The sequence below is a fragment of the Amphiprion ocellaris genome, chromosome 8 (genome assembly GCF_022539595.1).
Source record: "Amphiprion ocellaris isolate individual 3 ecotype Okinawa chromosome 8, ASM2253959v1, whole genome shotgun sequence".
In the NCBI taxonomy this organism is placed as follows: domain Eukaryota; kingdom Metazoa; phylum Chordata; class Actinopteri; family Pomacentridae; genus Amphiprion; species Amphiprion ocellaris.
This window is the reverse complement of record NC_072773.1, coordinates 29285616-29357704: the sequence shown is the minus strand read 5'-3', so window position 1 is coordinate 29357704 and position 72089 is coordinate 29285616. Positions and strand designations below refer to the sequence as shown.

Genomic DNA, 72089 nt, shown 5'->3' with positions numbered 1-72089 from the left:
GCAGGTTTAGGAGTATATCCCACTTTGGTTGATACTTTCACAATGATAGCTGCTTGTTATAAACTTGGTTAAGTCTAGTCACCAAAACTACATGGTTAGATGTAGCAAAAATAGCACAGTTTAGGTTCAAAATCAGCCTTTTCCCAATGTGTTTGAAGCAACTCCTCCACTTTTGGGGTTACCAGGGTGACCAGTCCTTCTAAAATATGATAGGTTGGCTGGAAAGGTGCAATATTAAAGCAATCAAATAAATGACAAAGATATGTTAATTTGTGATATGGCACAAACAGACATAATGTGGCTGAAAATGCATTTCCCTTTAAACATAACTAAGAATGTATTTAAGTTGTAGAAGAACATATTTTAGAGATAGGTTTGTTCAGAAAACAGATGTAACTTCTAGTAAATAAAAAATGTATGTCATTGAAGCATGACATGGATTTGACAGCGAAATGGTGTTTGGAAATTATTTAGTGGACTTTAGAGCACTACAGCATGTACTAGTAAATGCACTGTTCCTTTACATTAAACACAAATGTGTGCTATATGGTTGGGTGAACCACATATTAGTAATTAGAAAAAGCAGGCAGCAAAAAAGTAACCCTGCCAAACAGTGACAGCTTTACAAGGAAATGCTATAGCATGAATATAGGTAATTGTGCCTTCTTTAAAACTGTTGTGTAAAAGTTTGAGCCAGGAATAGATTTGAGGTGGCAAAAGTACAAAAAGCTCAAATATGGCTTTGTGCTTTGCAAAATGACAGAAAATAACTGCAATTGTAAACCGATTGTTGTTATTTGGCTAAAAATGCAAAACATTGAGTATTCTGATTTCATCGACACTAAGGGAACACAAAATGAAGATAATGAAGATTGTAGACATCCTGTATTAGAATCCTTACAGGAGTCTGCCAGAAGACAAATAGGACTGTTTTTTTTTTTAATTTCAGGAGAAGACTTAGGCAATTTCAGTAGAGTTTATTCCTCTCATTGGTTGGGAAAATCTAAGAATTATTTGAAGTACTTTGTTGTTCTAAATCAGCAGCAACACGTGCATGTAAGAGTTCAGTGGAATTCTTAATAAAACTGATGCCCCTGTTTATATCAGTAACTCACCATGTCCAGGACCTTTCCAGTGAACTCTGTGCTTTGGTTAGATCCAAACAAATGATAAAAATGGCCTTAAGATTCAAGCAAGCTGAGGAACGTTAGATCTGGTGTGTGTCCGTCTTTATTGTGTATGTGTAAGCTGGTGTCTATGTGAATTATTTGACCCTAACCACAATTCATCCCGGACCTTTAGTGGATCCAGAGCAAGCATGTGAGTTCATTTCCATTTCATGTTGAGTGTTATTCTGGTATTTCGTATCTAATCCCCTTTGCCGACTCAGTCTGACACTGATCTCATTTTGTCTAAGCATACCAAAGGACAGCTCAGGACAAAGGAATGACCCTAGAAGCTCATAAAACCGTCAGATCAAACATGCATTTCATTATGTTTGTGTGATGAAAGTCATTCTGGATCCTCATGTCTAACTCTTGTGCAATGTTATCCCTTCCCAGGCTCATCATGTGATTAATCAAACCATTGCTTACTTTTTAATGTGCATCTTCATCATATCAGACGTCTGAATAAGTTACACTATTTGCTGAATTAAAACTATTTTAAATATTTTTCTTATTGTCCGTCTGTTTTACTGAAGACATAATGCTTTAACTATAGGTCACAAGTACAGTTGTCTTTTAAAGGCTAAATATATTCCCAAAGCAGCTGGACACTAGTTTTTAGCAAATATTTTACATATAGGAGTAAATTCTGTATATATTGGGGGTTATTATAAATTAAGTTGTCTATCCAAATATTGATATACATGTGCATCCCCTAATCCTACCCAAATATTAAACTTGTTAAAGCTAACTATGCTTAAACTATTGTTTCTGTGCTATATCCAATCCCTTTCACGAGCCTTAACTATGTTGTATTTGCCATCTGCAGATACGGTTGAAAATGGGAATTCTAAAATCTGTTGCCAGAATACGTAAGCTCTGGTTTTGCAGAGTTATCTAGTGTCATTATTCTTTTCTGGTTAGAGGGCTGTCATGCAAATGTAGGCATACAACAGATATACATGCAATAGTGTACATTTTACTAGCCTTTTTCTTACCTTTTTACAGTTTTTATTGGCATTCTTCAGCAGCAAATTAAATAAAATAATATTTAAATAGACATTAACTTAATAATAACCACTACAATATTCCTTTACATGATATAATTCACTGTACCTCATATTATTTATGGCACACTGTGCTTTAGAAAGATGTTTAAATGTGGTTTTTGATGTCAAACTCTTCCTATTTTTTGTGACTGTCACAGCAAAGTGCTGCTCTGATGACATGATGCCGGCAGCTGTACTATTAATAGAATTTTATTAGGTTTTCAGTGCTGAAATTCTACAGCCGACACTACTAAACTCACTATCTTTTCAAAAGTAGGACTAGAATCTCTGCAGATTTTTGTGAATGACTTGTTCCGACAACTAGGAATTTGCATATAAGACTGCAGAACAAGAAGTTTATGTGGCATTTTTAGGAGCATTGATTATGCAAATGACGCGATGTGTCAAAATTCCTCGTAAACAGGTGGTTTTCATCAAGCCTCACAGAGAAAGCATCTCCAGACATGAATACAAAAAAAATTCTTGCATGAAGCCAATTGTCCTGCATCTACTTAAATCTTTTGTAAGAGTTACAAGCAGTATTAAAGCTCATTTTGTTTCTCAATCCAGAAACATGCAGCAGTATTTAACCACAGGACCCAGACAAAATTGTTTTGTCTGAGCAGGAAAAAATGACACTGATTGTTTTGCGTTGTTTTGCAGTTGGAGCATCTCAGTTATGATTACGCTGAATTTGGACAGGGTGTGTCATGTTGCGTCTTCTCAGACTGTTTTGATTGTTGGTTAGATGTGTGGGGTGTGATGCCTAGATTTTTGTGGGGGTGGTAATCTAGCTTTTCCTGAAAAGCCTAACAAGTGTACCACTGTCATTTTGTCTCTTTTGCGTTCCTGCTATGTACAGTAATCACCCTGAGGGCTTCTCACATGGCTTTCACTCTTTACCTGCTTGATGAAGTATTCACATTAGTCAGAGCTGGAAACACCCTGGAATCTCCTTGGTGTCATAAGGATGTCAGTACTGTACACATTACTGTAAATTTCCTGTTTCAATGTGGTTTCCCCTGTCTGAATGGAACCTATTAGTATTGTTAATAGCAGTAATATACCATCATATATAGTGTCCTTGGTTGCCCTGTGTCTTACTTTGGTTTCTATCAAACTGTAAACCACTTCACACTAGTAGTAGAGTATCTCACCTGTGTGCACATGACATTTTCATTTACATAAGGAAACACAGCTTTTCATTAGTCAGGTGATGTTTGGACCTGTGTGTGAAGTTATATGCAGGAGTGTACATGTTGACCCACTTTAACTCTTTAAAGACTCTCTATAGGGTTTTTTAAGGAGTAAAGCCAAAACAGCTGCTGCTTTGTTCCTCTCCCAGGTGTCTCTTTTAACTCACCCCTCACCACTCGCTCTGCCTCCCCACCTGTCTCCCCTCTGTCCTCTTCGGCTCGTCGTCCTTTACAATTCAGCCGACGCCCCTCCTCCTGTTATCCAACTCACCCTGACTCCTCATTACTCTTTCAACCCTAATTTCTTAGTCCTGTTTTGGCCATTTCTGTAAATACAAGCATTTTCCTCTTGTGATAAATCTGAAAACTTACATTCTTTGCCCATATTTCATCGTGGATGCCAAAAACAGCTTCTTAAGAAGTGGATCCATGAGATTTGGGGGATTTCAATGTCCCTGATTGTACATTATGTGTATATACTATAATTGTGTTTGGATCAATAGTTCACACAATACGGTTGTAACTCAGGAAACATTTATATAAATAAAAACTTAAAATCAACTCATCAAATGTAGCATTGTTTACAAATGTGAAGGGTTTTATTGTTAATATATTTGATGATCTAAAAAATACTTTCTTATATCGTTAGGAAATCATTCACAACGCTGTTTTTGCTGGATTACACACTATTCTAAATATTGTTGCAGTTGTGCCAGGCAATGGGAATAAAGGGCTGCATACCACTGACACATTTACATTATCAGAATGCAGCTTGTCTAAAGCCTTTTCAAAGTCAATTAATTTAATGTTTATGTCAGACTTCATGACACAGCAATGTAAGTTGCTCACCAGGAGCATTTCTGAACCTCATTTAAATCACAATTTTACACTTGCACAGTCATCTGGCAGCCGAAACTGATAAGCGTGTCAGAGATAACGCCTATTATGTGTAATCAGCTTCAGCGTATGGAATCAGAAAATGAGCAGCGTTAGAGAGTGAGAGGCAACATCAGTGAGATTAAACCTTGAGAACAAAGCAAATCGCTTCGTGAGCCATGAAAGGAACTCTTGTTCACACATGGAATAAGTAACATTGCAGTTTCCATCAAGCTGTTGAAATCACGGCTTTAGTTATTCAGGCACAGAATATTTACAGGGAGAGTCCATGCGGGAATGATATTTAGCATGAATGAAATATTTGACATTACCTACTGATGCCCCACTTTTTTCATGAGCAAGTTGCTCAGATTCACTGACAGTCTACCATTTGGTGCTGGACAGGTAATGTACAGCGGATTTTTGGATCTTTTTGGAAATTAAGCTGGTCAGCAAAGTGCTGCAGTGGTTAGCATGGTCTCCTACAGTCCAAAGACATGCATGGTAGATTAATTGGCCATATTGGAGTGGGATTTAAGGGGCGTAAATGTGCATGGTCTCTTTGTGTTTCTGTGTTAGCCCTGTGATGGACTGGCAACCCATCCAGGGTGTATCACATCCCTCATCCCATATCAGCTGGGACAGTCGCCAACCTCTGCAACCCTCTATAGCGTAAAGCAGTTAAGGCGAATGGACACACGAAGATGAAGACACATAAGACTGAACCACAAGCTGAAATTGTGTTTTTTAATTACCCTTTTTGCATAGAGCTAAAATTAAAAACTGCGATTGAAGTGACTTTATAAAACTGATCTTTAACAGGGTGCTCGGAATATTCCATTTTAAAGTTCAGTGCTTAGTGTGGACATGAGCTAAATCTTCAGACGGAACCATATGACGCACCAGACAAAGTATGTTGTGACACGAATACAGATATCTACAGTGTGTAATTTTAAGAGCTGGTAGTGATTATGTCGAAGCATTGTTTTTACTATGTATGTGTCAGCAATGCCACAGAAGAACCTGTTTGTGCGTGCTCATACTGAAGACATGAAGTGTTGGTGACTGCAAATGTGCGGTGAAAGTGACTGGGAAGAATTCTGAGACAAAACTCGAGGAAGCAATTATTAAGTGCAGTGTGACGTGCATAGGATGTGAGTCACAGGAGTTTCACATTTGGTTAAAGGAGACAGTTTTTGAGACGTTGTGGCTCACATCCGTGGAATTTGTCTAAAAACATGAAAATGGTTTTCTTATTAAAAAAAATGGAGGAGTTTGTGGGAAACGCTGATGGAAACTGGATTCTGCCAGAACTTATGAGCGCTGGGCATGACTGGGAGAATGCTACTGGAATGTTAAACCACAAAACTGATTCTGATATGTGGATCAGGACAGGAGCCAACTGATTTCCTGTTCATAGCTGGTTCCTGGATTTTCCTTTTTTTTTTTTTTTTTTTTGGTCTTTTTTTACACGTTTCTTCCACATGGGAGATCTACTGTATGTAGCTCCATGCATTCTGAGTCAGCTCCCAGATTATTAAAACGGTCACTGACTCCTGTCTTTGATAGTTTGTGTTAAACTGTATGGGAAATATCCTGTATGCACTTTGGGAAGGATGTCCAACCGCAGCACTGCGTTTTGAAGCAGACATCTAAGTCAACATGTCTATGAGTTGCGAGCTGTGAAGGAACAGACCCTGAGGCCGGGGTTCCATTACAGGACACAATGCCCTCTGTGTGTGGGAAACAACCAGCCACTAAAGAAGCCTATGGAGACCATGGATGTATAGTCACGGAATTACAATAATGCTAACAAAATGACTTAGATTCTCCCGCTCGAATTGAGTTAAACTTCCTGTTTCATGTATACGTCCAAATTAAAAACATTTATCAAGAATATTTAGGAGGCAGATCTGTTTTCCATGTCTGGTGAATATATCTTTAGTCCCTAGAAAACAGAAGAAATCAGCAAAAGAAGCTGGAATTAAGAGGATGCAAAGATATATGTATTAAAACATTGACAGTATCTGAGAGTTTAAAATTGCTTGCATGTGAGAGTCAGGAAGCCAATAACAGTGTCGTCTCTGCAGCGGGAGGCACTACAGCGTACGATCTGAAGACAGGCTCTCATCCCTTGACTTTGGCACCGACCCAGATTTGAAATTAAGACAAGATGTTGGTAGATTTAACATTTTGCCAAAATGGCTGGGAATGGGTTTCAGTAGCAGTGGGGCATGTTGCAAAAACAATGGTGAGAGAGGCTAAAGGTTAATACACTTACTTACCCAGGACACAGAACCACAGCAACAGACACAGGGACACATAAACACACACAGGGACTTTGGGTTTAATGAAGTGCTCGGTTTCCACTGAGAGGAGATTAGGGCTTTTAGAGGAAACTGTGGGAACAACTGAAAAACTATTCAGCTTGTGAAAACCTTCTTGATGTTGTTCAGCAAAGGATGTTCACTTTGCTTTTTTTTCTCTATACGTTCAGGTGAGCTTTTGCCATCGCTCTGGATCCATCTGTACATACTGTGCATGTTGCGTAGTCTGCATGAGTGGCTGTTTGCTAGACTGTGTACAGCGTAGTCCGTCCTTGGTGGGACAATAGCGGGATTCTGCATAGCGAGGCCGTGGGAGGAAGGGGACAGAAGAGTCAATGAGTGAAGAGGCTTCTGGGATGCGTCAGCACAAGGCCATGATGAGGGTGTAGGAGGACGGGCCCTGTAACTCAACAATGCACCGAGGAACGGCCATTCAGTTGCCTCGAAGGGTGACACGCACGCACGCATACAAGCATAGGTACACACAGTCAACAAAGGTGCAGGTGAAATTAAGCCATTCATCTTCCTTTCCCTTGACATATGGATAACTAGGACAGAAAATGTCAATCAGTGGCTGATTCTTTGGTAGGCTATTAAGGAACGGTAAGAATGAATGCAATGGGAAATATTAAAGGAAAGATCATTAATGAGTCTGAGCAATGCTTATGTAGAAAAGAAATTCTGATTTTGAAAGTTTTATGTATGATCTTCTAATGTCCATTACATCACAGATAGGATGAATTATGGCGTATTGTAATAGTTGTTATGTAATGGGTGAACATAAATTCATTCATTTTGCTCCGATCATATTTGTTGCAGATGGTTTTTTTGTACCTGGTCATTTTGCGGATAATGTTGAAATAAAATGAATATTTTCTTAAAGGCCAAACAAAAAGAAAGTGCTCATTAATATCAGCAGAATTTGTCTGGGAGGGTCAAAGTCATGATGTCACACAAAATACCCATCCATCTACTTTTTCAGCTGACATTACAGTGCCTTCAAGAAGTATTTATGTCCTTTGGAAGTTTTTCGATTTGATTGCAATCATTTTCAGCATTTGGCTTTTTTGACAAGAATTTAAAAAAAAAAAAAAGATTCCTTCATGTCAAAGTGAAAACACATTTTCTTTGACAAAGTAATGTCACTTTAAAAAAAAAAATCAGTCAAGTGAGCATTTAGTGGACGTGTCTCTGGCCACAATTACAGTATTGAGTTTGTGTGGATAGGTCTCAATCAGCCTTGCAAATCTGGAAACTGCAATTTTCTCCCATTCTTCTATTCATAACTGTCTATCGAGCTGCACAGGGATCATAAATAAACCACTCTTTTCGAGTCCAGCCACAGACTCTCAATTGGATTGAGGTCTGGACTTTGACTCGGCCGCTCCAGAGCATCAAACTTGTTGTCTTTAAACCATTTCTGTGTAGCTTTGTCTGTATGCTTCAGGTCATTGTCTTGGTGGAAAACAACTCTTCTCTCAAGTCTCAATTCCCTTGTAGCCTACGTCAGGTCATCCTCCAGGATTACCTTATAGTTTTACCTTTACGAGCCCTCCACAGCCAGCTGCTGAGAAGCATCCTCATCATGCTTCAAGGTGGGGATGATGTCTAGTCTGATGGCCACACAAAGCTTAATTTGAGTCTCATCAGCCCAAAGAACTTTCTTCCGTTTGACTTCAGGGTCTCCTACATGCATGCTGTTGAAGTAGTTGAGATTCAAAACGAGCTTTTTTCACTAGTGGCTTTCTTTGCCACTTTCCCATAAACCTTTGACTGGTGAAAAACAGGCAGCAGTTTCTGCCATTTCTGCTACTGAAGTGTTTAACACCTTCAGAGGAGTCACAGACATCTTAGAGGCCTCCTTCATTGGTCTCTTTCTTGCAGTCACTCAGTTTTTAGGATGACCTGCTCTAGCAGATTTCCACACATGCTGTATTCTTTCTGTTCTCAATGATGAATTTAGCTGCCCTTTAAGGGATACTCACTGACTTGAACATTTTCTTAATTCATGCCTCAACATACGGTCTTTGGAACATTTTCACTGAGCTACTTGGAGTGATTTTTTTGTCTTCATGGTGAAGTTATAGCCAGGAGTACTGATTCACCACTGACTGAAACCTTCCAGATAGTCACCTGAGACACACTCAGATGATCTCCATTTCACTAATTGTGTGACTTTCAGCAACAATTGGCTGCACCTGTGTTCAGTTAGTTGAGCTATTTTAAAAGGAATGGAAACTTATGCAATCACTTAATGTACATTTTCCATATTTAATTATTGACAATGCTTTGTAAAAAATTTGTTTTTACTTTTTGTCTTTTACTTTTTGGTATTTCTTGTCAAAAAAGCCAAATTAATCTGAGCATTTCCTCAGTGTTAAAAAGCAATAAAAGAGGAAAAATTCAGAGGGGAGCAAATATTTTTTAAAATGCAATGTAGTTACAATCTGTGGATTACCGAAAATGCTGCTGATTAATTTATCAAAGACTTTAAATCCTTTTAGCAACCTAAACACCCTAATCCTAAATCTCAGTGGCAGATATCTCAAAACCCTGGCATATAAAATCAAACCTACTTGCATAGCTAGATATCATTTAATATGTGAGAACCTTCTTCTACTGTTTTTAAACTGACTTTATAAGTCATACATGACATGTAGCTTCTACTTCTCTGCTCACATCGATCACTAACCCACGCAGACATATGACGCTCTAGTTCAGAGAAGCATGACATCATTCTTGGAATGATTGAGATGAATGGGGACATGTGCTTCACCTCGAGCATGCATCTGTTGTAGGAAAAGTGTGTCCCTGAACAGTGTCTTTGTGCCAGGGAGAAACCTGTCCAGCCACTTCCCTCACATATCAGTGAGAAACATAACGAGCGTGGCTAAGGATTAGCCCTTTGTTAAACGCTTCGATCAAAACAGTCGAGGAATTTAGATTTGGATGCAGATTTTATGTCGGTGCAATGAGCTACATATAGAAATAAATATCATATATTGTTCTGAGTTATGCAAATAATAGACATGATGTTGCATTGTGCAGAATGCAACTCAGTAATTATGCACAGTGTGGTAGTGCCAGGACAAGCTTGGAACTGGAATGTATAAAGCTGAAAATTGAAGACCACACAGCACAATTGGATTGTGACTCATCCCAGATATTATACCACGCTCACATGCACATACACTGTTATAACGATTAGTATCATATTTCACTGCATGATGCATTTTTTATGTCCATGGGAGGTTCAGGATACATGTATAAACACAAACAGCAAATTTGTCAGAATTGAACACTTCTATTTCATTAACATTTGTTATAAATGAGTAAAAAAAAGCACAGTTTAGACAAATTCAAATTTTAGGAAATTTGATGGACAACGATGTTTTAAAGTAACCAGTATTTGTGTCCAAAACATGGTTAAACTCATACATGCACAGTCCCAGCTTCAAAATGCCTGAAATATGAGGAAATGTGGGCACTCTTGACCTATTCTCCACCCTCCCACCCGAAGTCTTCACCCCTCCTCAGGATTTCTCACCCTTAACCAACCCCAGAGTGGGGTGCAGGGCCATAGTCTGTTGTCTGGGGTTTCCCCTTTCAGACTGAGGCTTGATAACAAGGGCCAAGTCAGTTTTGACAGTGACGCTAGTTTGTGCGTGCACACACACACACACACACACATTGGAAAACAAAAAGCCTCAAAAGAGCCATGCCACCTTAAGGGAAATGCCCACTAGGGTTTGAACTCAAAAGTGGAGGTCAAAATTCTTGAGCAGTGCGAGACCCGTCTCAAATTTTCACCTGTGTTATTTCTTTCAAGGCCCATTTGCAGCTAATAAAATTTTCTCATTAACACCGAGACAGCATCGTTTTTTTTCTTCTAAAACCAAAGGAATTCCGATTTCCCAAGAGGAAGAGAAAGGGATGACAATGACACACAATCCTTCCTTTCTTTCATTTTTTCTCTCTTTCCCTCTCTCTGTCTGTCGGAGGAGATGGGTAGGATGTCTGTCTGCTCAGCGCCAGAGGCTCTGACAATGATACGGTTCAGGTCAGAGAGAAGCCGTGAAACAGAGAAACACACAGAACCAGAAAGAGGGTGAGAAGGCTCGACCAAGAGATGGGAAAATAAAGATGCATAAACAAGAAAGGGGGAGAAGTGTCAGAAAGAAACTGTTGTGATACTAGAGCCTGGAGGCCTTGCTGAATGCAGGGTGTGGCTGACAGCTACCAGGGTGAGGGGATATCACAGTTGCATGGCTTCACTCCTGTAGTTGCTCTATTTCCCCTCTTCTTCTCTCCATTTGCCGTTGACAAGTAGCAGAGATGAATTCCTGTTTGCAACAGACCATCAAAGTTCTATTGTTGCGAGTCTGTGATTTTCACTGGACTATACACATCTACTGTTTGAACTGCAGGATCAAGTGCATATTTGCAATATCAACTTTTAGAAAAAAGCAGCAATGCACAACATCTCCGAAATGGTCGATGAGCTGTTCAACCAAGCATTGCCTTCATAATCACGTTGGTGGTTAACCACATGCATTGGGACACATTGCACCACTTAGTCTATCTCCAAAGATATCTGTGCTAAGCGAGCAATGACTCAGGTGTTGGAACAACAACTCTAAGAAGCTCTCGCAGCAAAGGGCAAAACCTGACCTTACAGGTGACGTCAAGTCTCACACGCACAGACGCTCGAGTCAGACAAAAGCCGACTCCCACTGTTTTATGCAAAAGAGACACACATGAATGAAGCTATGAATGGAAGGTAAACATGAATGGCAATGGTTAGGTGTGCATTTACGAGCAGCATTTTTTGTTTTTTTTTTTTGGTCACGGAAGCATATGGAAAGGGTAGGCACTAGGACCTGCTGTGAGCCACACAGGAGGGAGGGAGCAGCTTTGGGACTGCTTTCACTAAACTTTTAGAACAATCCATTTCCCAAAGAGTGTGGGAGGCAGACAGACAGAAGTGGATTGCCCGAGACCTGGATTCACAGTTTTAAAAGCAGGAGCGGGATTTGGAGTGTGGGATAATTCTACCCCTTGCCTGGAGAGAGTGAGGTGGAATATAGCAGACTTTCTGTTGGAAGTTTTCACTCACTGGGGAGAGAGAAGGAGGATTATTACTAGAGTGGTGAGTTCTAACTTGTTCTTTAAAAACTAATTAATCATGCTGTAAATGTGTGGGGTTGGTGTGTCCATTTAGGTCAGAGAAAAAAAAGTTTATCTTATGGAAAATAAAAAATGCCCTAAAGTTTTTTTTTTCAGACCTGTCATTAAGTGAAAGTGGAGCCTGTGAATTGAGATTGGGCTCAGCAGCACCCACTTAGTCCTCTGTTAAGGGGAGAAAATTCCAGCTGACTACAACACACAGGAGCTACTGTAAAAAATTTAACAAGATAATGTGGCTAATGTGGGTGTTGCTGTGCTCCTTTACTGTTTGGAGTCAGGCACAGTAGTTTTCTAGGTATATGCAGATGGAGAGGGTGAATGGAAGAGGACAGGGTGTAGAGAGACAGAGAGAATAGAGGTGAGGATTAGGAAGGAGGAAAAAAAAAAAGTGGGGGTTCTCCAAACTTCAATGGGAACCCGTTTACTGTCCAGAAATCTCCTGGGACATCAGGTTACCTTGTCTTTCTCTCTCTGTCTATCTCTCCCCCTCTTTTTCTATCTGTCTTTCTCTCCACTCATGTTACACAACCCTCAAAAGACTTGTAGATTCTGATGAGCTCCAATGTCCAACATGCAGTACGTTGCTGAGGTTATCCTTATGTCTGGGTGGGGCCTGCTGCTTGTAAAGGAGTGCTACTGATCAGTTTTTTAACTCTGATATGCATATTTGTAATTGTGTGAGTGTGTGTGAGTTTGTGTGTGTGCAGGCAGGAAAGCAAGCAAGCGTGTGTGCTAAACACAGACCTCATGCTTGCCACTCCTACAAGGGAATTCCTTTCGGGCTTTGACAGTGGAGGAATGTCACTGCGAACCAATATTTACGCACACAAACAAACATTACACACCAGAGACTCCAACAATGTCATACAGATACATGGTCAGCTGTGTTCAACCCATTGTGTTAACTTGATCCTGTATACTCTAAAGAAAATGTAAAAATCTTGATGTTGTTTCCAAATGGTTGTGACAAGTCAGCTCATTTCTTTGGCACTCTAACAAAAAAAAAAGAACAAGAAAATGTATTCGAGAAGTTAAGCCCAAAGTAGAAGTAAGCGAGTAAAGTTGCTGTTTAAAAAAATGGTTAAAATGTGAAACGTTTTGTGAGTCTGACTTTTACAGCCAGTGTGTGCCCGAGGGGAGCGGACAGTGTTTTCCTCCATGCAGCAATCTGGCTGTATATCTAACATGACATCTCAGCAGGTCCTGTGCTTTGTCTTCGTGTCAAATTTGTCAGTGCAGGATAATTCAGAGCACATTTCTTGAAAGACCAACTGAAATTATTATATATATATTTCTGTTCTGTAAACATCAGCTTTGTAATTTAAAGATAAAAAAGAAACTTAAAAGTTGGCCCATGTTTGCTTCCTTTCAACAACCAAGAGAAAATGAGCTTATTGGCATCGTTTCTTGGCTAAACTCTAAAATTCCTGCACATCAAGATTGATTCTTTTTGTGTGGTGTATATCATTTTTTATATACTGCTCCTTTGCTTCACCCAAGTCTCTTCCTGGGCTTTTAATCTACATTTGAATTTGTATGTTTACAGTGTTTCATGACTAGCCTGTGGGCTAAACTGTCTGTCAGTGTCAGAATGAGGCTCCCAGACTAAAGAGGCATTTGTGACATAGCTTACCCCCTTTTGTTCAGTTTTAACGTCAAGAACAAATTTCTAACTCATTTTTATTCAATTTCTGGCTGGAAAAACTGATGATATCTGGAACTTTGTTTGGAGCTTAAAGTGGAAATAGTCCCTGCTGATACATCCTTCAAACCCAGTAATGTACTCATTGCCAATGCTAAAAACAGCTTAAGCCGTATGAACTAGTGTTCGTATGTGTATGGAGGGCAGATGGACAGTGCTGTTTTCCCCCGCAGACAAAGATGTCTGTGATTATTCATGACCCTCTCAGGTTTCCCTTTGAAGCTGAGTTACAGCTTTCCCTAGGTTAGCACCAGTGTATTTGTATGTGCAATTCAGTATGTGTGTATTACAGTGTGTGTGTGTGAGAGAGAGAGAGAATAACAGTTTACAATAAGCTGCACAAAATGCAATGATGTTGCTATGAAAGAAATATTGAACTATGTCAATGGTAACTAGGAATGCAATAGTTTAAAATGGCAAAACATACAGTAAAAAATGCAAGAAATTAGGCAGGTTTATTTATTCGAAAATTCTATAATAGTTGTTATTACATACTGCTATTTGTTGCAGTATTTGTTAAAAATATCAATAATACGTGCATCCCTTGCAGTTTGCATCTTGTTGTCACTTCAGACTGACACAAATGGTGCATGTTGTGTCTTACACAGGGCCGAAATAACCATATTTTAATTAGCTAAAGGCGTCAATGGCTACATAGTGAAATGGCACGAACACCGGGTCAAACAGCTTATTAATACTGGATGGAGTTAAACTAGTGTTGTGTTAGCTGACCCCAGGATTGTAAATTAGACAGTCTACCTAGTAAATGGTGATGTAGTTACAAGAAACATTACTGAGAATGCTTTATTTATTCCTAAATTATACAGACCAAAGACAGCATATGTACACTTTAAAAAGAAGTATCAATTTTAGAGCAAATTTACATTAATTCTCTCACCCATCTTTGTCACCTTAGTGGCATAATACATAGAAGCTAAATAATTTGTTCCTTTCTCATTTGTATCTCAGGATTTTGTTAATGGGGTTTCTGTATATGACCTGAAGATATTTACTTTCATAGCTGTATGGGTTCATTAATTTAGGGATAATTTTTAATCTGTGCCTCACAAATTTCTAATTACAAATATCTGATTAATGGAAGTGTTTGTTTTAGTTAACATATTACTGTATTTGTGATTAGCATTCGCATGAAGAAGTGACATAAAGCCAACATCACCATAGGTATGTATATCTGTGAAATTTTACTCAGATTACGGCAGGAAAAGAATTCACCCCTTAAACACATAAAGGATGGAATGGTGTGAGCTGTCTAGACTATGTAGTGCTGTATAGGACACCTGGGAAGGGGAGAAGTTGTGGCAGCACACCTGGACTGTTACTTTAACTTTGGCTTTTTAACCTGAGGCCTAAAGTCAGTCACAATAAGTCTGCAAGTGACTCTAAAATTGCAAACATTGTAAAATAAACATGGTTCATTCATTATAAGCTAGTTTCCTTATTGATAAACCCTTGTTGTAAAACCCACCTGGTTGATTAATTTTATAAATAACATGGGCATTATCATCATAATAAACACATAAAACACTGATATGTCTTGGAAAAGGAAAATAAGGGAGGATCAGATTTGTTGTTCACTGTTCATTATTACCTACAATACAACATTTATATCCATATGAATAAATATGTACACCCAGATAAAGGATATATTGATTATTTGATATTTTTGCAACATGGTTTATTATATTAACTGCAATAAACATCAGTTAAAGTTTAACTATTCATGCAGAGCACGAACAGTTAAACTGTTGCTCCTCCGGTCGCTTGCAGCCGAATATAGAACTGGAACTATGTGACTTAGTTTATTAGACATGTTCAATTACATAACTAATGTTGTTCAGGAGAAAGCCCTTGTTATTTTGGTAAAGATGCCATACCACCACACTTCACTTAAGTACTGCTCAGTGTTACTAGACAATCTGGGACTTTGCCAGCTGGCAACAAAAACGATAATTAAAGGTTCGTTCACACAGACTAACGATGTCTACGATAATTTCTTATCAGACCACAAAAGCTTGAGGGAGAATGAACATGATGCAGTCAGATTCAGTGGTTAATAATCCAATTATTCATGGGCACTGTTTATACCAACCTCTGATGACGTGACCTATCATTCAAAATGTGTTATCTAAAGACCCGATCATCCTTCTTCTACGCTTTTCCAAAAGTTTGACAGCAATTTTATGGCCTCACTTGCCTCTCGTATATCAGCAGATTTAGCAGTATTAACCGTCATATACTGAAGCTACGAAAAACAATGCTGGACAGAAGGAAATTAATTTCTTGAAAATATTATATAGCATTAAATGGGCCCTTCGATATTGGAGGAATATTGTTACCCTAAGGCCTAATGCATGCCATAGCATATCAGTTAGTAACTGTAAGTGGCAATTTGGTTAAAATTTAACAAATACATTATAGGCATTATTAACTAGCTTATTTATTTTCTCTTATTTTATACTATAAATTTAGGCAACTGGCAATTTAAAGGTGCGTGTTTTGCTTAAAATCAGTCCAACCTTAACTTATATGACAGAAGAGCAGCATATGTGATTAAGCAAAATAATCCCCACGTCTCTATGAGAAATAGTCGATGAACAAAACTTCCCTTTGAGAGAAGCGAGCAGATGATAATTCACAGGTCAGAATATAAACTCAGGACTCTGGTTATCTTCTGGGTCAATGCACAGAGTGGGGTGAGAACATCTGGTGTGAAGTGAACCAGCTGAAGGGTCTGTCTGGAATCAGTGGGAAAGGCAAGAGGTTAGAGTTCAGCCTCGGGGTTAAACGTCTGTGCTCGTTGAGGAAAACAGGGATCTGGAGGTCACCGCAGGTCGCAATCCTGAACGATAAGGCGCAGGAGCAGAGAGCACATAGCAGAAAATGCGGAAACGTAACGTCACCTTTCCGCAGTAATTCTTGTTGACGTGTCCTCTACAAACAGCTTCTCACAATGTTTGGAAGAAAACTTATTCAACAGAAATCACAGCCAACGTTGTTTGACGTTTGTAACTTACTTTAGTGCTTGTCAGTCTTTCTTTATGGGGACCAGGTTTTCAGCTCCTTTGCACTTTACAAAATTAAAAATAACACACTTCTGTGTTTGGACTTTGCTATACATTGAAAATTAAATCCAGGACTGTTAATGTGAGCTCGTGTTTGTGTTTGAGGCTCTAATTTCGACAGGTGCTTCATCAAAGGGTTATTTCTGCCTGTGTCTACGTGTTTCTCTTATGTGTATACATGTGTGCACTGTATATGCCTGAAAAAAATGACACCTAAATGTGCAGACATGTCTGCTCATTCCAGATTAAATGCCTCTGTGACTTTCAGCTATGGCTCACCGCTTTCTCATGCATGTGCACGCAGCCCAAACACAGTAGCTGATAAATCACCAAATTACCTGGGCCTTTTTTTGCAGTTGAAATAACAGTGTTGTGGTCTTACTCTGTTGACTCAGTGCTTGTCTGCTGCTTTGAAATGTTTCGCCGCAACTCCTTTTCATGTGTGTGTGCGTTCGGATTGATGCAATGACACCGTCTTGCTCTCACTTTCCTCTGTAGTTCGACTGCAGCTTGTCTGGGCATGAAGCTCTCCTTTGTTGCCATCAACAGAACAAAATACTTGATGATTTCATATATTCAAATTGGCTCCAAAGCCCCAGATATAGAGGAAATTTGCATTTGTGTCCACATTTTATTTTGTATATGCTTATATTTTTACACCTACACAAAAAAGTAATCTCTTTTTACAAATTACCAGCATTAGAGAGATTAAGGTTATTGTACTTTACTGTGCAGAATGATAGGTACACAGAAGAAACGGACACACAAACTTCACCAGCAGGAAGAATGTGGTTTGTGCATGTGTATGAGTAATGTGCATGTGTGTGCATGTGTATGTATATGTGTGTTTGTGTTGGATACGCATCAAACACATACACACGCCTTAGCCCCAAGGATACAAGTGAAGCCACTTATTATGCGCTTATTTGGATTATGCTGATTTGAGAATGCACAGAATGCAGGAGGATGAGCCACTGGCTCGACATAACAGATTGGTCTCCTACACAACCAGCAGAAATTAAGAAGGCATCATTGTGCTTCAAGTTGTTTAATCTTGACAGAGTCCCCCCAAATTAGCAAAGCGTCACTGACTTTACGAGCAGTTTTCTCCACCACTGCTGTCAAACTATCTGTGCTATCTGTCGTCAGATTTTGTTATCATTAAAACCTGAGGATTAATGATGTGTCATGAGGACTTTTGGGAAGGATGACGCTGTAGGAAGCAATTTCTCTCTGCTGGATTCTCAGTGAAACGAACGCATCAAGCGTCACACTAAATATTAATTTATCTAAACCGCTGCCGCGGGTCACAAAAACACACAGAGCTGCATGCTGGAAAGTAGCCGCTTTATCTCTTTCACCATAGCTCTGCTCACACACTGAACATGGCATGCTGTTAACAGACAGAGGATGGGCCTGGGAGGTCCCACGCAGACAGGTGGTTGACATCAGCTAGAGGGGGGAAGAGAGGGAAGGAGGGGAGATATGGAGAGGGAGATAGGGAGGCAGAGAGAGACAGAAGCAGACAGACAGAGAGAGAGAGTGATGACAGAACGATGTGGAGACCACACAGGAGACCAAATGGTTGGGTCAAGTTTTTAGTAAGAGGTGTGAGACTAATCAAACAAACAGTGGAAGTGAAGACAACACTGAGTTGTTGTTTTTTACAATCTAAAGAGGTTTCAGGTCTGACAAGGCCATGTGTAAGAGCACAGCAAAGTGAATTGCACTAATGTGTGTTGTTTGACAAGAGAACAAAGCTGAATACTCAAGGTAGTTTCATCAAGGTTTGCTGTAGATGTAAAAATGCAAGGGACTCCCTTATCTTCTGTTTTCAATTAGGTAGAAAAAACAGCTAATAGACTGCAGTCATGCTAGCAGTACTGCATGATCACCATGACAAAGCTGTGGTACTTATGTGAAGCATGTTTAATTTTTATCATGTTCACCATTTTAGCATTATAGAGTTAATTATCAAATATTACCACGTTATCTGCTGATTATCGCCAAACTCAATTGAGGACAATGGAAGTGCTATTCATTTTGCATTTATTTGGTCATAAACCAAAATATTGGACACGTTCAAATGTAGTGCAAGTCAAGGGATCATCATCAAGACACCATGAATGACTGTACAAAATGTTCAACCAACCAACCAACCAACCAACTCAGGAGATATTTATTTTAAAATACCAGAAAATGGTGACATGCCAGTGGTGCTCCACTATGCTTCAAAGTCTAGCATTACTGACTAGACTTTCAACCTTATTTGTGAATCCCAGAGGCTGAATTACATTGACTTGAATGATCCCCTTACTGGCACTGTGTGTTTCTGTACAAATGTAAATTTCATGGCAATTCATCTAATAGTTTGTGAAATATTTCTGTCTTGGAGATTAAAACTAGCACTTAAAACTTCAACTATGGAGAAAGGATCATTCAAATAAAAAAAACTGTATTTCTTCATTATTGTAGATGCCTTTCTAAGGCCACAAGGTACTTAATCTGCACATTTCATAGTGATGGTTAACGTTTCACCCCAAAACATCGCACCAAATGAAAATTCAATCAAATTAATCTAATCAAATCCATTTTACACCGATTTCAAGTGGATATTGCAGCACTAGCACGCAACCAGATCACTTCCTCTGTATTGAAACAACTTCTTAAATACAGTCTACGCATGTTAAAATTAGCTCATTATCACGAAAAGCCACCAGAGGGGATTTAACTGGAACTGTTGTCTTATTTATTTGCTCTTCTTCCTAACTATGAATCAGATGTGAAGATTACTCATATGTTCATCGGAAAGCGCAAGCTGTCATTACAGAAACCAAGCGAAACCATTAAAGGAATGCCGCGCATGCAAATCCAAACATCTGACGCAGCATATACTCATTTTACGTCTACAGGCCCACGCCCATGCTCATGGCATCAGGCGAGAGCGCAGAATAAATGCGGCATAATGGAAAACTTGGGTGTCTGAGCCAGCATATCTGTCTATTTACGCCCATGTTTCATTTTATGTTGCGTAGAAAATTTACCTGGGTGACTCACTCACCAATCGCTCCTCTGCTGTTTTGTTTACAGCAACGCGTAGTCAAAGTCGCACACAAATCTATATGCTCGATTTTGTCAGGGGCACAAGCTGTGAAAGGCACATTGAAATTCCGGATGTGTTTTATGATGAGTCAAACTCAGGATGGTGAGCTAAATGAGTCACGCTCACATTAGTCATGATTTATTTCACTTAATTACTGTTAGTGATTTCAATCCCATCACATCCAGGCTGATGTTCTCCAAAAAGGATCAGTATCAAGACGATTGAACCTCTGCCTGGACAGCATACATGGTTGTTCTACTCTGATGGATGCCCTGAGACTAAATAAGCAACATGATCTACAGCAGCTCTGAGGCTCTTTCTGTCTGTTGCAGTGGACATTTTTCTGTTAAAGCTATTGAGAGAAGAGGCACAGCGATGAAACGCAACATGTCCCTTACTCCTGAATGCTTTGAAACTCCCCACAGCTTTTATTCCTCCCTCCGACCCTGTCCTTGAACTCCTCTTTGTCTCCATCTCTGTTCCCCCACAGCCTAGTCCTTACTTCTTCTTTCTATCACATGCTCCTTTATCTGTCCAACTCCCAAGACATCTCATTGCCCATCTGGATCCCGCCCTCCATTACACGTCGTCTCTCGCCCTTCCCCACATGTCTCCTTCCTCTCCATCACCGTGTCTTCATCTCTTTTCGTGGCCAGACGAGCATTCTTGCCTCCAAGCCCTCCTCCTCCTCCTCTCCTCCCTGCACTGTTGTGGGATTTCAGATTCTCACCAGGAAGGGGGAGTTATTACCACAGCCATGCCAAAAGATTAACCACTTGTCATGAGAAGATTGTTGAATGTCAAGGTCATAAAAACTAGGGGTCTGGAAAACATGTTAATCATTGTGTTCATCCTGCCTTCAAGGCCTGAAGGCCCGGCCTCCCACGTCCACTGGTCCAGCACAGGGAGAGGGTGGGTTGACTGGGGATGGGCCCGATTGTGGAGAGGGAAGAAAGGGGGGAGAAACAGGGAGATAGAGCAATTTCACTAACACAACTATGGTTGCACTTTTGCCTCATTTGCCAAAAAAAAACTCATGCCTGGAGTTCTGCATCCAACCAGAGAGCATCAAACAGCATCACGCCACTAAAATGTGTTGTCTGTGGGGACCATTTATTTAATAAAAGCAGAATTGGGTGAGAAATTCTTAAGGTGGATTCACAATATCACAAAAAAAACTGCTTTTGTCCTCACTTTATATATCACTACATCTACCCACATATGACTGAAGTGCAGGAAGCATAGCAAGGGTGTGCCCAAAGTTTGAATTTGTTGAACTTTGATTCAAGTTAAAACAAACCTTTTGTCTGATGCTTGTAGTTTCCAATTTCAAGAACAATTTGGCCTTAAATTCTACAGATGTTAACCCCGCTGGGAGTTGCAGAGCAGTAAATGCTATGACATCAAACATGGAACACATAGATCTTTGTTGTTCTACTTTTCTGCAGTTTTATTAATGCACAATAGTTTCTAGTTTGTGATACGCTACTTTTTTTCATTTCTAGAGGAATGGTCTCGCTCATGTTCATGTTTAATAAACAAATGGAAACATAATCTAAAGCTACCTGTTCATAACCGTGCTCAGAAACATTTGTATTACATAAAATAGTTTAAGAAGGAAAAAATAGGGAGTTTTTCTTTTCTGGGAAAGTGCTGCAAACCGCATTATTAAACAACAAAAAAAGAGAAGAAAAACACAATGATATCCCTCGGTATACAAAGAGCTGCATTGTTTCATTTTACTATTTCTGTTTGCTACTCATCCCTTTTCTTCCAAATCCAATTGCTGCTAAAATAAAAGTCAGCTAAAATGTTATTTATTTTGGATTCCTTTCACAAACACCACAAGGATTCAATCTTTCTATTATGATGAATCATAGTTTAACTTACTGTAAGACAATGTGTGAGAATAATGGAAAGGCTGAGGGTTACACTACAGTCGTGTCTCTGCTTTGTCTCTGGGTTACCCTTGTAAATAAAACATGTCTCTGGAACAGATGCGGTGTCAAGAAGTGAAATGAAAAGTTTCGCTTCATGTAGCACTATGCATAGATGAAGGCGTGTGACATTTTAGCTGAAACTTAGATAAAAAGATCACAAGGCCAGAGAGACACAGTTTATTCCAAGGAATGTGATTCCTGAAACTGTGTATCAGCGTATTGGTTGAATCTCTTGTTGCCTTTTAGTGTTGAAATGCTCGTGAGTCACCTTGTTAAATCAAAGTAGACTCTATAGTGTCTTAAAGTTCATACACATATTGTTACACCTATTGTCTCACAGTGCTTTGGGTTTTTTCTCTTTACACCTTACTTTGACATCTACTTTTCTTGGACAGTTTGCATTACCGAAAGAGTAAAAGTGGAGCCATATGCAGACACAAGTCCAACTGTTATCCCACTTCCAAGACAAATTCTTTCCAGTGGGAAAAGCTAATTAAAATCGTATTATCTGTGTGCTTGGTATGTCTTCATCGAAGAAATTTTACAGCTTTTTCAGCAGTAGCCAATAATTTTATTTCCACAACTCTCAAAATAAAACAAACACACATGCACAGTCTTGATTTAAGATGGCCAAGGTGGAAAAGAGACAAGGGATGTGATCTTCACTTTCAGGGTTTATGGATTTGATCAGATAAAGGTTGTGTAATTTTCCCCAAAGATAAGCAAATATTTCTCTGATCCAGCACTCGGCACCTGCACACATGCGCTTTCATGGTGCTGAAATCTGTTCGCTGTTAGACACAGAAACAGACGTGTAGCCAGGAAGTTACTCCTGGCTTTAAAGTGTGAGAGGAATGATGAACATTTGGTCTGATTCCTGGAGCAAAAGTGGAATGAAAGATAACTGAAAAAAGACAGAGAGACGCACAGAAAGGCATGCAGGATGAAGACACTGGCTCTCAGCCAAGTCTGTGCCGTTTAGTTTCCACTCTATGGCTGCCTCCTGCCATGATATTCTCAAGATGCCCTCTACAGACATACACGAGCTTTTATTTCACCACAGCTGATAATAACAACTGTGTAAAATAGGGGTATATACATGTAAAAAGAATCCTACAGGCGCCAACCTTGGATACTGTGTATCTTCTATTGCATAGCATCAAGTTCATTTATGGTTTTATTACAGGTAAATTTGTTTGAAATGGTTTCATTTAAAGCCTGAGGCTCAAGTGTTGGCAGCGTAATACCGAGCTGGGAAACGTTCGGTAGATGTGTGCATGCTTCTGTGTGGCTGCCAGCTCCATTTGAATGAAAGGTCAGTCTTTTGATAGCTATTCATGTGAAAGTTGGAAATGCTTTTACCTGTGTGTTGTTAACTCCAGGCACGTTTTTTTATTGCTGCGCCCAGTAAACCCATTAAATTAATACAAGCTGATGTCAAGCGCTGCCGATATGTTCTTTTTCCATTGTGTAGCATTTGGCTCTGAAACGCTTTGTACAGTAAATACTCTTTTGTTCTGCATATCTTGCATCATTTGTCATCCCTCTGAAGAGAAAAGTGCTTTAGCAGGTTGTGTGTGTCTGTCAGTCTGACACTGCTGGTCTCATTCTTCCTGTGTCCTGAGGCCAGAGCAGCGGAGTTTGCTGTTTGAAGTGTTCCTGATTTACAACAGGTGCCTCGGTTCTCACAGCAGCTCTCTTTGAAACATAAACACGAAAAGAAGTGTTTTTTAATACCAGAATAAAAGCTCTGGTCGGAGAATCAAAGACATAGAAAAGTGCCACAAATGGGCTTTTTACTGTGTGATAACTGCATTAAGTGTCTTTTTTCGGTTATAAAATTCTAATATCATGTTCTTGAAAATGCTGATTTCAGTCAGGCAGCTGGAAGACCGCCTTGGGGGGGACCCAGGTGGCAAGAATTAGCCATTAAAGGCCAACACGGTTGAAATGGTACTTGAAATTTTGCACACCATAATAAAGCACCAGCTAAGTGAATATCCTGACCCATGAGTTTTAGTTTTTTGGGGTTTTTTTGGGGGGCGTTCTAACATTTTCATGTGGTAGAAAACATCCAGTCAGACCAAAACAGTAAGAGTCTCAGTGATGTAAGGTTTTGATATGTACCACGGACCCCAAAATAGTTGGTGAATCAGTGAACCTTTATGATGTCCAGCAAGTTTTTTCATGAAGACAAGATAATAATAGCTAATAAAACACATTTTGCACAGTTACTGGAAAGCATAAACACATCCTTCTAAAAGCAACAAAATATATTTGGATAAATTCAAGATACTGTTTGTACATCCAGTAAAAAAATACCTTGGAAATGGTTAGATGGAAACAACTGCAAAAAGGCAAAGACAAGTAAAATGAGCTTAGACAAAAGGCCAAGTATTGCTTTATTGCGTGTTGAATGCCATTTTATTCATTAAGTGAATAAAAAACACAATGTTCTAATAGCCATAGTTGGGAATATGGTCAAAAATGAAGGACTTAGAACAAAAAGTACACAGAAAAACCAGCCAGCAGATTAGACCGCATAATATGAGTAAAATCAAGAGACAAGAAACAGCAGCAAGGTTCACTTCAGTGTAATAAAGAATCAACAGATACAACTGAGTTCATAGACAGTTCAAAAGACAGCAGGGGAGGTGGTTATCACTCATAAGTTCAAAGAAACACAACTAAGCTTACATTTGCAAAAGAACATGCACGTAAACAGACAAGCTTTCAGAGACGTGTTATTTTCGGATGCGTTCAAATGCAGCCTACATGGATCTGTGGAGGAAGTCAGGAGAAGAGCTCAAGATTGTACCAATGATAAAATACAGCGTGGAGGCGGGATGTCAAAGTGTGAAGGTGTTGGTCCTGCAGTGCTTTAACTTGTATTTATGGATAGAATCATGAGTCCTGAAGTGTGCAGAGGAATATTTGATGCAAACAATTCAGCCAAATAACCATTCAAATGTCGCTAATTATCTTTTTTTTTCCATTTAAACAAATAAATCAAAATACCCAACAAATACATTTTTGTGGAATATTTTGCTTGATTTTTTTGCCATCTTTCTTGAAAACCATACGTCTTAAGTGTAGATCACTCTTTTGCCATTTTTCTGAGTGACCTGTGCTGTGTGTGTTGCACATGTACATTTTCACATTTCCAAGAATAGCCTGCTTACTGACAGCCTCTCAAGAACGTGATGTGCTTTTACCAGACGCTGCATGACATCATTTTACGTGACAAAATCTTGGTTCTGTATGTTGGCTGGTGCATTAGCTTCACATTGTGGCTTATCTAAACTGTGACAAGCAGATTTACTCTGGATAACTGACAAGCTTCCATTCTAGTTGTGAATGAAACAGTGACTTCATGAGAAATGGAAGCAGCACACTTAATATTGTGTTACAACATGTGTGTGGCTCTGTGAGGTGAAAAGTCTGAAACTGTGAATTTAATCGAGAGAAATTAATCCTTCTCCAAAAGCAAGGATTACTGTCCTCTCAAAGACCAATCCTTATAAGTTGTTGAACTTTTCAAACAGTGATTAATGAGCATTAGACAACACTTTTCAAGGAAACAAACATATCTCCAAACGTTTGGATGGGTGTAAAAGGGAGCAAGTTGACCTGGCGGTCATCCCTCTTGATAATTATTTCCAGTGGTTGACAGCAGGAGGAACTGCACTCCACTGACTTGATGAGAGACACAGAAAAACTATTTACCTTTCTCTGTTTCTCTCTGCATCAGCCTCTATCCGTCTCCTGTCTTTCCTCCTCCCTCTATCTCTGCTGCTGTCACTCTTTCCTTCTCACCCCCTCATAATCTGCCGCTGTTGTCATCACTATGCAGGCGAGGTGTGTGTTTGTTTGAGAGAACCACTGACACGCCGCCCGCTGCACATCTTTTAACAAGGACTTGTAACTAATGACTAATGTATCACACCGATAGCAGGAAAGCCTCGCTAACTGTAAACCAACCTCAGACTGATGGCAGGCGTGTTCTGGCCCACCTGCCTGGTCGTCACAGTCAACACTCTCTAACAACATGCGATCATTTGGCAACCTGTAGGTTCCAGAGTCTGATCAGCGGGTCGTCTTGTGTCCTGGCAGGCCATGTAAAAATGTGCTGCTGGCTAATACTACGTAGTCAGCACCAGTAACAGTGTGGCTGAGCTCCACTGCCTTTGGCTAAGTCATCAGTCCCTCTCTCTCTGCTTCTCTGCTGCCCAGTGATTGATTTTCCAGGTCACAACCTAGCAGCTATGTGACTAATGTCTCCTTTCCACTTCATTTTATCAACTTTTGCAATCTCGCTTAACTAGGCAGTGCCATGTAGTGCCATCGTAGATCTCAAAAGTGATGGATGAGCCAACCGAGGAATGGTCTTGATTTACCATCAGCTAGGTTGTTGTGAGAAAGGGAACCTCCTTGCGTTACAGTAAGCGTTTAAAAAGTCTGTGCCACCTGCGCAAGGGATGATTCATAAAGGGCTATTCAGCAACTGCTTTGTTTATACCACTCAATATTAATGCAGTATGTCGAGTGTATGGAAATATAAACCATACGGCGTCTGTCATTCCTGTTGCTCTTTTGAAATAGCATTGTCATTATTTGGCCACAGCACAGTCTCCTGCAGGTTTTCTTACTCGTCAAGGCATTTCCCATGTGTGTTTGTGTATTCGGAGTTTTCTCCCTGGATACTGAAGAGGAAAGCAGCTCACTTGTCCTGCACAGGGAGCCTCACACACCACTCTGAGACTTCCTGTTTTATCACTACCATATGGATCGTCTTTCCTCCCGTGTTTTGATATAAGATGTATGTTGGAATGTAAAATCCATTCGACCGTTTCATCGGACACTCTCTATTCCAGACCCAGTCGCCACCTTGTTTGTGACCTATCTGACTTCCCGGTGCGGCCACAACGCAGTTTCTGGAGTAAAATGTAGTTTTGTTTCCACTAAACCATAAAACAAACAAACAGTTTTTGGGAGCACATCCAAAACCCCTTCAGGAGAGCCTCTCTAGCTTGTGTGTCCTTCTGTATACAGTATCTGGCGAGAGTTTCAGAGGAACAGTCAGACGGACCTCGGATCCAGTGTTGAAGTAATCCTGTAAGTCAGAGGTGCTCTCTAAACCGCTCTGACCCCTGTGCTCCTCCACTGCAGTGTTTACGCTGGCTCCACTGGCATTAAACACAAGCCACATATTTTTAACATTAGGATCCTCCAGGCTCACCGTGGGCCATGTAAATAGTGAGCTGCCCGTCAGCCTAGATCAGTCAACTCGCTGCCTGCTTGGACCAGATCCATATGTGTACGTGTGTGTGTGTGTGTGTGTGTGTGTGTGTGTGTGTGTGTGTGTGTGTGTGTGTGTGTGTGTGTGTGTGTGTGTGTGTGTGTGTGTGTGTGTGTATTTGTTGAAGCCAAAAGATATCACTTGTAGGTCAGCTTCTCAAAACAATAGCTGTCTCCATCACCCAGGATGACTTGATTGTTTTGTCAATGCAATGCCAAACTGACCTGCTGGCAGAGTTTGACGAAGTATTTAGTAAATACTTCTTCACTGTATGTAATATATGAGTATACACAACAATACCACGATGCAAAAGTGTTTGATTGCATCGTAAATCTACAGTATTTTCAAGTTTTACTGAAGTAAAAGTGCATAATAAGAGCTGAAAAATCTGAATCAGTCGCTCTAATTTTAGTATAAATGTGATGAGCTCTTCGGTGCTGCATTAATTAAGGTATTTGAGCACATTTACATACATTTCTGTTGTTTCTTTCCATCACTGCCTTGTAGACAAACAAGTATAGAACGTGTGCTTCCAAGAACAGACATCTCCAGAACTTTAACATTCCTAGCTTGTGGGAAGATACCTGAGAATGATTTAAGAAGCTAAACGTCTCTCCTGCAGCTGAGTTGATATTTCTAATGGGAACAGGGCCAGTGACATTTTGATGTTTCTCAGCTGCCTTACAATGTGGTCAGTTCAGGCAAAGCAGGCAACACTGACCTCTTCTGGCAGGACGTGAGAAGATGTTAGAAGATGTTAAAATCAAATAAAAATTTACATCATGTTTTATTTTTGCCAACATTATCATAAATCACTACTAGCTTTTTAAAATCCAGTCAGAAAGCTGCAACTCTCACAACAAGGTAGCAAAATGAAACATGCTGAGGTAAACATTTACAACATTACGACATCTCTGCAAGACGCATTTTACAGAACATTGTAGATAAGCCAAAAATACTGACACCCTGCTCTCAGCTCACCTCATTGACCTCCGGAGTGTTTGTGTGGGAGGAGGTGTGTGTGTATTCGTGCACATCACAGCATCTAAGCATGCAAACTATTCATGAAAACAGCTTTACATGCATTCCTACATGCACACAGAGAGCGTACATATGACTACGTTTGTATGCATGTCCATGTGTTCCTGTCCTCTATGACCGGGACGTGTTTCACATTCAGTATATCATACGTAACATTTAATGAGGTGTGAAATACCTCACATTCCAATGCATGGCAAGTCTAAGCCCAAAGGGGTAAATACGGTGAGTGTGTGTGTGTACTTTGCATGAGATAAGACCAGATAATGATAAACTGTCTTTAAAAGGAGTTGTGGACAAGGATAGAGAAGTGAGAGTTTCACATTGCTCTTAGAATCATCTAAACTTCTCTGTTAAGCATGTTTATCTTCTGCACTGTCACTGTTCTCCTTGCACTTCCATTACCTAATGTTGTGAAGAGAGCTGGGTACGTCCAATGCGTTATACACAATGTGTTCTACTTAATCTCTTGTCTCTTGTCCCTTTGACAAGGAAATGGAAAACAGATTTTTAGGATAAAAGCCCTTTCTTGAAATAACTTTAAATTGCAAAATTGTCGAAGGCAGATACATTTATTAAATTTCCAGTGCTTATTATTATGGTATTTGGTTTTAGTCGGCTATCATTTGCATCAGTATTTATTCTGCATGTGTGTGTGTTGCAGAGCTGTAGTTCAGGGGGTCCAGATGGCAGGCATGAGGGACCCGGCCTGCACTGGAGTCTGGCTTTAGAGTCCACAGGGGCTCCCTCTTCAACTGGACACATTCCACAGGTACGCCTGAACACGCAACATGCGAAACAAAACACACTCAAGTAGGACCAGAGACGTTCCTGAAAATACAGGGTCTGCTAGATTTACTGCTTCCTCCAGCTAATTGCCGCATTAATCAAAGAATTTTCTCCAAATTAATCAACCGTTTAGCTTTCAAAATTTGATTTGCAGGAGAACCAACATAAAGGAATTGACCACTTAATGCAAAGATGTTTATACAGTTGGAAAAAGGCACTTCACTTTGAAGTAATTCTCAAAGAATCCGAGCAGCAATGAGGATTCTGTAGAAAAGGCTAATGTCTCCTCAGTGAACACAGACATGAATGGCACATGAATCAATGGCAACAGTGCAAAATACCAGAAATGAGAAAGCTGTTGCACCAAACCACAATGTCATGTGTAGTAAAAACAATGACATATGAGGTTATAACATCCACACTGTCAGCTACTGCTAAAAAATCCTCAGTATCCTTTTGGCATTCTTGCTTGACGCAGGATTTTCTTATTTTCTGTCAATCTGTTAATGTTTCAACAATAAAATAAAACGTGAGTACATTCACCTGAGGCATCAACATGACATTATGTGAACTTTTCATGTCCTGCGTTTGGCTCAGGACGTGTGCCCATGAGGTCGTCACCACTGGTCCTGCTCCTCCTGATCGGCGTCCAGGCTGTACTGAACATGGGAGGTGGATTGGCCCGGAGCGCCGGGGCAGCCAACCACAAAGTAGGACAGCAGACGGCAGCCAATCACAGAGCAGGACAACAGCAGACAGCAGCCAGGGACCACCTTTCCGAGGACCATAGTTCACAGCAGCATCATAGGACCAGCCACCACAGGACCAAGAGGCCCCATCGGGCCGCTTCGCACACGCAGGATAAGACCCCCGTCGTCGGACGTTCCACATCAGATTCCCCCCCTGACCCCTCCATCCCGGTGGTGGACCCCAAGCTCTTCTCCAAGAGGCGCTACCGCTCCTCGCCCCGCGTTGTCTTCAGCGAGGAGCCCCCATCACACGACGCCCTGGAAGGCGAGGGCTATGACATTGAAGGGGTGAGAGGGGTGAGGGTGAGGCGCAAAGCAGGATCACACACCATGCACCGAGGGGAGTACTCAGTGTGTGAAAGCATAAACACCTGGGTGGGCAACCTGACACGAGCCACAGACATACGTGGGAATGAGGTGACGGTGCTGCCCAATGTTACAATCAACAACGTGGTGAAGAAACAGTTCTTCTATGAGACCACCTGTCGGTCCCCCACGCACAGGGGCCCCGGGACCGCGAACGGGGGACGACCCGGGGGACGAGGTGGCAAACAAGGTTCCAAATCGGGCAACTCGGGCTGTCTTGGCATCGACAGTCGCCACTGGAACTCCTACTGCACCAACACACACATATTCGTAAGTGCCCTGACCATCGATAGAGGACATACAGCGTGGCGTTTCATCCGCATCAACGCCGCGTGTGTGTGTGTTCTCAGCCGGAAGTCTTGGGGAGGAAGACTGGGCCGCTGACTGAGGAGGACATCTCCTGACCGCTGAACTATGAACCAAGCACACACTTCTCCTTAACAGCCACTGCAGCTTTATTGCCAATACTGTAATCCTGTCCCCTCAACTTCCAAACATACACCCGTACTGAACATTTGCATTCGATTCTCACACACTTAGACATGCATGCACGCACACACTCACACACACACACACACAGCTGCGTCTATCCAACCCCTCGGCCCCCTGACCCTACCTCAGTCAGAGAAGTCCTGGTTGTTTTAAATTATGAGGACTGCATGTCATATTTATGGTTTATACAGTCAAATATGAAAATATATACGGTATGTGTATATATACATATATATGTATATATATATGTGTGTATACATGTATATATATGTATATGTATGTATATATATATAGTTGTTGTGTTGTTCATGCTGTTATTTATTAAACACCTCAGTACTTGCCTGGTTTGTTGTGTCCATTTTAAAGACAGTATTGGTGGCCACTTTTTGATTTTATTATTATTATAAGAATTAGAATTATCTTCCACCTCTGCAGTTCCACCCAACTCTAGGTTTAATTTTTTAGCATTTTTAAATCATTGCTCTGTTGTCACAGCCTGCATATTTACAGTTTCTAATTATCATTTTGATAAGCATTGTTTTTTGAGGAAAAAACATGCCACACCCACACCTGGCCATCACTAAACAATAACCAGAGATCAGGTTATTGTTTAGGGATGGGTTGGGGAAGGTATTGGAGCTTCTGATATCATAAAAATACATATTTCCTTTAGTTGTTGGAAACCAAAACACCTAACATGTTCTTCTTATCAGTTTTATGAACAGGTCACAAGCAACAACCCAAAACTGAAGACTCAAGTGCAAATAATTCTGAGAGCTAAAACCGACATGACCGTGCTTAGACTTGCTTATCCTAAATTTCAGATGACACGTCTTGCTCAGCACTGCTCCACAACGGGACAGCAGCCAAGAGCAGAGCAGGTTTGACATCAGGGTAACTCTGCACAGAAAGACTGGTCGGCCCTTGTATATTTGCACATACATAAACCGATCCCGGCTTTTCCCAGGGCGAAGGAATGTCAGTCACACCGTACGGGCTCTGTATTTTATACACAGAGAGGAAGACAGATTGGCTGCGATGTTCCCGGCAGTTGTGGAGAATTCTTGTCACCTTGGACGATCGGCGTAAACACTGCAGAGACTGCTTGTGAGTCTGTGTTTTGAAAGGATAGGGATCATACATATGGAGAGATGAAAATCTAGAGAAAATAAAAACAGGATACTGTATCTTAGTAAGATATTGAGCAACCATGGGCTGCCAGAGCAGCTTCAGTGCTCCTCATCATAGAAAGCTTGGGCACAAACACATATTTTGGTGATTTCTGAAGAAAAAAAAGTAGAAGAAGCTTCCAATGCAAATGCATAAGTTATTATCATTCAATCATTTGTTAACTGACTTATTAGGATGTCCAAAGCAGGTCAACATTTGTCATCATCAGCTGAATACATTTCCAAAGCGCGTTCAACTGGAACTGAACTTCATTATAACACTCCAACATGTGTGGTTCTTCTAATCTGAAAATGAAGTTAACTGGTGCCTACAGTACTGGGTGAAGCGCCAGAATTATATCTTCCACGACTTCCATGGTGAAATGGCATTTAAAGGGCACCGCAGAAGTCACAGCATCTGGAAGACTGAGAAAACTTTCAGATAAATCTCTATGTCTGCTGCACAAGAAGGCAAAGCAAAACTCCCACATGACCGCAAAGGAGCTACAAGATGTTTTTTTGGCTGATGAAAGACTGGAGCAGCATTTGCAGCGGGGTTTACAAGGAAAAGTTCTCAGAAGTAAACCTTATCTGTGACCTCATCACACAAGTCAACACAAAGCACAATCTGGATAAGCATCAAGTTGTTTTGGAGACAAGTGCTATGAACAGATGCTTGAAGAAAAAAAAATTGCTGTATTTGACTGTTAAACATGGGGTGGAAATATTCTGTAGCAAGCAGTGGCATATCAAATATTGCACAGAGAGGGAGAAGAATGAATCCTCTAAATATCGACCAATTCTGGGCCAAGCAGTCTGTTGAGAAAGTGATACAACAGAATCTGCAGCAGAACAATGTTCTGAAGCATACCTCAAAATCCATCGTGAAGCTGAAGCTTTTGGAATCTCTTTCATAGTCCTCTGTCTTCAGCATCACTGAAATTCTGTGGGTCTCTCCTAAACATGCTGCATATGCAAGGCAGCATGAAGATGTTTCAGATTAACATTTTGCATTGACAGTCTGGTTTGTAGGTTTCTCCAGGCTTCCTCCTAACCAGGAAGTTGACTGGAGTGGGCATCAACTGAAAATTGTATTCATCCCTGAAGAGAACCTCAGCCTAATCATCAACAGTCCAATCCTTGTGATCCCAGCAAAGAGCAACCAGGCTTTCCTCTGCCTTTCCTTGATGAAGAGCTTCTTCCATGTCCTGTGTGACTTCAGACCAGCTTCAAGAAGTCGGTTTCCAACTGTCCTTGCTGAACAAGTCACATTTCTCCACAGTGCTCACTCATTTTTAAGGTCCCTGGAGGTCTGATGATGATTCCTGACACAGGAACAGATGAGTGATGGTCATCTGGTGGGTAGAAAGATGTTTCCTGTTGTAATCACCTACCAGTTTGGTAGTACCATGTTGGGCTTGTTTTTTCTTGGTGTAATGAATGGCTGTCTTAGAGATCTTCAGTTTTTTTGCTACCTGTCTCTCACTCATGCCAGTTTCCAGCAGTGCCAAGATGGCTGCCTTTGTGGCTTCACAGAATTCTTTTGTTTTAGGCATTATGTGAGAGCTGACAACTTCTGAGTTGCGCTACAGCTTAAATATAAGCAGGAAACTACTCTAGGCCTTTGCATGTGCAGTGCTGCTTATGACATGAAATGGCCTCTTATATACCCTGGGAATACAGTTAGGCTCAAGCATGTCAAATAGGACATGAAGTATTATGTAATCAGCTGCATTTTTTGTCATATTCATTGATTCTTCAGGTAATATACCTTTAGTTGTCCCAGTCATTAAAATGAACAAGAAATTGAAGAAAACAAGGGTTGTCAGATAATTTTTTTCCATGACTCTATGCATTTGCTTGAGCTAAGAACAGGTCTGCTGTGCTGTTGCTATTCTCCTCCGCTCACTTTTTCATGGTATTTTTATAATTTGTCATCTTTCTGTACTTCAAGGTGAATGGGAAAAATCAGGGCAGTATGCAGGGAAACCAGAAGAAATGAATGTTTCTCACACAATATCACATTTAAGAGCTTTGCATTGGTGTAATAGTCGGTTTACCCTTATAGTGGGCACAGGGGCAACAACTGGTTTTAGGGTCTAAACTCAGATTTATTCAGTAAGATGCTTTCAGCACACAGCTCTTCTGCAAGACAGGTAGACAACACAGATAACAGGGCACAGCCTACCTTAAAGCTTTTATTTGAAATGATTTGGTGTGACATATGTCAAAGCTAATTTTCTCAAATTCCCACAGCAGCAGCCTGCTTTGCTTTGTCATTCAGTGCTGTATGCTGCAGATCATCTCTGGATTTAGCAAAAAGATACCAGACACAAGCATCCATATTACATGAGGAGAATATCTTTCCCAACACATCACTTCTCTTAATTCACAGTAAATATCCCCTTTGGTAAGAATACGCTACCCTCTTGTGGTCAAGTACAAAAACATATTTAATAACAAATGTTGGAGTGTTCCTCTCTCTCTCTTTCCTCTTGCTGAAAGTTGAACTGTTCACCTCTCCTCACACCATCGCTCTCACCAGGTGCCTGGCTGTGCTCTCACCTCCACTAATGCTGCTGCCTCACAGATTATACACAGCGCTATTCATCTGTGGATGTGTTGCCAGGAAACCTCATCACAGCAAGGCCGTCTGATCAAAGATTTTTCAGACGGTGACCTCAGATAACCTCTCACTTTGGCAGCAGCTGCAGAACAGGCGGTCGGGTTTGTCCGCCGTGACCTTTTTTCTCTCGATTCTGCCGCTGTAGCCGTGAAGGTATTCAAGGCAGCAACCTGCATGTAAAGACAGAAAGATGAAGCTGAATTCACAGCATTCTGAAAAGAAGCAAAAGGTGGCTCTTTTCTCTCACAAACTTCCTTGTCTTTCACACCTTTCTGGATTATTTTGAGGTCATGGAAGCAAACATGAGTGAATACAGCGAATGAATAACATTCCTTTCACTCCACAGAAGCTATTTAAAAGCTTTTCAATTAAGCACTGACTGCTCAAGGAGCATTTGTAAAAGCTTTGCATTTGTATTGTGCATCTACCGGTATGAAGGTCTCAGCACGCCAGTGATTTTACTTGAACATAAATGGCCAGTAGATGGTGCTATGCTGCCACAGATAGAAAGTCTGGCTCACTTTAAAACTCACTTCCACGTCTGTAGGTGCAATGACTTTGTGTTGTTGTGATCACAAATGTTTCAACATTATAAATGTAACCAAACGGTAAACAACAACTGCTATGATCCTGCCCATTCACAACAACCAAGATAAGCACCGAGTTCCTAATTCAAAGTCGGAATATACATACAATAAAGAGTGATGACAAGCTTCCAAGAGCATCTATACACTGTTAAAAAAAAAAAAAAAAAAAGATTTTTTTTTTTTTTTTTTTTTTAAACGTAGTTGCAATGTAATGAGTTTTTCACTGGGAAGTTTTTGAACAAATTACTTTATTTGACTAGATTTATCCATTTGTTAAGCTACACTTAATAAATAAGAACATAAGTATTAATCTATGATAATATATGTTTAGCATAAAAATCCATTCCAAAATTGCAAATATAAAATAACGTTTTTTAATAAAAATTGTAATTCATTCTTTTGTTTTGGCTGTAAAATTATTTTTAAAAAATACTGTATTTAAATCTGCAAAAATATATAATTATTTTACAGATATTTGTTATTTGTAAGAAAAATATGAATGTTAAAGATGTTAAATAAACATTTTAAGTGGTATTTTACTGATTTTGTTTATTGATGAAGTAAAATCCTTGAATAAAAGAAAAAAAATTGATTAATTTACAAATTTACTGTAGAAAAAAAAGCAAACAAACAAAAAACAGGCCAAAAGTGAAGATAAAATGCTCATCAAAAATCTATATTTTTACAGATTGTAATTCAGTTACAATGCAAATTAAACTATATTTACTATATTTAATTCATATATATATATATATATATATATATATATATATATATATATATATATATATATATATATATATATATATATATATAAAAAATAATTATTTTACATATCTTTGCTGTTGTTTTCACAATTTTTACCATGTTCAATGTTTCAGAATTCTACATTTTAATGTCTTTTTATGCAACCTTTTTCACATTTTTTAAAGTAGCATTTTACTGATTGTCCCTGCAGAAAATATATTAGTAAAATTCTTTAAAAAAAAAAAAAAGAAAAGAAAAAAAGCCAAATCTGTAGATAAAATGCAAATTAAAAATCTATATTTTTACTGATAGCAGTTCAGTTACACTGTGCGGCTGAACAATTACACCGTATTTACTGTATTTAAATCAGCTTACAAAATACATTATTTTACACATATTTACTGTTATTTTCAACATTTTTGTCTTTTTTTTAATGTTTCAGAATTTCACATTTGAACATCTTTATTATTTGACCCTTTTCACATTTCTTTTTGCAGATAAAATAGTCAAACATAACATCAGATTGCATGTCCACATAAAAACCACAGCTACTGAAGGCTACGTCATCTTCTTCATGGACCCATTTGGGACCATGCTGAGCTATAAATGATCCAGTCATTTGTTATCTATTTTAAAGCAGGTCATGCCCTGCATTGCTCACGTGTTTGGAACCATTGCAGCAGCTGAGCCCCCAACAGCCAACAACGACCAGTAAGCTGGGACTCAGTGGTCTTATCAGCCTGTCCTCTTTTGGTGCTGCTCTGGTTAGCGTCCAAACTAAACTTGTTTTGTTTTCTGTCTGTGCCTCACAACTCCAACAATGAGTCTCAGAGCACAAACTTGGAGGTTTAAAGGATTCATTTTTGAGACGGACACACATGTGAATGGCTGAGAGGAGCAACATGTTGGAGATCAGTTACATTAATACATAATCTAACCATTTCTTCCCACTCTGCTCTCCCTCCCTCTCTCCTTCTTTACATTCCTGGGCGACCACTTTGTTCCTCTATAAGGATATGAGCAGCTGATTGCCGGTGATGAATGGACGTCCCCTCTGCTCTCCATGGTGGTGTGGAAAATATTTATGTCGAACATGGTGCTGCTGCTTAGCGACATGCTCCCAGTCATCTGAAGACAGACTACTACTCCTTGCACTTTAATAACAGTAGATACAGTTTGTATAATCTTTGTGCTTCGCCTGTCATTCTTTGCTCTTGGCTGGAAAATGCACTGAGTTATAAGAAGTGGGTCAAAATTGATTCAGTTCCAGTCGATATATCACAGAGTAGAAAGCCAACAGAGGACAAGGGGTTCTTTTAACCCAGTAACATAAAGGAATAACACTCAAAAAGGATAACTAACTCAGTGATTTATACTGTGACTTTACCACAAATAAAAATTTTATTCATAAAGAGGAAAATAGCCTTACTTTTCCCAGACCATTTAACTGTCCAACCAGATTTTAACCACATCTTCATGATTTAAGTTGAATATTAAAGAAAGCGGAAGATAAAATTGGACAAACTAAAACACTTTTAAACTCCAATCAGCTCCATTTCCATCTATTGTGAATTAGAATGAATCATTTACTCTTACTGTTTAAGCTATTTCATTTACATTCATTTTTATTTATTTATTTATTTATTTATTTATTTATAAGAAGCCTATATGATGTTCCAAGGGCATCTGGTTTGAATGTACAGGAAGGGTTTGGGCCTATTGCAATTAGGAAACACTCCCAACACCAGCATGCCTTTCATTGTGAACGGAAGCTGAGTAAATCCTGTTATCTAATAATGTGATTACAAAACAAAACAGATCTTTTTAAATGTCTAACGTCTACACAGGAGCCCGACTTCCTCTTCGTTTACCCCATTGGTTCCCATACTCCATGTATGTAATCATAATCCTTATATTTTATAATCCCATGATAAACATAAGCAACACAGCCCACTATATCCTGTTTTATATTGTGCTGCTGATTTGTATCTTTACAGTAAATTTTATATTGTGCTTTTTTGTGTCCAGGTTAGATTTTGTTATTCAGTGGGATGTGCCTTCTTTTGGACTGTACTTTTCACGATACAAATTAACGCATATGCTACTCTGGGAGCATGATTTGCTGTATCCCAAATAGTCAAAAGACAATCCTGCACTGTACATACATTTACAGTGCTGCAGGAGATTTTCTAATTCTAATTTCTGACCTCTTTTATGGAAAACTAGATCCCTCAGAGTATTTTCCAACATGCATGGAGGGAATCTTTACAGTTATGTGGCACGAGGTTACAAACTTAAATTTAAGTGTAAACTATGAGCAAAAATAACATGCAGACGTTAACGTATAGGCAAGTAACAGGAAAACGACACTTTCACAACACCGAGTCCCCATCGACTAGTCTCGACCCCCCCTTCAGTCACCCTCTGCATTATTGAAAGGGGCGGTCTGGAAAGAGTCTAAGCGGATCCTGCGGGGTTTTGTGTGTGTGACTGTGCGTGCGTGTGTGTGTAAGAGAGAGAGAGAGAGAGAGACGCAAGAGAGAGAGAGAGAGAGAGAGAGAGAGGGTTGGGGGGAGAGAGAAGGGGAAGGCTACCGTGTCATCGCCTCTTGATGCACAAGTGCTGTAGGCGGGTGAACCGTTATTGTCACTTTGCTCGCAGCCAGAACGACCAGTCTGAGCGTCTTTTTTTTTCTTTTGCTGAAGGTTAATACAAACGCAGTGACATCCAGCCGACATGGGGAAGGTGGAAGGAGGAATGAAATGCGTGAAGTACCTTTTGTTCGTGTTCAACTTCATCTTCTGGGTAAGTGCACCTTCAGCGTTACGCTGCGTAATGATGAGAGTTGTGCGTAAATAAACAGCGAGCAGCAAGTGCAGCAGAGCAGAATAGTCTCCCCGCTCAGCTGACTTTCACACCCACGTGGGATTTGAACGGCGATGCTTAGGTGGTTTACATTTTAGGATTTATCCTCCTTGTGTGCTTTATTTAGTAGTTGTCCGGGCATGGTTTCAGGCTACTCTGCGTGGCGCGGAAAGGGTGACAGCTCGAGGTTTTTCACTTTTGGCTCACCGGGTTCAAATCAGATTTTCCACAGAGGAAAAACCCGCCCCCTTTTTCCCGGGGAAGCGTGTTTTTGAAAGGAAGACTGAATGAAAAGACAGAGAGACGGAGAGAGATTGAGGCACTGCATGGAAAACGAACTTAGCGCTTGGCTCTCTGTGCCACTTGGCTTCATTAAAAAACACTGTGAAGCTGATTGATAAAGTGACGTTATGACCACAGGTTCCCTCCCTCTGCTTCCTCTTGTATTTTTTTTTTAAAGGCAGCACTTGGGCACTGAGGAGGAGGCCCTGGAGAGTCACTTTACTCAAGACAAACAGTCAGGTGGATGTGAAAGGTGTGTGTTTGTTGGTGTGTCTTTGCACACACACTTTCTGTCTCCATAAACCCTGACATTCCTGTTAAAGTCCATTCATAGTCTCCAGCTACACTCAATAACCTCAAGTCTAGAAGATCCTCCTTGTAGATATCTTTGTGTCGTGCATATTTGGGTGCACTTTGGTCATGGCTCATGGAGAAGTTGTGTTTGTGTGAGAGCGAGAGATTTTCCAGCAAGCATCTGTGGAGTTGATCAGGCGCCGAGTACACTGTGAATGGATCCATTGTGACAGCAGGACAATAGCATAATTTCAGTCTGCTGCTCCTGCCTGGCTAAGAAGCAGAACCTGTCGGAGCCCTAAATGCCCCAGTCCCACCACTGGGTTCCCATAAGTGTGGATACGCAACGGAAGACAGGTGAAGATGAGGGACATAACAGAGAGGGAGGGTGAGAAAGAGGATGGGATACTCTGGAGAGGGAAATCTTAGTGCAGAGTGTGGGAGACCGTGAATGTGATGGTTGGGGAAAAGGGTCACTGGGAGATTGAGAGGGATATTCATGTGCGTGTATGCGCGGCCACATGTCAAAACAGGGACAGTTGGATTGAATGTGACCCAGATAATGATAGGAAACAGATCAGTATGAGGATATTGGAGTATTCTGTGGATGCATGCTGCCTCAAGACTACAAATGAAAATCTTCTCTTCAGTTTCCATCTGCGCAGGAGTTCTGCCCTCAGTTTAACAGCGATAACCCACCATTTATAATCACAGCATCCCAATCCCCCCTCTGGGCTGCAGCTCTTCTCTGCTGATTGTGGAGTGGGAGATGAAGAGAAGTATGTGAGTGATGAAAGCGGGTGGAGGAAGGGCAGATATGATGCCTATCAAATCCCCCCATGAGGCCTAGTTGACAGTAGATCAGAGTCTGTTGACCACTGAGTGCACTCTACAGACAAACACCCTGAAAACACAGATATTTTATTTATTATTTTTTCTGATGAATGAAGACTGACACCTCTCTGACTTTAGGCCACAGTCGCATGGTGTAGTTAGCTTCCTGCAGAGCCCAGTTACTATATTTCAGCTGGACACCAATACCTTGACAGCTTGTCTGGCCTGTGTTTGTTATCCGTTGCCCTATTTAGTCAAAAATTAAGCCTGCGAGGTAAACAGTGCAGGGCAAACATTACTTCACATTGGTATCCTCTGAAAGTGTATTTTCCCATGGATTTTCCCCTCCGTGTTCTTCCTCTTCATCAAAAACAATGTCATGTTTTGGGAAAACATTGGCTTAATGCTTAATTTGGTTTGTTAATGAAAAAATATTTGGTTAATAGTCTAACAGAAAGCAATTGTCTTTGTCCATGTACAAAAAAACCCCAAAACACATCTGAAGTTAGGATCGTTTTTAAGGCATTGTTCACGTTAGTTTCAGGATCCTCTGTCTTACTCTGTAGTATCTAACACATACTAAATGAATATTAGATAATAAGTGACAAAAGATCAAATTTCTTACTTCAAGTTAAGTTTGAGTGCTACCCAGTTCGTTTTGCATTAATAATTTAATGAATACCATTGTAAATAAAGTACCAAATGTCTTATAGGACTAAATTTCAAGTAACATCATTCAAAACAACTGAGTGTCACAGGTGCCAGAGTGTTCAGATGTGCATTTGCAAAATGAAGCTTATAATGTCCCATTTTCGTGTAACACCAGGTATTTATGTGACACTTTAAAAGCAGAAGCAATAGTACCTCAGGGGCCATCAGCTCATCCTTAAATGTAACAACTACCAACGTTTCAGAACAGGAACCAGCCACAATGTCACAATAACGTCAGGGCTGCTAAGGTAAAAGATCCTCCTTTTAGTAAGCATTAAACCTGCTGTCCATGTCATTCACAATTTACAGTATTAACAATACTGAAAATGGACTATTTGCAATCATTTAGAAATAAGACTTAGTTAAATGGTTCAAGGACATGGCATTAAAACCCTGTGATGCTAGTAACTTGTTCAATTCGGCATATTTCTATTTACCGTTATACCAGAAAATGTTGTTCATGCACATGATTTGCAACAGTTTTCTAATATTTTACCCAGGAACTCTGTATAAGTTTAAAATTCAGAGTCGTAACATTCACTGACTTAAAAATCAGGGCTAATTCTGAATCTCCTTCCTGCATTCAACCCTACAGACATGTTTCATAGTGGAGGTCGATGTGTGCCGCTGCTCTCCGCCACTCCTGCCTGAGTACAATGGGATTTACTCCACCCATAATTATCTCACTCCTATTTACACTTTCCTCCTGCCCTTCATTTTTAATGTGCCATCGCGTCTGTTTTCTCCAAACATGTGCCCGACAGAAGGCTATTTTTGACCAGCTTAAATCACTCACCAATTACTGCCGGATTTTAAGAAGTAGTTTGTTTTGCTTTCATATACTATTTTTGCTTTAATTTACAGTAAAGCCCCATTTTTTGTTTTGCTTTTATCTGACCTAGAGAGCGGATAACGCCGCAGACTGTCTCTGACCAAGACCACAACCCAGTGTCAGCTCAGCCCCTGTTCTCATGGAAATTCCCCTTCACAAAAACACTATTTAACTGCACCGTTAAAAAGTCAGGCCTTACACTGTAAAAGAACCTCAATAAAGCGTCGACACACAGATTTCCATTCCCGCCTAGGAATATCCAGACACACAAACTATCTTCAGAGGGACAGAAAGAGGACACAGGGGACTTCTTATTCTCACTTCCGTGTGTGTTTTCGAGAAATGTAGACTCTACAGAATCTGTATCGGACGCAGGTTGGAGTTAAAAAATGCTTCTGTTCCTGCAGGCAGAGAGAAAAAAAAAGATAAAGGCTCCTCTAATGACTTGCTCTCTTTTTTCCTCTCTCCCTTCCCTATTTCATTCTCCCCTTCATTGTGTCTGTCGGTTTCCCTCCTATTGTGCATTAAAGCATATAGTCACAGGGAGACAGTGGGTCTTTGTCCTTTGGGTGAGACCGGGAGGGAGATTGGGTGGGGTACGGAGGAGGAGGGGGATACGTGGGGATAAATCAGGGGGTGGGAAGGGAGGGTGTGTGGGTGGTAAAGCTGGGGGGTATGAAAGCAGAGAGGGTGTTAATGGGACCACTGGGATAGTCAGCCTCATGAGTGCTAGTGTCAGGATTGTATTTAGCATGTCAGCCGCTGACTGTGGCGTTTTGAAATCTGGTTTTGAAAAGGCTTTTAAATGGAGCCATAATAGTAATGAGGTTTGGCTGCGCGCTAACCTCCTTTCAGCTGCAAACCAACCACCTGCTCCTCCACACAGCACGATGCACTCGGGATGGATGGACAATAGCTGCTACTAACTCAGTAGGCAGCAGGCCTCACCTCGCACTTCCACCTACACCCTCGCACCATCAGGTGTTTGGACGAATACCGTTGTTAAATGGATCCAGAGCGACTCTTCACGTTAACCCAGTCTAGTTCAGTAGATCTACAAGCTTCTCTCTGCTTTATCACTTTAGACCAGCTAATCCCGAAACCCACCGAGAGCTCAGCTGTCCCATACATCACCACGCATGACACTAAATCCTCCGTTTGGGAGGAAGCCGGCTTCCCAACACCTGTCCCATTCCGAAGCTTTACAACCGAGCTCCTGGCTTCACTTTAAACCACCACCGTAAAATATAACCTGTGGATGGTGAGGATGAGTAACAGAAGACAAAAAAGAGAAATGGCAGAACCGGAAAAAAACAAAGCAGATTTCTTAAACAAGAGGTTCAAAAGCAATTTTAAGATGAAGCCTTTGGATAAATTTGGCAGCAGGGGTTGTTTTTTGAAATAAACTCACTTAAAAGAGCTTGAGGGCATAAAAAAACAAACAGTGGTCTACCTAAATTCTAGATCTAGGACACAGAGAGACCATGTGACAAGCACTCCTAAATACTCTCCATTTAGACAAATCATTTTATTCCTCTTTGCACGCACACACACACACACACACACACACACACACACACACACACACACACACACACACACACACACACACACACACACACACACACACACACACACTGTGTTGTTTTGAAGCTCAACTTGAAGGTTTTCAGACCGGATTATCCTCAGGGGGTACGAGCTGAGTGATCATTAAAAACCTCTCAGTATTGATCTGTCAGTGAAGCACCCACCACAACTTCTGTCCTTGAAAGCATCTCAGATTTCTGAAAAAAAGAAAGAAAGAAGAAAGAAAAACTGCTTTTACCTCAGTGTCTTATGACTGTTGCTCTGCAGTAACAGCCTTGAGTATGATTTCGTTCAATGTATAGTGATGGAGGTTGAGATGAAGGAAAATATGAGCAACATGGAACCACATTTCCAAACAAACAGCCTGTTTAAGCTCAAGGTGCCGTGTTGCTGCCCACAGCCAAGCGGGTCATTTTCTCCTTACTGGAAGACTGCTGAGCGGCATTTTAAAGTTATATAACTTACATTTACTGGGATCTATTAGTCTGGAGAGTTTAGATGAATGACCCATAGTGCAGACTAATATCTGGACCCATTGTTTTGACACCAGATGTAACATTTTAGCCATTTAACTCTTAGTGAAATCATACCTCTGTTGCCTGCAAAGTGGAAAGGGTGGAAGGCCTGAGTGGAAAATCACATTCAGAGAGTGTTAAAGAACTGAGGGAGTGAATAACATGCCTGTCCACTGTTGAGCTTAAGATGAAAAGAACATTGCATTTGTGATGAAAGCTGAAACAAATTCACAAGAATGATGTCAGATCTAAGACCAAGGATAGAAACTGTGTGAGAAATAGGCCTCATTATGTAATACAAGGCGGAAAATTGACTATATTTCTGCAACCAAGTGCCAGTTTATCTAGTCATTACTGTACATTTGTCACCAGAGGGAAGGAAAAGAGCAGGATTGAGTCTTTATAGTAGTTTGGCCACAGTTAAACACCTGAATCACAACAGTGCATGGTTGCTCACCCTCCATGTGTCTACAAAAGTCATTTATTTTTGTTTTATTTGTTCTCCCTTTTCATTTTTCTGTGATCAATGTGGTTTTTATAGCATCTTTCCTTTCTGTCTCTCTTCAGTTAATGGGATCCTTCGTTCTGGCCGTGGGGCTGTGGCTGCGTTTTGACCCAGAAACTGTCTCCCTGCTCAGCGGCGATAAGGCTCCAGATACCTTCTTTATTGGTGAGTGCTGCAGCACAGCCTCAGCTAATCTCTGCAGGCAAGGAAGGCACACTGTGCGTAACAATACACTTAATCACATTCAACACAAGGCTGTTGATCCAGTACATGTGTTGAACAATTCTCTACATGTTTTGTCAAATAAATCTGTTCAAGTGCGGTTGCTGTCAGCTAAAAAATGATAAATTGAGTATTTGTCACCGCATTGGGTTGTTTTTCTTGCAAAGAGCTGCTTCGGGTTTGTGTTTTAAATATATGTTGCTGGGAAACTACTCTAAATGGGTCAAGGGAATGTCTGTTGTTTCTCTCCGCAATTAAAGTCACTGTTATGAATAGAAACTGTGATTTCAGGAAATTTCTTCTTATTTTTGCAATATTTCAAATATAAGGCATCATGACACTACTGTGTTAAATCACAGCAGTTATGAATTCTGCAAAGTGTGTCACTGTATTAACTTGATAAATAGCCTACTGTCAAGTTTTTTCATGCACCCATTAATGTCAGAATTAAAGGTTAAAGTTAAAGTTTCATGCTGGAGATGAGTGTGAATAACAGGAAGTTGCAGCTGCACTTAGTGTGAATACATGAGAAAAACCACAGGTCGGTACACCTCATTTCAACCAGTCACTCTACCCACATGGAAAGAACGAAACAGAGGAGGGTATGAGGGGCATTTTTGCAAAAGATAAGAAAGAACAATCACGGGGGAAAAAAACACATTTGAATGAAATGACAGTGCAGGATGTGGAAGAAGGCGAGGAGAGGAGTGACTTTACAAGGGCTGCTGAGAAGGACATTGTTTTGTGACTGGAGTGCCTTTTCTTACAAAATCTTCTAATTCTGTAAAGGTATTTCATCTCCTGTCCGTGTGACAGTGACCTAGACTCAGACGTCCGTGTGATTTAACCGAGGATGGCCGGCTTCTGTCAGGTCCTTTGAGGTTACAGTGCGACACATGGCTTTGACAGTGAGAGCGAGTCCCACAGGCACAGCTGAAAGCGCTCAACAGTTGCTATTCCTCGTTCCCATGGCGTCAAATCCACACAGAACTGCTCTTTTCTTTGTGCTTTGAAATGATGTACGATAAAAACAAGACCTTAACTTCAGATTAAGAGGAAAAGGGAAAACCAATGTAATGTTTTTCTTCAAAGTAGAGACAGTTTTGTTGGCTTTATACCACAAGGGAGTGCAGAAGCATCACTTTTTGCTAAATTAGCACCACAAATTGAACTAACAACTGAAGAAAATGCCACTCCCAGCGTAATCGTTGTGTTCTATGTAGACACGGCGAGGAAACCTAATGAACCGTCTTGTTCCCACCTGAGCCCATGTTACTCAGGGGCTCAGATGGAGATGCAGCTGTTACCTGGGAACCGACCTCACCTGTATGAGAGCTCACTGGTGGGACTGTACTGCTGAGCTCATCCCTGTGCTTCCTAATGAGATGATAAACGGGAACTAAGACAACATGAAGCATCCCACTTAGGCCTCTCTTTAAATCAGACTCTTGCCAACAAAGGTGTTTATAAGGCATCTCATGTAAGGACACTTTTAAAAGGCACGATAAATGGGTCTACTGCTAGACCACTGCTGTTATGTTTTATTTATGGCACACTATATAAAAGGTACATAAACAATAACAGAAAAAAAAAGCAAAAAAGTCACACAATTTCTACAACATTTACACAACAGTAGCATCTCTGGAGTGAAGCTGAGCAACACTAAGAAATGAATATTGCTAAGTTCCCACATCCATTTATGTTCCAAGACACATCCAGGTCCTGATGTTTGTGCTGGGATGCAACACTGTGCAAGAACAAAACCTGTATACTCTCTCAAATCTGTCCTGTTTATTTGGTTTGCATGGACGCAGCCCTTCCATTTGTACAACATCTCCTTAAGGCAGTGTTGGATGGAGAGTTGGAAGTCAGATTAATAAGTTTCTTAGCAACACAGTTGCAGAATGACCGGCACATCAGATGAAAATTCAATGGTCTGCTGCTTGGGCTTTTTTTTTTTAGCGCTTTGGCTTCAACTTTCATTCCCAGCTCTATGCTGCCACCTTTTGGTGACTCAGTGAAGTAACTGCCAAATGATTGAGCTGGGAAAAGCTGAACACAAACTGAGTCACTCAGAGAAGCCAAGTAACTGCACCGGCTTTACAGGCTGATATGTATTAATTATGTTAATCTGTACAGTATATCAAACTAAGTGGTATTCTAATGGTTGTTTTCCATATCGATAAAAACCCTATTTAAGCACCTTTTTGTTTCCTGTCACCATTACCGCATGTAAGCGACAAATTTTGTTATTTTTGCTGTTTCCCAGGTGTGTACATACTAATTGGTGCTGGCAGTCTGGTGATGTTAGTAGGTTTCTTTGGCTGCTGTGGAGCTGTTAGAGAATCTCAGTGCCTGCTGGGTTCAGTGAGTACAACTTCACACAAATTGTAGGCGAAAACTGACATGAAGTGCACCTTTATGCTATATTAAATACTGAATATCAACCTTGGATGTTATTTTTGCAGTTCTTTGCCTGCCTGCTGATCATCTTTGGGTCTGAGGTGGCTGCAGGAGTGTTTGGATTCTTAAACAAGGACAAGGTACGTTTATAATTTTTACCCATTTTAGAAGTTAATACGATGTTTTGTGTCCAAATAGCACCCAGTCACTCAGTCATTCTCCTCCTTGCAGATAATTGAAGATGTCCAGAACTTCTACACCAAGACCTACAATGAGAACAACAACGGCACATTGATCATGTCTTACCAGAAAGTAGTACGTAACAAAAAACTACATATTTAAGATAGCATTGCTTAAAAGAGCATTGCTTTTATCATGTTTTGTCCTTTAATGTTTTTTCCCCATTTTCAGCTGAACTGTTGTGGAACCATCGCAAGCCCATGCTCTGATCCTGAACCAGATAAAGTAAGATCCATCATCAGCTCCAGGCTCGAGGCGGAAATGAAACTCTCCTGCTTTGTTGTCTAATGAATGAGTCACAAATACAATACAGAACATCCTGATTCACTTGTACTAAACACCATTTGACTCCTGTGCTCTGCAGGACTGTGAGACAGGCATCAAAGACTTCTTCAACAGTAAACTCTACATCATTGGATACGTGGGAATTGGCATCGCTGGAGTCATGGTGAGTCAGGAGAAGAGAAGAAAAGCCATAAATCATGCACTCTGTTGTGACTGAGAGTGATTTCATTTCTGTTTTTTCTCGACAGATCATTGGGATGATTTTCAGCATGGTGCTCTGCTGTGCCATTCGCAACAGCAGGGAGGTCATCTAAGCTGGATCCGTCACCTCCTCCTGTGTCCAGCCCCTGTACAGCACTTCAGCTCAAATGTCAACTCCTGTCCATCATCCAAGCAGGGACCCAGGAATCAGAACATGTTCCAAAAAATTCCTTTTCACTATGGTGCTCAACCCCTCTCTCCTGGCCTGTTCTTCCAATTATTTCCTTCCTAGAATCACTCTTTATTTATGCCCAGTCACACGTTAAGTAGTATGCTCTACCTTTCATAACATCCTTCTAAGACTTTCACATATCCAGTGGGAACTGTACTGTTTCTAATTACCTGACAGCTTGTGAAATTGTTTTTCCTCATGGCCATTTGGCTACAGATGTTAACCCACATACTGTCACAGTAGTGTCAATGCTTTTTTCACATAGCCTTGACACTGACCCCTTGACTGTGGGAAACTTAAACCTGAGAGAGCAATCTGAGGCCAAAGCAGCTGAGTTTGCTTATCCGGCCGCCCAAAAATGAAAACACACGCATAGACATGCACGAACATACAAACACAGCAATGTTGTGTTACATGAGACGGCAGCCTTAAAAAAGGTTTTCTGGCTTCTGGAAGCGAATTCTGATTGGTGGAATCAGAGTGGTGTGTCAAAAGAGGGAATGACTGGTGAGTGTTCCAGATGCATCCATCATGCAACCCCAGCGCTTTTACTAACACATTAACGCTAAACACACACACACACACACACACACACACACACACACACACACACACGCAGTGGACTGCTCGAACCACACAGGTTGTACTCTACAACCAAGATCCAGTTGTTGTAAAGGAATAGTTTAACATTTTGCTTTATATTAATTATATAGGCATGGGAACATGATAAAAGGTAAAGAAGCATTTTCTCCCAAAATGTCAAAGTGTTTCTTTAAACAGCTACACCACTGGCTTGCTCATTATAGTCGATTTACCACAAGTCATGCATGCTTGATTGATTACATTTCCAAACTGTGCAAACAAAGCTGGTGTGTGAGATTCAAAAAGCTACCTTAAGTGGTAGTAGAAGTACATTTATAAATCAAAGATTCTTCTCTGAGGTTGAAAATGATCAGTGAAAGTATACATGGTTTGAATTTGTAAAAACTACCAGTCAGATGCCCTTTTTGTCTCTAAACGAAAGTCCCTCATCTGTTAGGCCATGTGACCCAGTGTCATGAATACCACTTCCTAGTTCTTCTCTGATAATAAATACGCTCTCTTACATAAGAGAATACCCTCAGTCTCTGTTGACTGTACAGACGACCCAGATCATGTGGCCATGTTTACAGGCTAAACATATACTAGCCTGTCAATTGAGTATAGGCACTGAGGCGGTGAACTTTGGATGTCCATGCCAGGCCTTTGACCTGTTCTCACTTCCATCTTTTTTTTCCCCCTCTGTACCTTAATAGTACACCTCCCATAACAAAAAGCAAGAAAATAGTCCCTCTAACCTTCAGTAACCCCCATAGACCTCAAATCACTTCATTCATCCATGTCAGATCAGGCCACTGTAAATTCTGTATTGTTTGTTCCAAGTGTCAGGACTCCATTATGTAAATATGTGTGGATTTTTTTTTTTTTTTTTTGTAGTTGTACATTATTTGTGGCTGGTGTGTTAGTTCCTATTTAACATGCTGTGTGTAGACAGATTTTTGCAGTAGTTTGTACAGTGTTGTAGTCTTGACAGTGTTTGAAAATGTGGTCAAAGCAAATCCACTTGGCTAAAACAGCTTCTTAATGTGCCTTTCTTTGATAACCAGCTATCCGGTGGGCTGCAGGCTGTCTGAGTGTAGTAAGTAAATGTAGCAAAAGTGTACATATGTTCGTAGAGTTGGACTGCAACGAACTGTCACAGGCATTCGATGAGTAGCACATATTTGCTCGACTCACTGCTGTTGTTTCGGCGTGTCGCTCCACTGTGTCTTCTCAGCCAAGAGGGCTGAAGTGGCAACAATTAGCCTGCCAACTATTTCAAAAGCCTTTTTGGTGCAAAGAAAATCTGTTCTTAGGACACTGAGCAATGAAGTTGAAATTCAAATGATCATGCTATATTGGATGAAAGCACTGGTCAATATTGCTTTTTTGTTGTTTTTTTTTTGTTTGCTTGTTTGTTTCATTTCACTGTAATGTGACACAAGTGAGGAGACAACAAAAGCTTACTTACCACTTTGGGATGCCAGTAGGCAGTGTTTACTCTGAGGGACTGAAGCAACACTGAAGAGTCACTAGACTGTCACTTCAGAGGCTCAGCGGAGTTTCAACAGTTTACTCCTACTCGATCCCCGAAGCTGTTGCTGTGTTCCTCGGTTACGTTTGTTCAAGCAAATCTGGAGAAGCAACACACTCCGGAACCTAAAAAAAGCACAGTCGAGCCTTTCATAGATGATTGTGTGTTAATTTATTTTCATACCATTCCAGGCTTCTCAGGAATATGGGTGTTTGAAGTTCAAATAAAGGTTTTAAGGTTTTACAGACCTCCCTTGTGTCTTCTTCCATCTAAGAGACTTACACATTCTAATGTAGCCAGATTGTAGTTATTTGCAATTACATTGAAATCTGGTTATCTTTTGCCAGAACTGACACAATAAGAACAGACTTGTCTATATTAATGTTTCAGCTTTTTTGTTTTTTTAACGAAAATATTCTTGCATATACACTTCTGATTCAGTCAAGAAGCATCGCAGCATGTGGGATTTTTGTATACTTAATAACTTGTGAATTCTTTTAGCATCTGAGACATCGCTCGTGGTACTAGTCTACCATTTCACACGGGGCCCGAGTCACATATTGTGCTTGCTGCATTGGTTTCAGACCCTGAAAATATACCAGCAACTTCTAATTCTTTCCAGTAATGAATAACAGTCTCCAAATCTTGCCAAATGTCGCTTAAACACACTGATACTTTTACTAGAAATGATAAGAAAATGGCATTCTATGACAGAATTTGCTGTGTTGACGCTAAAAAAATACGTCTTTTTAATTCCTTGTAACGGAAAAGGATGTCTAAATGTAGCAGCATATACTGTACTCGTATGTGTAAATTTAGAAGGAATCAGTGATGCCCAGGAAAACCAGCGATATCCCCTGTGATTCAGTATGTTTCCAGGTTTAGTTGCATGAGGTTCATGCCGGAGGTTCACCTTTCTGTACTTGAGCTTTAAGGACAGCTGAATGTTCAGCTATGGGAATAGTTATGCATACAATGTGGCAGAGGCTCCAGGACTACCCAGTGTAAAGTTACCCCAACACAGCAGTATGAGCACTTTTACTGCCAAAACCCAACCACGCCTGTGATGCATGTGTAGAGGAGTAGTGTAAGACCTTACAAGCTTGCATCAGAAAAAAGCATTCAATCTGCCTGTTTCCAACAGCCCTACTGACTGAGTGATTACAGACTTTAATATGCAGCTACACGCACTCCACAAACAACACAAATAAGCACAGCATTTATAAATATTTATTCACCATTTAGAAATCTGTATTTACATGCATAATTCCAAAATGAAATTAAAAAATGATTATTTTCCCAACTGGCTGGAACGCTGTTGGTGTGTTGAAAGGTCAAAGCTGCTCTCGGTTTGAGTCGCACTTGCACAGTTTGAGAAAAGTGAAAATAATACAAGATACATATTTACATTGATAAAAGCACTGAAAGCATTTTGAGCCATGAGGTTTTCCAGATGAGACCAACATTGCACTCTGGTTTGCTTATAAACAGCCTAACATGACACATTTGTGTGTGCTCCTGACCACCAAACCATAATCAACTACGAGAACATGGTGACATGTTCAGGAGATGTTGCTCTGTTTTTCAGAAGACTTGGTCCCAAAAGCTTCATGAATCCATCAGTGAAGTCTGGTCTGCTATCGCTTTACTTTGCGACCATCAAACACTTTCCATTTCCTTTACCACAAAAAGGCAGTTCTTCAAAGTCAACTGCAAAAGGCCTCATTGATCTATTTACCCACTGAGCTCAAGCTTGAATTATCAGAATTTTGTAGACTGCCATAGAAGAGATTCATAGTGCAGGGTAAAAATCACTTCAGCCACAGTCCGTCCATCCATCCATTATCTATACACCGTTTAATCCGCTGTAGAGTTGCGGAGGATCTGGAGCCTATCCCAGCCAACTCAGGGCAAAGGCAGGGGACACCCTGAACAAGCACTTCAGCCACAATGTTTTCTGAAAATGTAACTCCGGAAATCATAATCATCACTCCTTTTTACTCAACTTAATGCAACAAAGAATCCGAGTGTGGCAATCTGGTGAATAGACAGTCCAAAAATTTAATTCATTCCAAGTTATGACCACGTAAACAATCTGTCCCAGATCTTTTCCCATCCAAGTTGTTTAGAGGATGCCATGGGGAAATCATGTTGTGGAAGAAGTTACTTGGCAAATTACCTCTACTTTAAAAACAAATATATTGTATATACATAGACTGGAATCAACATCCATGCCTTTGTTTTACATGTAACCTTTTAAAATAGCACAAAAGATGTTCAAGTAAAGTTTCAATATCCTGCCATTCAGACTTGGTGATATGTGACAGGTGGAGGGATGTGCAAGTTAGGATTACAGTCAAGGTTCAATAATATGGGGTGCTAAATCTAAGAAAATAGAAGGACAAGTTTGGGGTGTACAAGAGTACAGCCAAGTCTATTCTGAACAAAAAGGTGATCAAAAAGGTGAAGCAGCTCCTTTTTCTTGCAATAAGCTCTGCCGAAACCTACAAACAGGTAAGCTTCTGTCTCAGTCTCTGCGATAAGAGATAGTCCAGCTAAAGGCTAAATTTGAAACCATTCTGAAATAACATGGCTTCTCTCTCTGGTCCCTTTAGCATTTTATCCCAAACCTCCAACAAGAAAGAAGGTACACAGTAACAGAGAGCTGAGCCCATTGCTACGCCCAGGGCATAGCTGCCGTAATTTAATGAGACGGCAGAAAGACTTGGAAACAGCTTGTTTATGCAGAAGTGATGTTGTAGGGAGTATACCCCAACAGGAACTCTCCAACACCGACAAAGTACACAACCTGGGCAATGCCAAAGAGCGGAGCAATAACCAGAGCCCGGCAACTGGCACCCTTGAGAAAAGCTCCGGGACCTTCTTTTTTCAGGATTTTCCTGCAATGGAAAAGTAAGCACAAAGTTAGAACAACACCTATTCTATTCAAGCCACCCCTGGTCAGGAGAAAACCATAGTCTTTGGATGTGTTGATGGAAATCCAGTGACTAAGATGTGATTACCTGACACAGTCCACTACTCCATTGTAGGTTTCTTCATTAGCTCCTTTTTTGAGTGATTGTAGCCTTGTCTTGACCACTGTGCAACACACACAAGATTTTCTTTAGTTAAGAATATCTCAAATATGTACAACAATTTAAGCTTTCAGATAAAATATAACTAGTGTTTACTTCCTGGTCCTCCAAACATTGGCCAGTTATTTGCATAGACTTAAGCTCTCACCATCACAAGGACTGACGGCCACAGCAGCAATCGATCCAGCCAAGCAGCCAGACATAAAGGACCAATAGAAAGGCACAGATGGGTCTTCAGATGAATGTTGGCCAAGCTGGTGCAGATGTGCAAAAAGAGGGAAGTACACAACAGAAAACGGGATGTCCCTGAAAAGGAAAAACAAACGTGTTTGCATCAATAGTTAGCAGGCAAAAAGACAAAAAGTTGGTTAAGTGCTCGCATTAAATCCTGTCTTGCCTCATGAGTGTGGCCCCAAGTCCCCTGTACAGTCCAGTGACTCCTTTGGTCCTCAGCAGCTCTTTGGTGATCTGAATGGCGGACACTCGCATGACTTGAGGGCTAGCGTTATAGGAGCGGCTAAGAACGGCACTGGTCCCTCCCATCTTCAGAGTTGTTACCACACTAGGCATCACCCTCTGCTGGGCGGCTGGCAGATACAGAAAACATAACCTTTGTTACGGAGGCAGTAACATATCATTCCAAAGGCATATGACGGTGTGTTCCAACTTCACAGCAAAGTGTACTTTAGCTGTAGATGGCCTTACCTAGCCTCCCTGCATCCTGTAGCTGGATCTTGAGCATCTCCATGGGTGTGGTGATGGTGACCTGACACATTCCTGCACAGCATCCTGCCAACATCTCCTTGAAAATGGTCAACTTACCCCTGAGGACACATTTGCAATTTGTTAAGAAATCAGAAATTAATTGGAGCAAAATGTAGGTAGGAATCAGTTTTCTCTATCTAGTGCTAATTACCCATCTCTGCTCAATTGGTGGCGAAAGAAGTCATTAGCAGCTAGCTTGATGGCCTTCTCTGGAGTGACCAGAGTAAGATTTACAGCAGCACCTGGAACAAGAAGAGCGGCTCATGACAAACTTAATTCTAATGAAGCAAAAAAAAACAAAAACAAAACATCACTTTAATTGACACGTTTGAGATCAAGTTTTGTACAGCAGCAGTAAGAAGCAATATGTCTGAAGACCAAATTAATTCCACTTCTGGTATTGCAGACATATGGTTTGTGCCATAATTTCACTGCAAGCTGTGCATTAACCGAACAACAGAGTTTGTCAGTAGGTCACTGTGAGCCAAAACATTTCCATTGTCCCTCAAAATGAACCACTGACCCACTGAACTATTTATGCACTTGTTTACATGGAATTTGATCCAAACACTGGGATGCAGCACAGCATCTTCGCTTGGACTCTGAAAATTGGCCAAGTTGGCTCAGACCAGATGAGAACATATTAGTTCTGATATTTTTAGATATGATTAGGCAACAAATCACATCTTAGATTTCAATGTCTTAATATCTTTGCCAATTTAAATAACAAAAGTAGACTAAGTCCCTCCTGTGTATAGCTTATTAAGGGTCAACAGTCACTCATTTCTACTGCATAGATGGACATTCTGTCAAGCCTTACCTCTGTACATGCCGAAATAGCCTTCAGATTTAACTGTCTTAATTAAGCAATCCATCCTGGAAAAAAAAACAAACAAGAAATAGATTAACTTCACAGAGAATATATATTCTGCTATGTTAAATTTTGCTTTTCTGTCATAAGACATGTTGAGTTTGAATAAATTTTAATAATCTTGACACTCCGAAGGCCTCTATAAGTTGGGGACATCAGTGTTTGTTGAATCAGGTTGTCAAACTTGACTGACTGGTAGACAGCTGACTGTCTTACATGAGGAATAGACTGGCAAAGACACATGGTGCAAAGAGGCTATTGTATGTGCATTCTGAGTCAGGATAAAGAGCAGGGTTTTGACACAGCTATCTTTGTTTTGGCAGGTGCAGTTCGTACATGTTCTTGTAGAGTTGCTGCCCGCTGCGCTGGTTCTGCAGTCGGGTCTTGGCCAGGTCGATTGGGAACACACAGGTGACTCCTACCATGCCTGCAATCCCTCCGTTGATCAGTTTGGCTGGTAAGCTGCAGAATGACAAGTCACAACGGGTGTGCAGCAATCATTTCTTTGGTTTCTTTTTGGGTCGCTTTCAGGTGAGTTAACAAAACCTGCTGAACCTGAACTGAAGCGGTATAATGTGGACTGATAGAAGTTCATTATGCTTCTTTAAGCGTGTATGTCGACCATATGTGAAGCCTTAGGTTTGCAACAGAACTGGGTGTAGAGTGACTGTCTCTGGTAATCCAAAAATAACTTGTTGACAGAAGAAAACAAACAACATACACATATGAACAAAATGTTACAAACATAAGTCTTCCAGATTGAGAGAAACAACAGATGGCAAACTTCATGTGTTTACCATGTAAAAATTATGGAATTAAATGATAAAAGAATGCTAAATTTCTGTTTTTCTCTTTGAGCAACATGCATATCATTCTGGAAAGGTTCATACCTAATCTGCTGTTGCTGGGCCATGGCTCTTGGTTATTGGGTGCAAAAAGTTGGTCAGCACAAAGGAGGAGGCCGCAGAGAGAGAGCAGGCTGACAGTCCCTGAGAGACACTGAGCAAGGCAAGAGTAGAGAGAAGCTCAGGGTTATATATATAGAGGCAAGGCCCAGCCCTGCAGATCCAAGGATAAATCCGACATCACTCCCCACCCATTGCAGCGGCAGCCAAGAAATAGAGCCAGGGTCAGTCATCAACCTACCAAAATCAACCCAGTGATTCATCTGCCTACTGTGTGAGGGAATCATTTTGAACCAGCTCCGCAGCTCAGAGCTTCACAGTCACAAACATTGACTCATATAGTGGGTGAAATCACAAATAAAGATGATATAATTAATTGTTTATAAGATATCATACTTGATTTAATGCTACCACACAATTTAGGTTTGGAACCAAATTTTCCACATTTTAAAGATGTGCCATGCTACTTTATAGGCCGATTGGTTATAGTTATTGACAAGTGAAAGTAGTGAGCTAAAAGACATGAATGCAGTACGTAAATAAAGGATGATTACAGTTGCCTACCTTTAAATGCTGCTCTTACTCGGCTGTAACAGAAGTCCATCCGTCAACTCTTTCTTTCTTTGCACTGCTGCCGGATGGAATGAATGGATGGAAAGTGCAAAGAAATTCATGCAACAGCTTGTTCCTTTCAGACCTGACCTGGCCAATGAAAAGGCTTTCTTTGTGGAATGGGATGAGCCAACTCTTCTCAGCAAACTCAATAGGCAGAGCATGATGCAACATGCTGAGGTTGTGAGTTAATGCACAGTACCAGTCAAAGGTTTGGACACACCTTCTCATTCAATGCTTTTTATTTATGTGTATTATTTTCTACATTGTAGATTAATACTGAAGATATTTACAACATAATTCCATATGTATTATTTTATAGTTTTGATGTCTTCAGTATTATTCTACAATGTAGAAAATAAATAAAAGCCATTGAATGAGGTGTGTCCAAACTTGTGACTGGTAGTGTACATTTCAAACACTGCTGGAACGATCAGTAAACACACAGTTTATTCTTACTTTCATGCACACATTTATTTCTGTGAGTCATTTCATTTATTTACTCAGGTAATACAAGTCACAGAGGTGATGCATGCTCAACACGGGGTTCTACTGTAACATCAACTGCTTAGCAAACTATTGAAAACATAACACAAACAGCTCATGAGCAGTAGTGTACTCAGCAACATCAACAAGCAGAAGCATTGCTCATCCATCTGGCTTTTTGCCATGTTTGTGCATTGGCTGCTTTAGCATATTGTCAGGTTTCCAAATTAGGCTGGTTCTAGTTCTTCATTCTGTCAAGTATTACGGAGCATTGATTATAGGAGATCCTGCTGGGGTGGACACAACGGAGAAAGCGTGTGTCACAGCGCCTACAGCTACAACAGCGGGCCACAGGATAATACAGCTGTGAGTTGACATCCGGATGGCAGCCGGGAATATGGGCAACACGGTACACCAGGGACAGGGGCACACAGCTACGCTGGATCAGAAAAGTCCTACCAAACTGTCCTTTCAAATTGGTGTCCTGGAGTAGAGAAAACAAGCCTGTTAGATATTGTTTAAACTTCTTACATGAGTTGCATCCATCCAGATTACAAGAGTGTCTCAAATATTCATTTTTGCATCCTGTACCAAATTGCAAAATAGAGAGTTTAGAAAATAGATTGTGAAGCAATTGTCACCTTTGTGAAGCAATAGCCGCTGCAAATGGTGGTGTTGACCGCCACACACTGCGTACAGTTTTCCCTCTCAATCTGTATTGTGTGATTCTTCAGCGTACAGGCACACACTGTCCCCATCATCAGCGAACACAGCAGCAAGCATTTTAACACAGATAAAGGCATGCTGAAAGTCCAGATGCACAGAAACAGGCAGTGAGACAGTCGCTCTACTAAAAGAAAACATTAGATGCAGTCGGGATACTATCATTGCAACTATTCTATGTCATCTGAATTGAAGAAATAAACAAACCTTGACATATAGTTTAAGTTTAGTTCATGAAATTAAGAGAAAATTATTTAATTTATCTGATAAAGCTTTGTTCTGATATTTCTCTGTCTAGACTCTCGCTGCGTCTCCCAATTCTTCACTGCTCGTCTCCTCTGTTATTCTCTGAAGATATATCTAGGACGCCCATCCTCTTTTATGGAAACCTTAATCCACCTTGAGTGGCCCAGTAGATTTCAGTCTATGCTATCATTCCAGAAATCACATGTTATCTGTCTGCAATGTTTACAGTGCATCTGTGTTTGTGGGTGTGAATGTACAGGGTTTATTTTACACAGGTCATGCTGAAGAACATTGGCGGTAGGAGGCGGGGTCGTACTGATGTCACATTAAGTCACTGCGGGTTGAGAATGCGGCCAGACAAAACCTGCAAACACAAACCTCCGGCCCTGACCTCGTGTGTCTGGTCAGAGCTGATCCATGTGGTTGATTAGACACATTTTAGGCCATGGGAAGTTCAACGAAACAAAATTCCTCTCTTTTTAAAGGTGGCATCTTTAAGGCAAATCAGTGTTTGTGGATGCACATTTTAAGACAGCGACTGATGAGCATAAATGCTCATTTATGCCACTTATTGATGGTGATCAAATAGTAAAAACATACATTTGTCCATGTCTTGAAAACAAATACATTAAGAAATTTGTGAAAACTAATCAAAAGTGAAAATAATGACTTGATCTTCACATTTCTTACCAGGGCAAGAAGATACGAGCATTACAGAAATTTATTTACTAATCAATTATTAAGTGACTCTTGAGGTAAATGTTATTATTAATATTGGTCTCATTTGACTGATGCTGGGTCAGCACTCACATGTTTGTGTCCTACCTGAGGAAAAAGGCTATAGCCTCCTTATCTAAGCCATTAATGCTCCCATAATTCCCATCTGTTCCTGACGACATGCCCTTAGATTCCACTCCCACTAATTTCACATGTTCACCAAACAACAATAAGGCAAAAGGGCCTTTAAATATGTAAGTCTTGAGGAGTTTAAAATAACTAAGTAGTTCTGACAAGCTCTTTCTGAAGTTGTCAGTGTGATATAGCGATATACACTCACCGGCCAATTTATTAGGTACACCTGTTCAATTGCTTGTTAACACAAATAGCTAATCAGCCAATCATATGGCTGCAACTCAATGCATTTAGGCATGTAGACGAGATCAAGACAACTTGCTGAAGTTCAAACCGAGCTCCAGAATGGTAAGAAAAGGCATTTAAGTGACTTTGAACGTGGCATGGTTGTTGGTGCGAGACGCTGATCTACTGGGATTTACAACCTTCTCTAGGGTTTACAGAGAATGGTCCAAAAAAGAGAAAATATCCAATGAGTAGCAGTTGTGTGGATGAAAATACCTTGTGTGAGAGTTAAGAGGAGAATGGGCAGACTGGTTTGAGGTGATAGAAAGACAACAGTAACTCAATTAACCATTCTTTACAAACAAGGAATGTAGAATACCATCTCTGAATGCACAAAATCTCTGAGGAAGGTTTCCAACACCTTGTCGAAAGTATGCCATGAAGAATTAAGGCAATTCTGAAGGCAAAAGGAGGTCCAACCTTTTACTGGCAAGGTGTACCTAATAATTGGCCAGTGAGTGTAGTGTGTTTAGAATATTGCATGTATGTGTGTACTGAATGTCCAGTACTTTGCGAGTTACAATTCATGCTATTTAAATGCCAAATTTCATTCATGTTACGAAGTTCAAAATAAACATTCGCACTAGCTGATGCTTTAAATTTGTAATTCTAATCATTTGAGAAACCCCAAAAAGCAACTTTTTAAATAAAGGTCAACTCTTTGACCATTTGCATAAAAATATCTGCAATTTACATGATAAAAAATACAGATTAGGCTCCTTTGAGAAATTTGTTGCCAACAAACAGCATCCTTAAAAAGTTGTATACTGATGTTGATTTCTTTTACGGTATTAATTTAATTAGTCCACTTATACTCAGAGTACAATGTGATCAGTTTTTGATCAGTTTTTTTCTTCTGACATGGCCTGACCTGTTTCTGTGATTCTCTTTTTGCTCTACATTTATCATGACAGGTCACAGTTATGGAACAAAACCATCAGATAATTACAACAAAGTGGGTCGTGGACAGTTCACCAATTATCTGTCCTGACACACATCCAGCTTTTTTTTAAGAGCGGTGGATTATTGTTTGTGTGAAATGAGATCCATGAAGCAAGACAGCAATCAAAACCATGGCTGTATTTCCGTGGGCATCTGTAGTGTGTCAGTTCAATGTTACACAAGAGCGTTCCGCAAAAGATTGTCTAAATTTTTAAAAGAAATATGTTTTAAAAAGTATTCTCAGATTACAAATTGATCTACATTCTGAGCCCAGAAACGATGAGTCGTGACTTAACTGACTGTGCAGCAGTGTGACAGAAAACACACAATCATATAAACAATTTTTTAAAATGGTCCAGTAACTTAGGCACAGCACTGTAAAATCACAATAAGTCGCTAATTATTTGTGTAAATTCTGAATAGGTGCATACTGTGGCAGAGGTTATGAGTTGTTATGTGTGTTTGAATATGTGACTGAATGAATGTGGCCAGGCATTCTTGTCAGTCTGAGGTAAAATGCCATCCTCAGCCAAATGTTCAGAACACATTTTTCTTCCCTTTGCACTCATCATGATATCCACAGGTGATGCTTGAGGTTTTCATTTTGTGGCTGACTGTTTCTGAACATGTGGGAAACTCTACACGCTCTGGTAAGGCCTGAAACTGGGTCAGGAAGAAACATGAACCCTTTAGGTTTTATAGGGGTTATGCTCCAAGGTCAGCAGGTCAAACAGTGACCAGTAAGCCATGTTCAGACAGTTAATCTCACAGAACACACACACACACACACACACACACACACACACACACACACACACACACACACACACACACACACACACACACACAGAACAGAAGAGCACTATGGGAAAAAATATATATGTTTTCTCCCATCTACATGATACTATACACATTAGACCAAAAATACTAGCATACCTGTTGTAAATAAACACCGCTACGCAGTTACTTCTACTCAAATACTTAATCGAAAATGCTACAGTTGGGGATATAGGGGTCTTCACATGACAGCAGGACTATCGAGTCCGACGATGTAGGGAGATCAGATCTGGAGCACAACTAGCATTTCAACATAAGGCATGTCTTTATCAGAGCAAGAAGAGACGCTGATCATACAGACATAATGACAGGAAGGACAGGTTCTGGCCAATGCTGTATTGTCACATCACATATATATTAAAATTATCACAAGACCAAACAAACTACTTAGGAAAGTCATTAAACACAGATTGCTCTCATTTCTCAGTACATTAGTTAAGGTTCAGCTGAGTTCGGTGAATAAATGAAGCAGTATTCCCTGCATGGCGTTTTACTTACATTTCCTCAGGGAAGGTGTAAATATTTTGAATAACCCAGAATTTGAGGGTAGATGCAGAGTTATGATTTGCATTCATGTAATGATATGCCAGCGTGTAATCCTTATTCTAAGTATTTCTTCGCAACTTGTGTTCTACAGTTCACTGTGTAGTAGACTACTCTAAAATCAAAACAGTGGCACATTGGCCTTTTAGATTACTTGAAAAATCCACAGACCAAACACTTCATTCTTAATTAGGAGCATCTTGTTTTCATTTTTGTTGAAAAATCAAGCTCCAACTGAAAGATCTTTTGGAGTGGTCAATTAGTTTTTTTTTATTGTTTTTCTTTATTCTACTATTCTTTTGGTAACTGTTTGTTTTCTTTGACATTGCCACAGTCATTTAATGTGAATGAAATGCTTTGAATGGGAGATAATATGAATAAAATGGGTGAGAGTCGTGTGAATTGGGTTCTGGAGCTGTGCCCCGCCTCATACATCGCTTTCATCTGCCAGCCGTGAGCAATTCCAAGTCATCTGAGCATCATATCCAACACACTTGCTGAGAAACGCCTGGCTTCTCCTATAACAAATGCTCCCATTGACCCGTATTTTCCGTTCATTCGCTCACCTGAATCAGGTGATGCCCTGCAGGGGCAGCTATTGGCTCTTGCCTCAGATTTTTCCCAAGGCTTGACTTTGGCTGAAATGTAACAGTGGAGACATATTCTTATCAAAGACCTGCGTCTAGCTGCGACTGATGAACCACTAGATGGCAGACCAACACAATCTCTCATTATGCCCTCAGTTAGGAGGAGGATGCTGTGTTGATGCATCTTTTGATTTTATCACTCTTAAATCTCCTCCAAGGGCCGGTGTAAGCTGAACAGCTTAATGTACTTGAGGACAAATGTTTTATATAACTCCTAGACCCTAAGGAGATGCAATTAACTCGAAGATAAGACTCAGTGGAACAGGTGTAAAATGATCATGACCACATCTGGTGTGCAACGAAATTTGGTCGTCAGCCCACAGGGAAGTATTTATTGTCTTTTCATATGAAGGAATTCAGGCTGAGCTACCAGTAAACTGCATGTTTTGGTTTTTTTGTGTTTCTTTTTTGCACACAAGCCCAGAGACAGCTCCGTAGGCGGCAGCGAACATCTTGCTTCCTTGGTCATATAATAAATGGCCAAGGCAAGGTCCTTTTCACGTTGAGAAGCAACAGCACAGAGTCGATGTACCTTCTGATAGACAGAGGGGGGAAAAAGTTTGGTTGGTTGTGAAAGAATTGTTGAATGAAATTAGAAAATGCGTTACCTCCGAGGACAAAATGCAGCCACCTGTTTTTTTGTGGTTGTTTTTGTCTGTTTCTCTCTTATATGATCCTTCTCACACCAGTCTCTAACACATTTACTTTACAAGCAAATATAGCAGAAAAAAAGGTGACTCTGTTTCGAACACCTGCCAGTGTTTTTATGAAAATATCCATTTATCACATTCTGTCTGGGTTCCAGCTCCTTGAAAACAAATACAACCTGCTTCAAGTTGGGAGAGAAGCATATTTCTGGGGCCATTTTGGAGTGACCTTGGTACACCTCAGGAGGAAGAGGAATTAGTTTGACCCAAATCATCATTGGTGTCCTTGAAAACACACACTTATTAATAACCTCAGGAATCTGGAGACCACCTCTAGTCGTCTCTCTCCTCCACTCCTCCCACCTCCTACCGCTCCTCTCCTTTGTGATCTTCCCTGTCCTAACTCTTATTCCAACTCCTTTTTTGGTCTGTGTGCACCTTCACTTCCACTTCCACAGACCCGCAAGGCCCCCACAGGGCCTCAAAATCAATCTCACAGTGCTTAAAATAATCAACCTAGTTGAGGACGAGGGCTTACCAGTAACATGTACAGTAGCTCACTTCCTCACTCTTCATTTTTACTCCTTCCCTGCCTTCCTCAGAGTGTGAGGACTGCCAGACATCTCAGACACTTTGTATTTCCCTCAGCAGAATTTTTGTCTTAATATATATATTTTTTTTAATATATATATATATATATATATATATATATATATATATATATATATTTTTTATATATATATATATATATATATATATATATATATATATATATATATATATATATATATATCTCTTCTAATCTGGCTTTAACTTGCGAAGCAGGTTATGCAAACTTCCGTTTATGTGCTTACTCTCTCATAATCCATACAAAGTGACATTTACTTAAAAACAAACAAATCTGCTGGGCACATGTATGGGAACGGTTTAATTTAAGTAATTCCCACCACAAGTGTGCAGGTGCAAAATGACTCACCTTTGTGCATAAATATTGCCTATTTACTGAAAAAGAAATCTAACAAAGGCTCCACCTAATTGGTGACCCCTGTCTCAGTAAGTTGTGAGCCCCAGACAGCTGAAGAAATATCATCGATCAACCAGGATAAGAATAGCATCTGGAAGCTGGCCTATGGCCAACGCTGAAACTGTCTCCTCCTCACTAGTTTGGGTAATTAACAACACGGTTCACAGAGATGCATCTAGCTGACGATCTTCAAACAATCCTTGCTCCTGTCTGTTACAACCTTTAACTAATGAGCTCTCCTGCCATTTAAGCTGCCACGATGAGGAAAAAATGGGAAGAAAAAAAAAATACAGCATGACCCAGGTCTGATCTAAAAAAAAAATTCAAAAAACAAAAATTTAAAAAACAGCTTGAAATCATGCTTTGTATTCTTTTTCCTTTTTGTGCTAATCCCATTGTCTGGTGGAAATTTTTCAGCTGCTATTGATTTTTAAAGGTATGCAAATTTGTCCCAACCCTGCGTTGTCAAGGAAGCAATGCCCGCCCTACATTATAACTCAAATATAGCTGCGCCAATTAAGGCCACTCTCATACTACGTTAAGCATGTGGTAAAAATCATTTTCTATTACTGTATTATTTATCTCTTAATGTCCAACTGTAAAAACTTGCATTTAGTCAGTGGTTGAATCAGAGGGGAACTTTGGTAAGATACAGCATACATATCTCCATGAATATGAGCATGACTGTAGAGATGGGAGAAAAGCATCTGATTCATTTTTGTCTCTTAGCTGTAAAAGAATGGATCTGAGGCTTTAGCTAAGCCCTGATTACAGGAATAAATAATGACTCCATTTGTTTTTCTGTTTGGTTGCTTTCTCTGAATCACTTCCACTTTCTCTCCCTTCCTTCGTTATAGCTGCCAAAGGTGGAGTAAAGTAATTACAACCTGTCTCTGACCCTCAGTGGCCTGCAGCCCAAGAAGGAGGGCTGAAAAGAGTAGAAGGAGTAGAAAAAAATGTATCAAACAAAATGAAGTGTGGGGGTTTTGGGGGGGGTGAGGACGCTACAACAGTGGAGAAGAAAAAACAGAGGAGAGTGACCAAGTAAAGGATGCTGGTGAGTGACAGAACAAGGGGGGAGAGGGCAGGCAAGATGAAAGGATAGAGGGTGAGCAGGATGGCGTAGGGAGAAAGGGAGGGTAAGCTTCCGACAAAAGGAAGTGGGAGACAATCCAGTAAAACACATGGTGAGTGAGTGCATCTGTGTTGAGCAACAAGGGAGTGCAAGCAGTGGATGGTTACAGCCCTAATAGCATTATATTACTTGATGCCAAATTTAAAAAGGCTAGATTGCAGGCTGTTAGGGATTTAATTCTAAATTAAGCCTGTAAGGGGAAAATTTGCATGTAAATCCATGTACCAAACCATTACTGTATGTATGCACAACAACTGGAAGCATTCAAATCAGAGTTAAGACAACTGACTGGATGCCAGGATGGCTCATGAGGATGAATACGCATGCATAAAAGAGCGTTTAAGTCTGAATGACAATTATTAAAATACATCACTTGGCTTTTTAACGTCCTGTTTAGGATGTTCAAGTTTATAATAGCTGTTACATAGCTGAACTCACACGTGCACATACAAGCAAGCATCCCCACATTATGTGACTTAAGGCCTAGTGTGGCAGAAAGGGTGGTAGAGAGAGCAAAAGAATGAAGAAAAACAGTGTGAATCCAAAGAGAAAGGGGAAGGAGAATGTGACAAAGTGAGTGAGGTAGAGCCAGAGCACTGAGCTCTCCTTCTAGATGGCTGCTGGCCTTGAAGCCTGCCGGCTCCGAATGGCACATTTTTCACAGGAATGTTTACTCCGAGTCCTCAGAGCTATGATGCATTTTACTTTTAACTCAACCACTGTGCTTTCTTGTCTGCTTTAATGGCACCGTTTCATTGACCTCTTGTCTCTGTCCAGCGGTGGAAGGTCTTTAAAAGGGTGTATTTTCTTGCTCACTTATGATGCACGCATGACTTCAAGGTTCAGCGCTTATCATTACAAATAACATGACTCACAATGATGATTCATAATGAAGGATAATGACCATATCACATCTTTGTACCAACCATTTAGGAACCCTACACAGATGCTCTCTTGGTTATACCTCCAGATCGTTCAGAAGACTTGACATTCCCAGAGCCATCGACGGTGATGACCAGTGTCGACTATTTGATGACCATGCAAGTTGGTAAGGTAATGGATCCCATTTGAATTGTTGCTTTATTTGACATATTTGACTAAGACACTGTCTATAGATGAAGGTGGTATGATTTTTCCTGTATTTCATTTAACAAAAAACATCAACAAATGCAACATTCTTCATAGGAAAAGTAAGTACACCCTTATGCCTCAGAACCTAGCATTGCCCCTTTAGATGAAACAAGGTCTTGTAGATGTTTTGCAAAATTGTCTACCAGTCTGACATCTGTCTGCTGAAATTTGTAACCACTCCTCCATGCAAAGTTGGTTTATCTATTAAATGTTTGGTTGTTTTCTTGTATGTGCTGAAATCTGGGCTTTGACTAGGACATTCCATAGCTCTCCATATCTTCTTTGTGAGCCATCCTTTGGTGGATTTGTTGGTGTGCTTACGATCATTATATTTTTGCAAGGTTCACTGCTGGTTCAACTTCAACTGTCAGGCAGAAGGCTTCATGTGACCTTCAAGCCTCTTCTGATACGATAGTCCCTGAGACAGTGAATCAAACCCAAACCATAACGTTTCCACCGCTTTGCTTCACAGTTGCTCTATGGTTCTTCTCCTGAAAAGCTGCCTTTGATCTGCATCAATTATGTGGCCAACCAACTCTGTCATTCATTCATCTGTCCAGAGCACATTATTCCAAAAGTCCCGCTTTTTGTCTGTATGTTTATTGACAAACTCTAGTTTCGCTCTGAGAATCTTTTTGGGAAGGAAAGGCTTTTTCTATAGATCAGATATATCTTTCTGATGCACTGTGACACCAACATGTGCAAGTGTTACCTGCAGACCTGAAAATGTAAAGTTCTTGGAGAATCCTCTTTGCATCAAACAATCTGCTCTTGGGAAGAATTTTGTTTGGCAACCAGTTGGTTGAAATCTACACTCTTTATAGATGATTTTCCTTACAGTGGAATGCTTTATTTCAGATCGTTTGAAGATCATTTTATATCCCTTTGCCAGACTCATCCACAAGTTGTTGTGTTTTTCTTTTTCTGAAGGCTTTAAAGAGCTCTTTCTATCTTGGCATGATGACACCATTGATAGCAAAGAGAACACCAGACCCTAGATGTTTGAAGTTTACCACAGGTTCCACCTGTTATGCCTTAAGGAAGTTTCAACCATTGACACCTAATCTGGAACATCGGATTCTCATTGTATTCATTTGAAGGTGTGATAAATGTCACTTCATCAGTGTAACGTAAATAACTTGTAGGTTATATACTTCACCTTTATCTGTTACAAAGAGAATCAAATGCTTGCTTGTCCAAATTTGTTAAATAGGACAACAACATTAGGTGTGTTAATAAAATGTTGGGCCTCAACTCACCGTCAGAAAAGATTCAGTGTTGATTCTCAAAGTCTCTGAACTCTGCTGGCGGGATGGAACACATTCTTCCAAAGGATATTCTGTAATTGGTGTTTTGATGATGGTGGTGGAGGCCGATGTCGAATATGTCAGTTCAGAATCTCATGTAGGTGTTGCACTGGTTTGAGATCTGGTGACTGTGAAGGGCACAGCATATGATTCACATCATTTTCATACTCATCAAACCATTCAGTGACCCTTTGTGCCCTTTGGATGAGAGTATTGTCATCCTACAAGAGGTTACTCTTATCAGGAAAGAAATATTGTTGTCATCTGTCTGTATTTCATATTTTTCTTTCTTTATATTTGTATTCCCTAATGGTGTAGGAGAACATGTAATTTAACACCAACACATGTATCTGACATATTTAGTTACTGGTCTCTTTGCAAATTTAGATTTGACATTTTTTTTATCCCACAGTCTGACGTGAGTCATGTAATATTTAGTATCTGCCCATACTGAGTCCCAGTCCAGTGTCATTTTTCTAGATTATTCACACTTCAAGTACATTAAAGTTATGAAATCCAATCCATTGTTACGCTTAACAACTGAATTGCTGTGCAGTGCATAAAGAAAAAACCCATTTCTGTGTCCAAGCTGTTCCTTAATGTTACGTAGGCGGTCACGAACCTTCTTGTCAGCACTGTCTGAAATGTCGTGTCGAGAGACTGGGGTGTACCATCGCTCCACAAGCTTCAATAGCAGAACTACATGCAGTTTCATGTTCGTAAGCAGAGAGCATTGTGAGGGTTTAGCCAGCAGCATGGCACCAAAACAGACTTCCGTGACGCTTAATGGCCTCCGGCCAGAGCTCATATGTTTAAGACAAGCTGGGCTCAACTAGCACAGTTCCTATATCCCAGCGGCATATGTACCAGAACCGCCTTTGCAGCTGAGATCATGCGTCTGTTGACTAAAACAGTGAGATCAGCATAGGAAAATGCTGATGCTAAATAACGCCTTGATCGGCTGATCTTTGAGATGGGATCTGGATAATCCTAAATATATATATGATATCTCACGAATATACTGAGTCTTGCAGGTGAAACAAATGTATCAGGACCTTTACCATCATACTGATATTTTTACTGGTGAAAGATCTGAAAGGGGCTGCACAGTGGCGTAGTGGTTAGCACTTTCGCCTTGCAGTGAGAAGATCCCTGGTTCGCGTCCCGGCTTTCCCGGGATCTTTCTGCATGGAGTTTGCATGTTCTATCTGTGCATGCGTGGGTTTTCTCCGGGTACTCCGGCTTCCTCCCACAGTCCAAAAATATGCTGAGGTTAATTGATTACTCTAAATTGCCCGTAGGTGTGAATGTGAGAGTGATTGTTTGTCTATATATGTAGCCCTGCGACAGACTGGCGACCTGTCTAGGGTGTCCCCTGCCTTCGCCCGAGTCAGCTGGGATAGGCTCCAGCACCCCCCGCGACCCTAGTGAGGAATAAGCGGTGTATAGATAATGGATGGAAAGATCTGAAACATCCCTCCACCGCTGTCAAACGCCCAGGAGCTGCACAAGAATAGTAACACCTGGCAGTGCATTGCAATCCAATACAGAAGCTCTGGCCTTCCATATAGATGTGTTATTTTGATCCGACTTTACGGTCATTTAAGTGGTAGTATCTGACACCACTTGTATGTGCCTGATACTGGCAAAAACCTTGTGATTTACAGTGTGTCTAAACATAGTATGCTGTAATGTGACTGCAGCCAGTGCAGAACCACAAGAAGCCTTAGCTGCTGAGACTTCACGGTGATGTTTCTCCTCTCACACACACACACACACACACACACACACACACACACACACACACACACACACACACACACACACACACACACACACACAGAGGCATACAAACCTTTGTATGACTATTATTTTCCTGCAAATGGAAGCTGCAGCAGATTCAAGGTCTCCTGTGAATGTCTTTTAAAAAATGACTGCAAGCACCTGAACAAAAAAGGCAAAAGCATAATACCACTTTACTGCAGACTTGTGCGTGTGTGTGTTGGTTGTTCTTATATCCTGGTGGGGACTATGGAGTGATGGCACATGAGACACATGAGATTTGAGAAGAAATTGAGAAGCTGGGGATGGATTTTAAGGGTTAAGACTTGGTTTTAGGGTTAGGGCTGGGTGTTCAGTTGTGTGAGATGAGGTGATTGCAAGGAAGCCAATGAGTGTCCCCATGGAGATATAGGAACAAAAGTGTGTGAAGGTTGCTAAACAGAACAGAGATATCTGTAAACTGAACTTGCTCACTCTCTCTCACACACACACACACACACACACACTTGCTCTCCCCCTCACACACACTAACAAGCATGCAACCTCACAGACGCATAGAAACCCAGTATTTAGCTCCTGCGTCATTACAGTAGCCATCTGTCAGTATACAGGCACACATACACGGACTTGGCTGTGTGTCCGCATCCACACACACGCGCACACACGCGCCAGGCAGCACGCAGCCACATTAGACATCTACAGCTCACCCTGGTGACCCTCCCTGCTCTGCTGGTCTGATGAATTTTTTTTTTTATTTGTTTTTTTGCACAAAGCATTCAATTCTTGGAACAATCTAAGAGGTGAAAGGTTTCCTCTTCCTGTTTTTTTTTTTCATTTCTTGTTTTGTTTTGTTTTTTTCTCCTCTCATCTTTCTCTCCAACCCTACCCACATGAATCTGTCTGTTTGCCTGAGTCTGCCAAAGCCTGATGTCATTGTCCACCAGCGGACTTCCAGAGAGTGAGATGAGATGAATGTTGAGGTATAATCCCGCGGTTTTAATCCCGACCACTCCCAATCCTGCCTGCGCGCACCGGACAGCCGGAGAAAACTCGGCTGTATGGCGAGACGCACATAGGAGGCAGTTTAATGATTTGTTTAAGCACGAAAGCGCTGACGGGGAAGCGGAGGACACACATTTTTGGGCCTCCAGCAGCCTTTACAAATGATCTCACATTATTCAAAGATGCCCACCTGCTAGGCACAGAGTGAGGGAGAGAGAGAGAGGAGAGACAGAGAGATGAAAGATTATTTATTTCTCATGGGTGGGAGACAGTGAGAGAGTGAGTGAGTGGGAGGGAGGGAGGGCGGCAGTCAGAAGCAAGCAAACTAATTCTTACCGAAGAACAGACAGTCGTGCCAGAGCAGGAGCTGCTTACGCTCAGTTCACCTCTCAGACGCTGTCGGTACATCAGCAACCAAAAAAAGAAAATAAGAAATTAGTCTTATTTGTCTTGTCTTCGACTCCTAAGTAGGAGCAGACTTTCCATTTTGGACAGGAGGGGGCTGCAAACACACGCACCCGCACTTCTCCAGAGACGCAACAACTCAAGGTAAGACGCACTACACACTTGAAACGCGTCGAATTGATTGAACAACTCTTATTTAATCCACGTTGCCAGAAAAAAAGCATAAACGGATGGAAGAGACGCTTTCTGGCGTGCTGCTGCTCCTGCTGCTGATGCGCCGCCAGCGTGCGTAAAACAGCTGCAGTGAGAAAATCTCCAACTATAGCAACCAGAGAACGCGAAAAGAAAGTGTCGGTGGATTCTTCTCGTGCCAATATAAAGTAGAAAGCGATACAGTCGATTATATGTAACAGCTGACTTGTTTTTCAAGTGTTTAAACCCCGGAAAGTGACTGTTAGCGTATGGAGCGATGGGTATGAAGTTACTGCACTTGGTTCATAACCCTTACAGTGGCTTGAAATGCAATTTGGTAATATGTGCGCAAAAACCAGACCAGGAATAGTTACATGAGAGTCTGTTTTACTCCTAAATTGCAGGATGTAACTGAATATGTGAAACAAGACAGCTTGCCATCCACTTCGTGTAGTTCTTATGCACCTTTAAGAAGTTCTCCCACCAAAACAACCTCAATCCTCTTGGAAACTAAAGTCCTCTTTTATATTTTCCTCATCACACCTTCTCCCTTCACAGACTGTGGAGCTGCACCCAGCTAGAGCTTTACCAGTTATTCACTTGTTAATTATGCATTAAACTCTCCAGAAGCACCAGTCACTTAACTTTCCCTCACACTAGGTCAGCAATATTGACTGCAGACTCGAGGCTGGTGCTGTTAGGTTTAAAGTGGGCATTTGAAATGACTGATAATACAGTGAGCTGAGAGAGAGAGGCTGCAGAGATGCTTGGAGTTAATGTACGGCCAGCCTCAGTACGCTCAGAACCCTGCTTTAGAGGGAGAGCAGGAGTAAAGTGGCAGCAGATGAAAATGCACAGTTTGAACAATTTTAAGCAGTTTATAAAAGCCAAAATGGATATTGGATAATGGAAATCCATCACTACTCATCTTTTTTTTCCTTTTTTTTGCAATGAAAGCAGAGACCACCCCCTACTGGCCTCATTAACTTGCTTTATAGGAGCTCATGCAATTTGATAAATGAAGCTAGCAGAGGGAAGACAGAGGAGAAAATATAGTATAAGCTGCTACACTGTATTGCACCCCAGAGGGAGAGACGGAGTAAAAGAGAGTGCTGAACTAAGAAAGCAAACAAAGCAGACAAGGAAAAACTGTGTTTACTCATATTTTATTTTACTTGTGAGAGGTGCAGTGTACTTCCAGTCACAGTCGTTTTTAGCCCTTTAATTTCGGCTGCTCTGATTTTATGTAACAAGGTGTGAAGATCCTTGTATCAGACAACATCTCAGGTGCCATATCTCACACAGTTCACACCTGTCTGCTGAGCTGTCAGCTTCACAATATGCACCGTCGCTGTCGTCTGGATCTGTCGACCTGTGCAGCTGCTTTTCTATCCATTCATCCTTCCAAGTCTTCACTGTGCCACACACAATCCTGCACATCTATCTATCTATCTAACTATCTATCTATCTAGCTATCTATCTATGTAGCTATCTGTCACCATCCTTTATGCCAACCTGTATGTTTTACATCTGAAATCTTCTCTCCAAACCTCATTTGAAGTTTGTCTGCAGCCCTAAAGGACAAAAGGCTTTCAGATGGTTTGAGTTTTTTATTGTATACTGTACGTTTCATGGGGGGAAAAAAGAGACAGCTGTCCTTGGATGTCACTGGACAAACCAGATAACTGACAAGCCAACACACCACGCACAGAGTCAAACAAAGCTGCTTCCACTGATACACAGAGTGTGTGTGATCAGCTGTGCGTGTACTTTTAAATTTTTTTTTTTTATTTTTGTAGTCCACAATCTGCTGTTTTTGTTTTTTTTTTTGTGAAAATGGAAGTAGCTTGGGTTATAACCTGCATCTGAAGCCTGCTGCTTTATAAAAGTCTGAAATTCATTTTGGAGATTTTCAACTGACTGACCTATGAGGGATAAAAGAGTGCAACAGCCCTGAGCCATAACACGTGCACTCAGCAGTCAGAAACATTTGGAAAAAGAAGTACTCAGAGAGATATATAAAATCATCTCAGAGTAAAATAA

At 40.6% G+C, this 72089-nt stretch overlaps 4 protein-coding genes across 4 annotated transcripts in view; 3 read left to right on the top strand and 1 right to left on the bottom strand.

The window, feature by feature from the left end:
- The first annotated feature begins 11563 nt into the window (after nucleotides 1-11563).
- Nucleotides 11564-30703, top strand: ngfa (nerve growth factor a (beta polypeptide)). Its single transcript, XM_023278216.3, has 3 exons — nucleotides 11564-11763; nucleotides 28631-28738; nucleotides 29353-30703. The coding sequence occupies exon 3, from the start codon at nucleotides 29364-29366 to the stop codon at nucleotides 30252-30254; it is 891 nt and encodes a 296-aa protein (XP_023133984.1). The 5' UTR covers nucleotides 11564-11763; nucleotides 28631-28738; nucleotides 29353-29363; the 3' UTR covers nucleotides 30255-30703.
- Nucleotides 30704-38076: 7373 nt separating this feature from the next.
- On the top strand, nucleotides 38077-49860 carry LOC111573867 (CD9 antigen-like). Its single transcript, XM_023278218.3, has 8 exons — nucleotides 38077-38296; nucleotides 43979-44081; nucleotides 46408-46505; nucleotides 46607-46681; nucleotides 46773-46856; nucleotides 46953-47006; nucleotides 47146-47229; nucleotides 47315-49860. Exons 1-8 carry the CDS (start codon nucleotides 38228-38230, stop codon nucleotides 47378-47380), a joined length of 633 nt encoding a protein of 210 aa, XP_023133986.1. The 5' UTR covers nucleotides 38077-38227; the 3' UTR covers nucleotides 47381-49860.
- Nucleotides 49861-50824: 964 nt separating this feature from the next.
- LOC111573862 (mitochondrial glutamate carrier 1-like) lies at nucleotides 50825-55962 on the bottom strand. Its single transcript, XM_023278211.3, has 10 exons — nucleotides 55813-55962; nucleotides 55234-55342; nucleotides 54680-54805; nucleotides 54293-54348; nucleotides 53624-53714; nucleotides 53413-53531; nucleotides 53105-53294; nucleotides 52856-53013; nucleotides 52636-52711; nucleotides 50825-52512 (listed from the first exon to the last, which is right to left on the bottom strand). The coding sequence occupies exons 2-10, from the start codon at nucleotides 55254-55256 to the stop codon at nucleotides 52353-52355; spliced, it is 999 nt and encodes a 332-aa protein (XP_023133979.1). The 5' UTR covers nucleotides 55257-55342; nucleotides 55813-55962; the 3' UTR covers nucleotides 50825-52352.
- Nucleotides 55963-69516: 13554 nt separating this feature from the next.
- The window catches only part of camkvl (CaM kinase-like vesicle-associated, like), a 39114-nt gene continuing 36541 nt past the window's right edge, over nucleotides 69517-72089 (top strand). Inside the window, exon 1 of the mRNA XM_023278238.3 lies at nucleotides 69517-69998. The gene's annotated coding sequence lies outside the window, so the exon portion shown is untranslated. The remainder of the gene's footprint in view (nucleotides 69999-72089) is intronic.

Excerpts from the sequence above, each read along its gene's own strand:
- LOC111573862 (XM_023278211.3), bottom strand. The coding sequence starts at position 55,256 with ATGGCCCAGCAACAGCAGATTAG. Across the intron at positions 54,806-55,233 it reads GCCCAGCAACAGCAGATTAG|CTTACCAGCCAAACTGATCA; the intron begins GTATGAACCTTT and ends GTCATTCTGCAG. Across the intron at positions 53,014-53,104 it reads CTTGGGGCCACACTCATGAG|GGACATCCCGTTTTCTGTTG; the intron begins GCAAGACAGGAT and ends TTTCCTTTTCAG.
- LOC111573867 (XM_023278218.3), top strand. The coding sequence starts at position 38,228 with ATGGGGAAGGTGGAAGGAGGAATGAAATGCGTGAAGTACCTTTTGTTC. Across the intron at positions 38,297-43,978 it reads TGTTCAACTTCATCTTCTGG|TTAATGGGATCCTTCGTTCT; the intron begins GTAAGTGCACCT and ends GTCTCTCTTCAG. Across the intron at positions 47,007-47,145 it reads CTGATCCTGAACCAGATAAA|GACTGTGAGACAGGCATCAA; the intron begins GTAAGATCCATC and ends TGTGCTCTGCAG.
- ngfa (XM_023278216.3), top strand. The coding sequence starts at position 29,364 with ATGAGGTCGTCACCACTGGTCCTGCTCCTCCTGATCGGCGTCCAGGCT.